Source organism: Struthio camelus, chromosome 25 (genome assembly GCF_040807025.1).
Source record: "Struthio camelus isolate bStrCam1 chromosome 25, bStrCam1.hap1, whole genome shotgun sequence".
Classification (NCBI taxonomy): domain Eukaryota; kingdom Metazoa; phylum Chordata; class Aves; order Struthioniformes; family Struthionidae; genus Struthio; species Struthio camelus.
The window spans coordinates 2,504,860-2,569,013 of NC_090966.1; the positions used below are offsets into that span (position 1 = coordinate 2,504,860).

The 64,154-nt window shown below is 42.7% G+C and overlaps 1 protein-coding gene and 2 gene segments (V, D, J or C); 2 read left to right on the forward strand and 1 right to left on the reverse strand.

Annotated features, from left to right (window-relative positions):
* Positions 1–1,497: 1,497 nt before the first annotated feature.
* Positions 1,498–11,091, forward strand: LOC104144753 (T cell receptor delta constant-like). The segment is given in 5 exon segments: positions 1,498–2,013; positions 6,936–7,220; positions 9,209–9,271; positions 9,643–9,762; positions 10,364–11,091. Coding segments are annotated over 4 exon segments (609 nt in total).
* A 19,455-nt stretch (positions 11,092–30,546) lies between these two features.
* Positions 30,547–54,995, forward strand: LOC104144754 (M1-specific T cell receptor alpha chain-like). The segment is given in 5 exon segments: positions 30,547–30,634; positions 48,459–48,722; positions 49,174–49,221; positions 50,446–50,551; positions 51,033–54,995. Coding segments are annotated over 5 exon segments (507 nt in total).
* A 1,288-nt stretch (positions 54,996–56,283) lies between these two features.
* DAD1 (defender against cell death 1) lies at positions 56,284–58,946 on the reverse strand. Its single transcript, XM_009676034.2, has 3 exons — positions 58,480–58,946; positions 57,022–57,172; positions 56,284–56,480 (listed from the first exon to the last, which is right to left on the reverse strand). The coding sequence occupies exons 1-2, from the start codon at positions 58,730–58,732 to the stop codon at positions 57,042–57,044; spliced, it is 384 nt and encodes a 127-aa protein (XP_009674329.2). The 5' UTR covers positions 58,733–58,946; the 3' UTR covers positions 56,284–56,480; positions 57,022–57,041.
* Between the last annotated feature and the right edge of the window lie 5,208 nt (positions 58,947–64,154).

Sequence of the window (64,154 nt, forward strand, 5' to 3'; positions counted from 1 at the left end):
TGGAGGCCATTTCAAGGATCATCTCCCAAGCTTTCCACTGCAGAATGCCTGCATTTACCCCCCTCACACTCAGAGGAAGTATAAAGTAATTGCATTTATTTTTAAGCCCTTGAAAGGACATTAGGTTGCAATGGAGGATGGAGAGATGCAATCTCTGTGACTACAAAGTCTTAAAAACCTCTTACACAAGCAGCAGTATGAAGTGATTCAAGGAACTCAGCTAGCTCTAGGGCAGAAGAATGGGCCACTCCACTCCCTGGGGCCATTTCCAGCTGCAGGATTCTCAGGCCTCCTTATCCCATGGTCAAGTGAGAGAACTTACCTCCCAATGGCAGTCTTCAATTCCAATCCACTAGGTGATCAAACTAAAGGTTTTGCACCCACACCCACGGTGTCTCTGGCACTTGAGCAAATCAAGCCTTGAACACATCACAATTGCCTTATGTTCCCTTGAACATTCCTCCCCGCCCCCGAATACTAGTAAACCTTCTCCCTCACATCTATCCTCCGCTCAACAGTAGTTAGAAAGTAGCACTGACTCATTTCCTTTTTACACCACCTGCATTTCCCTGTACCCAGCTTTTTTTTTTTAATCTATATGTTGAATACATAGGCAGGATGCTCTTAGCATGGGGTAAGCTGGTGAGAAATTTTATTTCAGGGTAAGAATCCATTTATTTTTCAAGTATTGTTCTCTTTATACCCTTTTCTATGGTGAAAGAACATGCACAAACACCCCAGTGCATATACCAAGGGGTTAGTATATCAATTAAATGATACTTTGCCTATTACCTCATGGCTTTGTTTATACTCTTGCATTGCAAGGTATCTGCAGTAAGGACTTCCATTTTTTCTTTCTTTATAAAATGTTGGACAACAGTCAAAAAAAAATCTAATCACCACATCTCTTATCCCTACCTGAGCAATGGCCAAATGAAATCCTAGATTATTTTAGTCTAACACAAAAAAGAGAGATGTATGCACACATAGCGTGTCTTCCTCTTCAGCAACTCCCTTATTATTTAATAGCCACTTCTATTGGCATGATATCTCTTCTAATAAAGAGCAATCATTTCCCTTCCTTTTTCATCTTACGAAAAAAAAGGGCAAAGATGTCCTTAGGCACCAAATAGCCCCCAGACACCAACTTAGAGTTGGTAGAGGGCCTAGATCCAGCACATTCCTCAGTCTCCTGAGCATTAAAACTTAATTCAAAGTGAGAAAGAAGACGGCTTCCTGCAGCTCAGAAGAATTTTGGTAAGTGCTTTGAAATAGCACTAAAAGTACTGAAAAACTTTACACTTTCCATCATGCTTAGCTCCATGAGACTTTTTAGGGGTACTGCATAATCCCATAGATTTACTTAGAATTTCACCTTCTTGTCTTATTTTAGACCCTTCTTTGAAAGCCACGTCTTGTTTCTTCATGTGGTATGTTGGGACAGAAACCACTCAAGAAATCATGTGACTGCCTGTATAATCCAAAATGCTGTGTAGTAAAACAGTTTTTGTAACAAGGTATATCACTGTGTTTGGGGATACAGTACCACAATGATATAAATGGCATAGGATCCTGTATGAAAACTTGAAGATGCAAAAAAACAATGTATCTTAAGGAGGAAAGGAGATAGGAGCTTGAACTACTTGAGGAGACAAATCCAATATTCTTTTCATGTTTCCATTTGTCATGGAAAGATAGAGCTCATAGAGTTTTTAAGAGACGGAAGAAAGGGATACCTGTGAAGCTCTGTCCTGGATCAAGCCATTTGAAATCATTGAACTATTGGATTATTGTTTTTCCCCTCCCAGTTTCGGTAGAAAATGTGGCTCTGGACACCCTAATGGAATTATATACATGGATAATTAAGAAAAATGTCTGAATTTTCACCTCCTGTTTTACACACACACCTTTTGAGTACAGTGAGGAAAGTGTTACTTATTTGTCTACGTATTAACAGTGTGAGAACAGATAAGCTCATATTTGGAAGTGGCACCACTCTCACAGTTGAACCAAGTAAGTATCCTTATTATTACTTCTATAAGTTAAGTTAAAATGTGGGGGTAGGGGAGGACAAAGGAATCTTGTGATCTGGTTTGACTGTAAGCATTTTCTGATGCTGGAATCTCTGGAGTACACTCTCCACAGCCAGGGCTTAAGAGTGAGTCCTCAGCTTGTACCTACCTAGGAAGGCTTCAGAGAAACAACTGGGCTGGCTGTTTATATCACCATTATTCTGTAGTCTCTAAACACCACTGATGTGCACTTTTGAAGCTTAACAAAGTGTAATTTATGCCTAGTCTGAATGGCACTCTGACCAATGTTTAGTGTGAAATGTCTTAACTTTATCAGTGCTTCTGTGGATTTTCACTGTCTCATTTTGAGCGGTTATGCATTGTTCAGTGTAAAACTGACATGAGAGAGAAGTTGTGGAACTTCTCTTTAGGTCTGTGGTATGAAAAGCTAGTTTTTGGCACTGGCACCATGCTCACAGTGTTACTAGGCATACCACGTAAGTAATTTTATTGGCATGAAGGGAGAGAAGGAAAGTTAAATAACTTTGAGCTTAAATTTGCAGAGCTGTCTCATATCCAAGCTGCTCAGCATGAATGAGAATTAACTACTAAGTTGTCTAGACTCTAAAATAGTGCCTTAAAGGCTTTCAGGAAACATCAATCTGAATAGTTCCAGATGTCCCTAGGAAAAGACAGGATGGGTAGTTTTTTTTGGTGACTGCTTGAACTGTGAGCAAGACCCCTAATATTTGGAAATGGTACTCTTCTGGAGGCTGATGCTTGTAAGTATTGATGGAGCATCTTCCCAAGCTTTTCTGTGGGAATATTAATGTTGTACCAGCAGGGGAGTTCGTTAGGTTATCTTTGTTGTCCTAAATATCAAGATGCAGACCTAAAAACATGTCATGGTGCCTCAGAGGTCTACATGGCTTTTAGGTGCTAAGAGAAATGTCCAGTGTCATTTTGCATCCCTAAAGAGTCCAACTTTCATTGCAGAAAGGCATGAGCCTCTCTTAGACACTGCCTAATATTTGCCCAAGCCTGCAGGACACCTCGCATGGCAGTAAATGTGTGTTTTGGGACAATTGAATCCCACTGCCAATTCCTAAAGGACAATGGAATACAAAGTTACCACTCTGAACAAAGATTTTTTCTTTGCAAGCAATAAATCATCAGCTGTAAATACAGGACACTCTCAAATTTCCAATATTTCCAGTATTAGTCTATATTGATATGGACTTAGCAGTTATCAATAGAGGAGGTAAAATATCCCATAGTGAATATTACGATCTGGCAATAAAAAAAAAAAGCAACAAAAGGCATACTATGAGTAATGGTATGAAACTTTAATTGAGTGCAGTTTCCATTTTGTTCCTATGACTTCTGTTTTTCTAATTGAGGGTGGGAGTGGAAATAGAAAAATTAGGATGAAATTTTAAAAGCTGCATAAAGACTTTAGGGCAAGATGTGTGGCAGAAAAAGATAATAGGACTTAGCTATCTAAGTCCCTCAATGTCTGCTGAAATACTTCGTATTTGGAAACAAAAATTTCCAGAGTTCTTACCACCAGACTTTTTTGTTGCTGGTTTTAGATTTCTTTGGCAGATGCTCATAAGTGTTTAAAGATGCTAAGAACCTACATGCCTTATAACCTGAATCTTTTAAAACTTCCCAAACACAAAAAGACATAGAAAGCATGCATTAATAGCATATTATCCTCTTGAGGGCTCAATTAAGAACAGCTAAGGTTTTTCCTGGTTTATTCTATATAAAATGTTCATTAATAAAACTGAGACACGTAACAGGATAGAATATATAGCTAATTCCATGATTTTGTAAGATTAAAGGAAAAGAGAGATACAACTTTTTGTAGTGATACAATGCAGCTTATACTGTCTAATATAAATGTGTCCCCACCTGCCTCCCCCACCCCGACAAAAGCAAGAAATGGTAAGAATTCATGGCTATATTTTCAGGTAATGCAGAATAATGTGACTCAGTTGAAACTGGCAGGGTCTGATAAAGAAATAATTTATCTTTATTAACAACAATTGCATTGTGCAAATTTTCTCCCGCTGAGGATTTTCCCCAGTGAGTTGCAACAGAGAAGCAGCTTGCTGGTATACTGTCTGCTTGGAAATACTGAATGTCAGAAAACATGAAAAGCCTTTAAAGCTCTTCTCAAATAACAAGATATGCACAGAGCTAAACGACTCTGGCAAAGCCATATTACAGCACCTAGAAAGGAAAAGTGTGTGGGAGGAATCATAAAATGAGCCTTTTTTGCTTTACTAGTTGTAACTGTGTGATACTGCTGCTCTTGTCTTTGGGAAGGGGACTCAACTGACTGTGGAGCAAAGTAGGTATTCTTTATGCCTTAACATGGTCTGAACTGCTACTGTTTGGTTTTTCACTTTTTTCCTTTCTCCTCTTAAAATTCAGGAAGCCACCTCCCCGGTGCTTTAAAGTCACAAATGAGACTTAAGGATTTCTGTACATAATCTTTTGATAAATAACTCGACATCTTAAGTTTAAAAAATATGCTGAAACCCTTCTCAGGAGCTGCCAAAGAATTTGGATTCCACAAGGCAAATCTTGACTGCTGTCATGCCAGGTTTGCTTGGGGCTGAACATCTATCCATTTATTTAAGCATCTTAAAATATTTCCTATAGTCATTATTAGGTTATAAGGCCATGATTGGGAGTTTGAAGGGAACTAATGCCCCTGTGGAGTTTCACATTTAAGTTCCTAAGACAGTTTGCTTTATCAGGGTTAGAAAGACATCATTGAGGGGAGGGAGGATGGTACTATACAAAAGCATTGAAAGGAGTCTTAGGTGATATTTTTCTACTAGTTTAATTCCACTAAAAAGTCCAGAGTTTGGAATCAATTGAATAAGTCAAATGAAAGTGATAATGACTCCATTCCTTTTTGGTGTCTATTTGGTGTATGTGTTGACAGCAATGGAGTTGTGCTTGTTTTCATTAGCAGAGCCAGTCATGGGAGAGTACTGTTTGCCTCGTACCTCCATTCTTCTTTGGGGGAGTCGGGGGTTAGAGTAGAATTGAAGCCCCTTGAACAGAACTTGCAAAGATATCCTGTGAAAAATAAAACATTAGCACTGAGGGATCTTTTGAGCAGAATGCAACACATCTGATGCAGAATTCAAACCCTAATGCACCTCTCTTTAGCAACAGAGACCCATGAGGGTGCTCCTTTCATGTCAAATTGTAGCTATGGTAAATGTAAAAACATGTACATTCTTTATGTTTTTCTGGTAGCCTGTGATAAGCTGAGCCTTTTTGACATGGAGGCATACCGGATGAATCCCTTTAGCTTCATATTTTTATTATAACTCACATTGCTAACCTTATCCTAACATTAGCATGTGGAGTGACCTCAGTTTCTCTACCTGTGACTTGAGGGTAAAGATATTTTGTTTCTAAAAATCATGATGATTGTTGGGTGCTAAAGGATCTCAGGAGACCAGATGTGTGCCAAAAAGACAACCCCTTCAAGTTTAAGTAATCTTATTTCATTACTCATCTTGTGTTTCCTATAAGAAATCTGCCTAGAAGGATGCTGCTGTGCAGCTGAAATTCAGGCTTTTTTTTCAGTTGTCAAGGCTTTGGCATTCCTGTATGTTGCTTAGAATTCAGAATTCCACTCCTGAATGATTTATAACCTGGAAAAAATGCATACAAAATTTTCAAAGCAACTCTGCCAAAATATGCATGAGGAAGCTCAGAAGCCAAATACTATGAAAATGTACCACTTGCATCCTTTAGGGTCTTTCAAAATTCCAGTTCTAAGGCATGTTTTTCATGCTTTGATGTTTGTTAATATCTTAATCCTGAAGAACCACCATTGAAGACTGGCACACTAAGGTGAGAATGACTATTAGGAGACTTGTCCGTGGACATCAGATTCACAAGTCTGGGGATATTTTCCCCTTGAAATCAGTTTGTTATACAAATTTCTGCATTAAACTTCACACTTTCCCTAGAGTTGTGGGACTAGCAGTATAGCACAGTGCACAAACACTAAAAGTCATACTTTTTGCAACAGATACGAGACTTTTTGTTGAACTAAGTACCACTACTGTTACCTTTTTAAATGTCTCCAGACTAGGAGATAATTTGCACTATTTGCAATGTATAGTGGGGAAAACCTCCCCTCAGTTTAAAGTATCAGGAAGTTCTGGAGAAGTGGAGATAAGCAATCTGGAGACAACTTCTGATTGTTTCTCTCCTACTTGACAAAAATTATTCTTGCAGCTGAGCATTTGTTGATGAAAAGATCAACGTTTTCATCCGCTCTAGCAGCAATGCCTCTTTTCTGCCATTTATCCTATTGATTAGAGTAGCCTTGTACAACAGGTCAACAGCAAACTGCCTTCTCTCTGTCACCACTATTGCTATGGTTATGCATGTTAACCACTTCAGAATAAGGTTGGGGGGAGGAGTAAAGAAAAAACAGTTCTTTTCTCATATCTCATGAACATATAAGGCTGTCCTTGATGGAAGCGTTATTCTTAGGAAACAAATTTTTGAGAAAGCAAAATAATTTGACTCTTGGATTTGCATCCTTAGAAGTTCCTTCTCATTTGCCAGTCCTCACTAACAAAATAAATAATTCACATAGATAAAGACTTCATATATAGACACATCTTCTGGCAAAAACAAGCTTAGAATTTCAAGAAATCAAAGCTCCTTCAACAATCCTACCCTCATACATCCTTTCTGTCTTTGATCTGCTCTTTTGGAAACAGCACCAAGAAATAAAGACAAAAAAGGCATTGACTCAATGACAGTGCCAGGGAAGGGTCACAACTGGACTGTATCTGAACTGTGCATGGCTTAGCTCACAGGTAAGCTTGCAATAGAATAAAGTCATGCCCAAATAATGTATTTTTTTCACAGAAAATCGAGAAGATGCTAAACCAGAAGTCGTTGCGATTAAATCGAAGAAAGCCAAGGAAGGAAAGAATGTGAATGCTGTGTGTTTGGCAAGGAATTTCTATCCAAAGAACATCAGTTTGGAAGTATCTTCAAATGAAGTTGTATATGAACAGAATGAACCCATTGTGACATCTGAGGGGACGTACAGTACTATTAAAGTGGTTCAGGTGACACCAGAGACAGAGGTGACTTGCAAGGCCAAGTTCAAAAACATGACTTTTGCAGACAATGGAACATCATCTGCAGGTACAATTTTGTGGTACAATTACAACTTATTCCTGAGGGTAGTAATGTTCCAACACTTACTGTTGCCCCTTCTGAGAAGCATCCCTTGGGCATCCAGCAGGAATAGGAAAGACGTCTAGATGCTTAAGCAAGTAGAGCTGAAAGATATTTAAAAGCACCTAGCATAGGTGGTCTTAAATTTTCATTATTTAAGTCCTTGGAGCTACTTGAAAAAAAAAAAGAAATAATATTCACAGAATCACAGAAAGATTGAGGTTGGAAATGACCTCTCCATATCACCTAGTCCAACCTCCCTGCTCAAGCAGAGTTGCCTACAACACATTGCACAGGACCTCATCCAGACAGCTCTTGAATATCTCCAAGCATGGAGACTCTACAACCTCTCTGGGCAACATGATCCAGTGCTCAGTCACTCTCCCAGTAAAGAAATTTTTCCTTATGTTCAGACAGAACTTTCTGTGTTTCAGTTTGTGCCTGTTGCTTCTCATCCTATCACTAGGCACCACTGAGAAGACTGGCCCCATCCTCTGGTTGCCCTCCCTCCACATATTTAAACACACTGATAAGATCCCTCCCTCAGTCTTCTTTTCTCCAGGCTAAACAGTCCCAGCTCCCTCAGCCTTTCCTCATAGGAGAGATGCTCCAGTCCCTTAATCGTCTTAGTAGCCCTCTGCTGTACTGGCTCTAGTAGTGCCATGTCTTTCTGGTACTGGGGAGTCCAGAACTGGACACAGTACTCTAGGTGTGGTCTCACTAGAGTTGAGTGGAGGGGAAGGATCACCTCCCTTGACCTGCTGGTAGCACTCCTAATGCAGTCCAGGGGTTCTTTGCCACAAGGGCATATTGCTGGCTCATGGTCCACTTGTCCACCAGGAACTCTACATCTCCTGCTCTGCAGAGCTCCTTTCTAGCAGGTCAGCCTCCAGCCTGTACTGGTGCATAGTTTTTTCCCCCAGGTGCAAGACTCTGTGCCTCCTTTTATTGAACTTCATGAGTTCCCCTCTGGCCATCTCTCCAGCCTGTTGAGGTCCCTCTGAATGGCACCACAGCCTTCTGGGGTATCAGCCACTCCTCTCAGTTGTGAATCATCAGCCAACTTGCTGAGGAGGCACTCTATTCCTTCACCCAGGTCACTGATGAAGTGAAGTTGCATAGGACTAGACCCCATATTGACCTTGGGGGACACTACTAGCTAAAGGCCTCCAACTAGACTTTGCACCACTGAGGACAACCCTCTGAGCTCTGCCATTCAGCCTTTTCAGTCCACCTCACTGCTCCTCTAGTCCGTACTTCATCATCAGCTTGCCTATGAAGAGGTGTTGGGAGACAGTGTCAAAAGCCTTGCTGAAAACAAGGTAGACAACATCCACTGCTCTGCCCTCATCTACCCAGTCATTCATTCCCTCATAGAAGGCTATCAGGTTGGTTAAGCGTGATTTGCCACTTGTGAATCCGTGCTATCCACTCCTGATCACCTTCTTATCCTTCACATGCTTAGAGATGGCATCCAGGACAAGTTTTTCCAGGGACGGAGGTGAGGCTGACTGGTCTGTAGTTCCCTGATTCCTCCTTCTTGCCCTTTTTGAAGACTGGAGTGACATTTGCTTTCTTCTAGTCCTCAGGCACTTTCTTTGTGAATTTATGTTTACTAAAGACCCAATACTTCTTGATAGAATACCTGCTAGAAGGTATCCTGAAATTGCTTTTCTAAAAACAACAAAAAGTGAAAGTGGTTTCATTTTTGCTTAAAATCACTTATTTTGTAATTTTTTTTTTTGCCCTCATAAAGTTCATTCAAAAAGATAAACAACTGAGGAATCTTTTGTTTGCTGCAATTGCATGTAAAGCAAAATTTTCACCTGAGATTGTCAGAAATAGTGACTGCCAGCTGAGTCTCACACAGTACTGCTCATCTGTTGAACTTTGTTCAATCTTGTAAAAAAATTGTATAATTTGTATAATGCCTTTTTTTTTTAATCACACTACAGAAAAGGAGATTGAAGAACCAGTAACAGTGAATGTTTGCAACATCACAGACACGTCTACAAAAGGTAGTTGCCTAAAGGGATTGTTAAGTTATGTTACTGTGTTGGAAACTGATACAAACGCATGAAAATATATTTTCTCGGGTGGAGAAGAATCAGAATACATATTTATCAAAAACAACTGTCTTTTTCAGTGTAGCAGAACATAACAAGAGCATAACAGACAAGCTTTGCTTTCAGTAAATAATTAACAGGAAGCAAAAACTGATCTAGACAGACATCTCATCTCTTCCATGCTGGTGTCATGTTTCTCTACTGTCTATTGTCCTCTGTTGCTGTTTCTTTCTCTGAATCAATGACTTGTGTTTTTTTTCCCCACTTTCTTCCAATATCCCAATCTAGATCGTGATCTCTCCCCTCTTTTCTTTCTCACTAAGCAGGTATCAAAACAGAGAAAGTGAACATGCTGTCCATGGCTGTGCTGGGTTTGAGAGTCCTGCTGGCAAAAAGCATCGCCTTCAATACGCTCATGAGTATCAAGTTGTTTCTTTTCTGAGGTAGGAAAATATGTAACTTGATCTGTGGAAATACTGGAAGCAGATGCCAGAATGACCACTTGGTTTTGTATACAAGGAGTGATACTTGCTCCTATCCTCCTTTTTCCATTGACTGACTTTTATAGGTTTCTGGGGGGGGGGAGGGGGGAAAGAAAGAAGGAAGGAAAGGAAAAAAAAAAGAAAGTAGTACCTGTCTGTGTCCAAAGTTCTTTTTTTTTTTCTTTTCTGGCTGATCCCCAAACGTGCTTTGCCTCTACTTAGGCCAGAGCACCTCAAGTTTTATCAGAAGCACCCAGGAAATCTCTCACTGACTGTTTCAAGTGGCAGAGCACAAAGCCTGGAGAAAAACCAAAGTGAATGAGTCGTCAAAAGTGAGGCTTCTCAAAACTAAACATGTGAAGGAGTGAGAAAAAGGGAGTAAGAGAGAGATTTTTTTTAAAAGTCAATGTACCAGAAGTAGCAAAATGAAAAGTAGAAAAGTAGAAAAATGGTCTAACCTAAGCTTTGTGAGTCTACCTCTCTAACAGCAATCAAATGGTGTCACATAGGCCCATCTGCCTTAAATGTGGGTAAGACTTTAAAACACACTTTGTCCTTCCAGGTGTTGAGGAAGATTGCCATCAATAGTCTAAGGAACAGAAGGAGAGAGTGTATACCCTCAGCAATTTCAACAGCATAGGCCAAATCTACTGACAATAAGTATTGAGAGCACAACTCTGCACCTTCCCCTGGGTCCCTATAGATTTATCAGTCCCTTCACTTTGTCATGTGGCTTTCCAGCTAATGCTATCTGGAAGTTTTCTTAGGCATATTATACTGTTGCATCCTGCTTAGCTAGTTTCTGTCGTTGTAAAAATAATTGTAGCTGCTTTTGCTGTTTCTTTTTCCCAGTGAACGGAAGAGTGTGTATTTTCCTTATCTCTCTCCTAAGTAGAAATTGATATCCCCACTCCTCTGAACATTGCATAGAAGCAACAAAATTGCTTTGGTAGTTTTGAAAAATCAGAATTTCACTATAGATTCACGACCCTTTTAAAACCCTGTCTATAGGCAAATTACACCACTTACTGTAGAGATGTTTTACAGCTTAGAGCATTCAGGCACAGTAGATATCATTTAGTGTTAATGGTTTTTAGATAGCTTCAATAATAATAATTTTCTAGTGTAAACGCAAAGATCTGTGTTGTGAAGATCCTTGAAGTGATTCACTTCAAACAGATAATATTAAACCACAGCAACACTTTAATTTGTATTTCTTTACCATGTGTCTCTTTTACAAAATGTATGACTCCTGCGTTTTGGGTTTACCCAAAATAAAGTTTTACTATGCCAAAATGTTCTGTGGTTTGTGCTGTGCTTTTTCTTCTGAATTTGGGATAGACATTACTGAAATCCAACTGTCCTGTCTGATGACCAATGCAATCTAGAAATCCAGCTTTGATAGCCTATATTTCCCCTTGGCTGAATTTGTCTTTTCTAGGCTTTGAACATGGAAAGGAAGGGTCTCTTTGGCATACTGAAAGGTTTCAGGAGGGGCATGAAATTCTAGACTCAGGGGGCTTGAATGAGGTTTGGTCTTTCAGATACCTCTGAAGAGACCTAACCAAGATACTCTGGATCATAGCAAAAAGGGAGATGTGTTTATAGAGAAATCAGTTAAGAGTTGGGTTGATATGGGCAGTAGGAATGAAAATACCGATCTCAGAAAAGGAGAAAACATGCTGGGTTTTTCCACTCATTGGTACTAGAAAGGGGCCAACAGGAAGTAAAATACAGTGGTTTGGTAGAGTGGTACAGTTTTCATAGCAACTTGGTTACTCATCTAAAAGACCCCAACACTCATCTGCAAGCAACAGGCGGGATGCTGTGGTTAATGCTTATGACTAAATCGTACCATGCAAGGAGAACGCCCCCTTATTTTGAAAAATATGTTAACCACATCCTGGAGGGGGGAGCTTATATGATTTTTCAGATACTGACATACTGCTAGCTCCAAGACAGTCCCTACAAAGGGTGTGTAGTAAAGTCTGTTTAAATAACCTTTGTCTGGCGAGTCCCTCAAATCCTGCAGATACATAGATGAAGACTGTCACCCTATCCAGAAGACAAGTGATGTTTGCACAGCAGTTCCAAAAACAGTAAAATGCTTTTTAAATTCATTCCACCACAATAATTTAAACTAGTCATTTTGCTTGCTGGTGTTTCTATCCTGATTTGCTGATAACACCCTAAACTTTTTGTGTTGCGCTCCACATCAAACCTTTTCCAGTCTCACAGGCAAGACACAGACTCGGAATACCATTTGTGGACGTTTGTGCAAATCAAGGAGTGGAGTTTTCCTGAGTGGCCTTTGGTTGGGTCTGAAAGAACTGGCAGACTGAAAATCCTGTGACACAGTCCAAACAAAGTGAAAGATCTACAGATGTGTGACTACTGAGGGACACAGCATTGACTTACACAGAAATATATCAGCCAGATAAGGACATCAGTCTCTATTTTTCCGAGGCCCAGCCATATAAGCGTAGGACACCCGAGGCCTCATTTGCATGATGAAGAAATTCAGGGCCTGTGTAATACCTCCATAGTTAAGTATTTCAGACCTCCCTGTGCACTGCTGGGAATCAGATCAGTGTGGGAAAACTTAAGAAACTGAGGTCATGAAAGAAGATGCTGATCTGGTACATAACAGTAAGCAGCCTATCCATAATCATTAAAGCTGTAATCAAAGTCTACTAGAAGTTACAGGCATTTATTGCAATGAGGGTAAGATTGTGCATGGCTTCCTAGATACCTTTGAAAGTACTTATGTTTTCTCTCCATGGGAAGAATCTTCTCCTTACACAGCATCCTATCAATACATCATCATACATTACCTCCCAGGTGATGAGAATCAACAGACTAAGCTTTTTATTAGTGACATTTTACATGACTCTCTCAGAATAACTGTTCAAAGCTGTCTTCTCCCTTTCTCTGGCATGTGTCAGCAAGAGATTTTTTTCTTCCCCTTCCTGTCAGTAGCATTGCTGCTTTATGAAGCTTTATACCTGTCACCTGCTGTGCAAGTTCAAAGGTTTTTCTCTAGCAATTACAAAAGGTAGGAAAAGGCATGACGTTCACTCTCTAACTTTTCTTGTCCAAAGAAAGCTTCTCACTCCACCTTCTACTTTCCAAAACCAGGAGATAGGACTACACTTTCAGTAAACAACTGAAGTTTCAGCATAGAAGATTTCATCAGCACACGTTCCAGGGTGTACATCTACAGAGGTTGAGAGTCGAATTTTTTCCCTCTATCACCAGATAGCTATGTCATTCCATTGTCTACAGAAAAAGCTTCAGCATGTGCTTCGTGCCTCTCTAAACTACCTAAGAGATATCTTCCTCCATTGACTAGAGTTTGGCAAACAGCTGGGATGCAAGTGGTAAAAGTGCAACACATCAGTCTTGCTGTACGAAACTACTAGTGATTGCAAATGCAAATAGGAACCTAAATGTCTTTGTGAGCTGAAGATGGAGAGGATGTTGCTCAGCTCTGTGCTCAATGTAATATTATCAGTAATTGCATGTATGAAGCAATGCTAGACAGAATACAAGTAGCATGGGAAGCAGAAGGGCTTTCAGCCTCTCCTGAAATAATGATCTGGTGGATCTGAGTACATCATTCCAATGAAGTAAACAAACAGCATCAGAAGTCAGAGGATCAGCTAAGGTGGAAGAAAGAGAAATTTTGTCTTTTCCTATTACGTGCTTGTCACAATCCATTATTTTCTTGCAGATGACTACACAAAGAAAGCAAATGCTGTGTTTATCATTATACTGGGACTGAGAGACCTCCTGACCAAAAACTTTGCTCGTAGTCCTCAGATGTTTTGTTTTCTGAGGTAAGGAGGGAGGATCAGTGTCACTTATACTGCTCAAGGAAATCCAGCAAGAACTGTGAATAGATTGAAGGTGTGCCCTTTTCTTCATGTTTTTCCCTAATGGACAACCTATGTTCTTCTGCTTCTTGTATTTCACACAACAGCTAGGGAGAGCTTTAGCAAGGTCTCATGGCATTTGGAACGTCCCTAGGAATCCAAACCAGATGTACAGAGAAGACAGTAGATGACACACAGCTTCTCTGCCCTTTTAGCATTGCAGGTGCAGCTGCAGGATGGCCTCAGATGTCTAGAGCAGCATGGAAAACACATGATGTCCGTATCTAGTTTGGCATCTCAAAAGAGGATTCTCTTGAAGAAGAGTTTTCCTACCTCTGTGTACCTTGTTGATCCTAGATGGTCAGCCAGAACATGGGAAAAGGAATGAAGAGCCCAAAATGCACTAGAGGTCTCGAATAATGGGGTAACTAAATTCCTTGGTAACTTTTTAAGTTAAAGAGCTAGAGTGTGGAGTTCATTTTTACATAGTAAGCTTGGGTCACAAGAAAAGCAAGTCCAGCTTAGGGTCCATTAAGGTAAATAGGAGATTCTTTGCATCCTCAGGGAGTCCAGAATCAAAATCAGTGCAAAAACTGTTGAGAAAGCCTGTCCCAATGCATTGAATAATTCAGTTTTCTTCTTTACAGGATTTCAATAAATGAGTCAGTGGTGATTCAAAGAGGAGAGTGTATAATCCACCCCTCTCTATTAAATATGTGGAAGAAAAAGTGCCTTTTTTAAAAAATTAACACAAAATCTTTTCATATTAATTTTCCCTGAGTATTTTTAGGTGTTATTACAGTTTCTGTAGCACAATCCCATTTTTTAAGAGAAAGCTTAAAGAATCAATTTCATCAGCAGCACTTTTTTTACACAACATAGCAATATTTACCGTGCTTAATCAAATTACGTCATTCAGCAGATTTCTCTTAATTTCAACCATTGTGCTGAAAGTTTCAAATGGATGTATAGGCAGGTGTCGTGCTTTTTATTAGATATGAATAAATTTCATTTCTGTCTAGGCATCATCATGGCAATTTCTTTTTTAAATTTATTTTAGTTTTAAAATAACTTCTACGACCTGGCTCTTCAGAAAGCTATTTTCTTTTTCTATAAAAGAGTTCATTAGAAAGAGGAAATTAGTTGTCCAGATTTCCAGTGAAAATCTAAACTACTTTGCTAACTTCTGAAAATTCCATCACTCAGAAGTTGCTTAAAGGGCATAGCATGTTTTAGAGAGATAAGCTCATTTCTGTATTCTGTTCTCAACAGTACTTCAATCTTTATTCAGTTTTGTCAACGTCAAAGGAAATTTCTGCTTGATGTAATTTTATGGCTGTTCTGTTCTAATTTATTTTAGTTCTTTTTACATTGTTTTCTTATTTTAACTTAGTAGGATCCCCACAGTATGCTTGGCCCTCTTTTTTATCCATTGTTAGTCCTTTGCTCATAATGTGGTGCACAGTTGCCTCAGATCTTTCTGAACACTATGAATTCTTAAATCCCTATCACTAACAAAGTTTTCTGTCAATTTAAGTATGCAGTCCTTTTTGACTGCTCCCCAGCTTCATGGATATTCCCTGGCAAACGTCTGCAGCTGTCTGTATGCAAAAGCTACATCTTCATCTCTCCTAGGGTTCTCCTGCTTGTCATTTTCACAGCTTCTCCTCCAAACTGCAACTGCTGCCAAGAAACCAGTTATCTTTAGCTACATCCTATAGGCAGGAGGACAACACTGAGAGGTTCAAAGAGCCTAGTGAGTCACAAGATGCAACATCTGCATTTCTACCAACAGAACACTGAACAGTTACACCAGTTAACCCAGTTTACTTTTTTCTTTTCTCCTCCTGCAAACATCCAGATAGAATAGATCCATTCATTTCTCTGGTACGAAGCAGAGTATTCTCTCCATCTCTGCCTGATAACAGGAAGGTGTTGCATGCCATGCATTTTCTGCAGACCCTTCTCATTTGAGAGACAGTGAAAGTGCTATAGCAACCAAGAACTCTGAGAGCTTGCTGTCAAATGTTTCACCTCCAAACAGCTTCTCAGCCCTGTTGCTCCCAAAGAATCACAGCACACTGTTTGTTACATCTTCTCTTTATAAGAGGAAACATGCCACCCACAGTTTGTACTTAAAGCATTAAAGTGCTTTCAGACAAACACTCACCTCCAGTAAATGAAGTTTAACTTTATTTCCCCTTGTAGGTCTTACAGAGAGAGTTTACTAGCTAACAGCTGGGTGTCTTTTTTTGCTGAGCAAGTTCAAGTTACAAGCAGATAGCTCTCTCCTGTGGCAGAAAGTGTCAAAACACCCTAAATAAAACGTCTTTCCAAAGGCTAAATGGAAGAGAGTTCCATAGAGCAAGAGCACTTGAATAACAGCCGTAATATTTGCCATTTTCTTTCATATTTTTATTTATATATTGGGAGAAGGATGTTTGTGTCTCCAGCACAAATATTTTTTGGTGCTGCAGAAATCTGTGGCAATCCCCAAGCAAGATGCATTAAATGGCTCAAAGGTTTCTGTGGCCAGCCTACTGCACACACAAAAGTTGGTTAAGTTTTGCAGTCAGAAAGGCTCTAGCATTTGTATGAGCATTCCCATCACAAGCCAGAAATCCTAGTCTTATTTCTTTTAGTTCCTTGGACTTCTCAGAGCCAAGGAGAATATCACAAAAGGGAAGAAGAGCAGAGACACTATCAACACCTTTGTAGCTTTTGTTACAGAAAGAAGTGCTTAGATCAGCCTTGACTGGCATATAGGATTCTATATCCCTTGGCAAAATCCTAAAATGCAAGCAAATACTTACTCCAATCATATCCAAAGAATGGGAATACCTTTCTGAACCCCTTTCCAACACTCAATTCAACTCCATGAACATGCACGTATCAAATCCTCAATGTTACCCTTACTTCTGTCTTTGTTCTTGTGATATCTTTCTGCTTTTTAGAGCTAGAGGCCTTCCCCACTAGCAGGTAGAGATGCTCATGTGCACAATATTTCTGGAAAGTAGGGCTATTTGCTGTAGATTTGCTCTTAAAATAGGTCCTGGTGTGATGCCTTTTAATGATGGTTATTTTCTTCCTACTGCTTAAACACATAGAACGCTGTAATTCTTATTAATTCTTATTCATAATTCTTATTGCATGTGCTTGTGTCCTCTTATGCAAAGGTAGCATTTGGAATTGGGAGTATATATCTTTTCTAAAGGGTTTAAACGGTTCTCAAAGTTTCTGATAAGATTGGGTATATTGATGTAAACTTTTTTATTTTTTGTTTTTCCCTTGATCTCTCTAGCTACCTGCTGATTAGTGTTTATTTTTCTGATAATGTTTTCAAGTTGATGAATACCAGTAAACAGATCAAATAGAAAAAAAAAAGCACAGTGAGTGCCATCTTCACACACACCACATGCTAAACTTATTTTCTTTTACACCCTTGCCAGCAGGTGTACATGTGTAATCCTCGAGATATTATGTACAGACCAGAACGTCCAGCAGGCAGGTGTGAGAGAAGATCAGTAATTGAAGCGACAATCAAAGAAACTTTCTTCTGAGGTGAAAGATAAAATAACTGTATAGAAAAACAAGTGATTTATAACAAAAGAAAGAGTAGAATATGGCAAAGGCTTTCAGAAGTGTTGTTGAAATTAGTTAGTGCTTCTAAAAGACTATGAAATGTAAGTTATTCAAGAAACTTAGTGGTAGTCACCCTGTCCTAGCTGAAGGAAATATGTGTTGTCAGAATTCAGGGATGAACTTGGAAAGCTATTGCCATGGAAAACTGTTATGCCTAAAAGCAGGTTAGGGTCTTTCAAAGATATGGACCTCTTGCTAAACAAGGAGAATGTCTGAAACAGCAAGAAATGTGGTAGAAACTTTCCGGCATTGGGCAATGAAGAGGCTAAGGAGATCTCATGCTGGATAGTTGAATACAAAGTGCCAAGTTGTCTGGTGCCCTGGGCTGAAGGAATTGTCAAGTTGCTGCATCTAGGAAACCACAGATGAAATGGACTCAGGAACCATCTTGTTCTTGGGAAGCCCTTTGCTCCTTTGAACTTTGAGGGTTTCTACACGGAGGTTTCTCACTATGAGAGTAGAAACCTGCTTCAGTTTAGCTGAAGTCCTGCCTATGGAGCCAGCTGTTTCTTGAGACAGGTAAAATTTGTTTTCTATTGTCCCGGAATTTTACATACCACAGACCTGTGTCAGAGCTGTAATGCTTCTATAATTCATTGGACTGTGATATGAAGGGCTGTCTTCGCTAGGTATACCATGGTCACAACAATTGTTCCGAGGGGTGTGACTCCTTCACAAGTAGTGAAGGCTTTCCTGAATGGATGTGTTTGGGTATAGTCAATCAAAGGGAAGAAAGACGTTGAAGGGCTGGCCTTACAGGTGACTACTTGCTATAGGACTCTGGTAAAATGACTTATTCTTTAGTTTCCAGTATCTTTGAAATGGGAGAAAGAAATTAAATTCATGAAAACTTGCTAAAGATCCAAATGTTGCAGGGACTTGGAGGAGGAGGAGAGAACTTAAGCAGAAGGATAGAATAGGTCTGTTCTTGTTTTTTTCTCTCTTTTATTTATATACTTTATATTCACATTCATGGGAGAGTTTCCATGTGTTTAACAATTTTGTGTATCTAGAACTCTAGGGAAACTGTTCAGTGATTTGATCTGCTGCTTTTCATCCTATAAGGAACAGAGCAGTTTTTCCTCTCCACTCTTCAGTCTACTTTTAGTTGAAAATCTTTGACTTTAGTAGGAACTTTATCTCCAAATCATCTTTATATAAAGCATTTTTGCGTGGGCAAACACAGATTTCTGACCACTAAATTTACAATTCGAGTAATAATAATTGCATATATCTTTTCTTTCTTTCTTTCTTTCTTTCTATCTATCTATCTATCTAATCTTTCACCTTATGTTGTTAAGCACATCTGGAATCTGGCAATGGCACTCAAAGAAAACTTCCAGATGTAAGCTACACTATGGCTCACTTAAAGAAAAAAAAATTGAGCTGCATGAGGTATCACACTGTTCTGTTAAGAGTTGGAAAGAAGCTTAGTTCTTGAGTGGGATCCACATTTACTCTTCGAGCCATCGATTATAATGTTGAGTAAGAACATAATTTCTGTTGTGCTACACAAGAAAAATTCTGAGGAGCTGCTTCTAATATTTTTATTTCTTTTATTTACGACATGAATGCACTTGAGAGTGCTTGACTAGAGTGGAATTGATTGACAAAGCCATTCTGCAAAAGATGCTCAGATATTTTTCAGCTGATCCTGAATATCTGTTCAGAATGTTTTTATTCTCCATGGACTTTGGTACAGGAAGAAAATGAATTTTTGAAAAGCTTGCATTTATGAGCAAAGGAAAAGTTGCAGAATAAAGTTTCTTTTACACTAAAGAAAATCTACACATATTCTATTACCTTAGCAGAGCTACTGAGGAATGATTTTTTTCATCACAACTGTATCAGTTATCTTTCATCAGTAGAAAAAGGTATGGCTGTTTTTTCTGCCTCTGTTATTGTATCTTTCATGGTTTTTAATACTTAATTCCTGGATTTAATTAGCAAATTAACATTGTCAATACTTTTATGAGATAAAAAACAGTTACAATTCATAATGTGCAATGAAAACATCTCACATTTCAGGAAAGCACGGAAGAAGTGTTGTTGTAAAGGGCCGAGCTGCGGTGGGCTTGACAATTGAGAAGCTTATATTTGAGTATGAAACACATCTAACAGAGCATTCATGTAAGCTGCTCATTTTTACCTAGGGAAACATGAGGATGGCTTTTCCAAGTGACATGCTCCCATTCAAAATTCCCAAACACGAATAAATTGCCACTACTGCAGAGCAGAAACCTCTGTAGGGTGCCTATCATAAGTGGAAAATGGTGTGCTTATGCAGTTTTACCATGAAAGTCTACTAGAGAATTGTCAGAAAAAAAATGGTGGGCGACAGAAGCATTTGGCTATCTCAGCTTTTCTAAATTGGGATTTTGGAAGCAGAACTTTGAATTTTCCTTAAAGAACAGTGTATGTTTTACATCAAGGCTAGAAAAAATAATTCTCCCTGTTCAAGCTACAAGAACTCACAACACAAGCAAATTAGAAGTTTAGATTTTTGTAATGCTTCGTACGATGGTGGCAGCACTAGTTTTAAAAAATTCATCTTTGGGTAAGGGACACGCTTAAGAGTAAATCCAGATCTGAAGAACATTATAGAATCTGATCATTCCAGAGTAACCAGTGGGGACCAGTGCACAGTTGTGTGGAATTAGGTAGTTTTCATAGATTTTAAATCTTAGTTTTGAGTGGTGTTTTGAGGTCGTTTGGTAATAACTTTCACGGCAGTGAAAATGCTGGGAGTGGATATATACTTAGCTCTGGGACAGGGATTCTTCTAAAGATAAACCTAAGTATAATAGGAGAATATAAAAGAAACCCTTTTATAGTAAATAATGCTGTCACAGTGTTCCACTGCAACACTTGCACGTAAGTTTTCTGTCTTACTGTTATGTAGCTAGTCATGTACAGGCAAGAAAGTGACAATAGTACTGAATTTTGGATATGTATTGCCAGTTTCTAGGACTCTATGAGAGTCTAGTGAAATCAAAATGGATTCAGAGTGGGACTAAGTTGCTGTGTAGAGTGTCTGTCTGCGGTTTCAGCTAAGAAGGGAGGAGATTATGGAAGTGTTTTGTTTTTTCCAGTACTGGGAATGAAGGAACAGAGGCAAACTCATATCTAATAAAGAAATAAATCTTTAAGGGTTGGCAATCATTTCAGTGCTGTCTGAGGAATGTGTGTGTGTAGGAGGGGCATCTCAAAAGCAAAAAAAAAGGTCCAACTGAAGCGCTATCTTTGTATTCAGCAAATATCTTGGTAGATAGCTACAGATGGATCAGGAGGGAAAAGGTTAAACAGCTTAATGTGAGATGTCTTAGTGCTGCAGGCTACCATAAATTGGGATAAAATTTGCACTAACTTAAGTGGATGGAGGAATTAGCATGGAAAAGGAAAAAAAAAATCCATTCTTGTCCTATTTTTTCTTATCCACCTTCTTGGTTACAGTTAATTATTATAACTTCTACAGTCGCTGTTATTACAGAAGGATGCAACTACAATCTTGTGAAAGACAAGATCCCATATATTATGATGTAGGGGAAAAATATCATAAAATAGTGAAATTCCATGAGAATTTTTAACTATGGCTTTGGTCTAGAAGCCTTGAAAAGAAAAATCTGTGTGTACAAATCAAAGTTAAACTCCTTTGAGTCAAAAGCTACTGCCAGCATTTTTTGTAAAGCTCTTTGTCACAGTGGACTCTGCGGATGCCTATGAATCAGCCATTTTTGGAAAGGGAACAAGGCTCTTCGTTCTTCCAAGTAAGTGACAGCAGTAAACGGTCAGTGAAAGTGTCATGTTTCAGATAAAGAATAAATGAATGTTCATCTTGAAAATCCAGGTTTATTTCCTTTAACATCAAGTACTCAGTCAAATTTTTAGATCAGGTCGGTTTTGCTTCTGTCTTTATCACTGGAGTTTGGAGCAGATTTTTTTTGGGCTCATCTCAAGATGGAAACTGTCCTTGAAAAATGCCTATGTCTTTACACTTATTTCAGAGGGACACTAGGACATCTATGTTGAACTTAGATAACCAAAATGTATAAAATATGCCCCCGTTTTGTCTCAAGATAGCTAATTTCCTTGAACATATAGTCTCAATTTCTTTGCAACATATGGAGGATAGAAAGCAAGACTGTTCAAAGACTGTTCTTACCAGTTTCATAGTGAAATGGAGTAAGCAGGGAGAAAACTTTCCATGGCCAGGATTTTGTGAAGTTCTGTGCCATGTGTAACTTTGGAGGTGGCAATCAAAAGCTTAAATTTGGAAGGGGAAAGTACCTTAAAGTAAAATCATGTAAGCATAAAGGAAAACCTCAAGATTACAAGAACCAAATGCCTGTGTTTTTGAGGGTTGCATGCATCAGATGTGTGCTGCAGATGAAATTGAGTCCAGTACTTTTTCCTGTAGAGTTTAAGCGATGATTTGGGTCATTGTTTTAATCTGAGTTTTGGGAAGGAACATCCGCACGTGGGTATTTTGTGAAATGACGTTTGAGTACTCATCTTCTAATATTCCAAGAAATTTACCTTTTAATTTACACATCATTTAGATTTAAGCAGCACTGAAATGTCAAATGTTATGACTATATTAATGTCCTTCCCTGGGGCCCTTGATTTCTGAAATTCATTGATGAAAAATATTTTTGAGTGTTTGTAGCTTCCAACAGTTATTTTTCTTACTGTTTTGGCAATTTGCTTATTTAATGTTCAGAAAACACCAGTATGTCTAGATTTTTGTACAAAGGGAAACAATTAGATCTTGTACACAAGTAGATAAGAGCTTAGTGTTTTCCTTAAGTATTTGCCTTCCTCTTATTTCCAAATGGCTTCAAAAATCAGGAAAAAGGTGGAATTCGTCTCACCTCAATAGTTAGGGTGAGTGAGACTTTTCCTACCTGTGTGATTGGATGTGACACAACCTTAAAACAGGAAAAGCATTAGTTTACTACAGTATGTTCTGGATGTTGTCCGTGTTCCCATGGAGCAGCTACCTCTGGATTTCAAGCCAGAGATGACCCTACAGTTGCCAGTTGAATTAGATACTAGTAGAAATTGAGATCCTTAAAGCTTTTGTTGCAAATATCATTGTGCTGAGTCCTCCCTGCAAATCGTAGTTTACATTTGGGAATGGAAGTAAACTGACCTCAATGTCACATTTTTATTTCATGGTGAAGAAATGCCTTGCAAATATTTTTATACTTCAAAGTAGAAATATAGATAAGATTGTGTGGATAGATAAATACCTCTTGGTGAGAGAAATTAGTTTCCAATTTAAATTGAAAAGAAAAGAAAAGAAAGGGACATATATTTCTACAGGTGTTTTAAGAAGAAACTTATTAAACTTATTATTATTGTTTTTATAGGTAGAGAATTTATATCTAATAGATTGAGCACATTCTCTTTCAACAAATCATGGGTCACATTCAGTAATAACATATGGATATCATCATTTAATATTGCTAATTGGGTTCGACTAAGTTCTCCTTTAGAAGAAGAGTTAAGAGAGCAATTATATTACTCTGGACGGTTTTTTTGTAAAGCACTTCCTGGCTGTGTGAATACAGTAAACTTTGGGAAATTGACGTTCGGCCAGGGAACAAGAATTGCTGTAATGCCAAGTAAGTGAGAAGTGAAGTATTTCATAGATAAACCTTAAAAAATTAACTTCTATTTATAAGGTTCAGCTTTTAGTATCAACACAGTTTTTCTAATTCACTTCTATGTGTTATTTTTGAAGTATTTGATTTGTTTGGAGGCTCACAAAACCTTGTCTCTGTTCTGGGGAGTAGCCATAAGAATGAAACACCCTTCAGTATTGATTTTTCTTATCCCCAGTGCTGTGGTCCTCCCAAATCTTACAAGGGTGGTGGGTGTGAATTAACTCAGACAAATCTTTTTTCTTTAATTCTTCTGAAATTCGTATATTGATACAATAGTGCTCTGGAAATTTTGCATGCTAAATGCTGTCCTCTTTTTATATCCGTGTTTTATTGGAAATATCTCAAAAGGAAAAAAAAATAGTAAAACTTGCAGCTTGTTTGCTTTTACAAGCCCAAAATATATACTAATATGGCTAGCAGAGTATTTTGTTATGTTGTTTGTGATAATGTTTCTGACTTAAGATGTGGTTTGGCATATTTTTAACCAACAAAAGGAAACTCTTCAGGATACAAACAACAACACAGCAAGAATATTTTGCTTCATATAGGCTCCTAAGCATTTTGCAAAGGCAATGTTAAATTTTACTTTTCTGTGGCAACTGGGTATCTGTTAAATTCTTCCAGTAAAGGTTTATGTAAAGTGACTTACCATAGTGTAACTGGTAGTGGTTATGGAAAGCTCACTTTTGGTGGAGGAACTCGCCTGTCCATCTTTCCAAGTAAGTTTTCCAATAAAAGTAGTGGTCTCAAAACTTAGTATTTCAGTACATCCCAGATTTGGTGGAAGTCCATTCAGTGCAACTCAGTAATCTAAATGACGTTGCCCATAAAATATTTGTCTAAACATGCCTTTGTGTGTATGTATGTCATGAAAAGCACAACTTTTTCATTACAGTAAGGTTCTGAAGCTGCCTGGGTGCTTTTAGACTAGAAATTCTTAGGTTCAAACTTCAGACCTGATTTTTGTAGAGGAATATCTGCCAGTGCAACGGCAGCAGGAAGAAAGCAAATACTTGGGCAGGGGACACTATTAGTTGTGAAACCAAGTAAGTGTTGTCTAGTTACTGACATTCTTCCATATTTTTACCTATTTCTCTTTATACTATTCACAATGTGAAGAACTCTCTGGCTTTCAGGATTAAAAAAAAGTACTAGGGAAGAAAAATAGAATGCTGAAAATAAACTGTAAGTCAAAAGCTCAAAGGTATTACTGGGTTATTCTAAGAAGTGAGAAATCAAAAGTCCTAAGGAATTCTTCTAGGAGCTGGACAAAGGCCAGGAGGCCTAGGTTCAGTAGGATAACGTGATCAAATTTACTGAAGGACATTGAATTACAGTTTGAAGGGTTAATTTCACTTGTTCTGAACTAAAATAAAAAGCATTTGGGGTTTTCCAAAACTCTTTGGGGAGTGTACTCAGATGAAGTTACTTGTATATAATACATAGGGTTTATTGTATGGACAGGGTGTCATTTTTCTTCTACAATGAGGACCTCAAATACTGCAGGAATCTTGCACTCAATTTTCCTGCCTTTATTATGTTAGAGTCAGACTAAATAATTACAATACATTCTGATCTGTGATCATAATGGTATTCCTGATGGATTTGGCCTTAGATTCATAGGGGTAAAGTCAGGATTCTGCTGAATTCTGTGACAAATTTGTCCCTTTTCCAAAAAGGTGGTAAATATTTGGGGGGCAGGGGAGAAGGGGAGAACGGGAAAACTGAGAATTGAAAAATAAAATGTAAAAAGTGATGGCAGGAAAGTCAGGGTATTCCTAGTGGGCACCAAAATGTGTACAGGCTGTACAAACTATGTACAGGCTTGACTTGATCTAGATTCCATGTAAAATGCTGTAAGTGCTTTATGCTCTGATGTGGTGGGAGAAGGAGTCGTGTGTGGGGTTTCATTCATGATGTATTCATTACTGAATCTCTACAAATTTAAAAAAAATAAGTTATTCACGGAAATGTGTTTTATTCCACATAATTTATACATATGAACAGTTGAAACATGCATACCCATCACAGAAATGCATATGGAGCATGGTTAATTGTTTCACTGCAAGGACAAGTACTGTCACCTATTTTGCAAACTCCTTTATACTTTAATTTGTGAGGAAAAAAGAAAGTAAGCTTGTAGTTAGGAGGTAAAAATTTTTCCTATCCAGGTAGCTTCTAGAATGGTAACATTTTTCATGAGATTCCAAATATGTGCCTAGATTTTTCTCACTGGGATAGGTAAGTCTGGGATGGGGGAATCTGGATTCATTCCTATTCAGAAATCATCAGAAATCAGATGTTTTTCTGCTTCACATAGAACCACAGAGCAGGGAAGGTTTTTGCAAAGGAAATAAATTATGTGTGAATTAAGAAACTAGCTATAACAAGCTGCAGTTTGGCAAAGGAACAAGGCTCATCATTAAACCAAGTAAGTACATGATCTGAACCAAAACTCTTGAAAATGATTGAAGAATCTGAAATTTGGAATTGGCACTACATAATGAGCCTGGTGGGTACATCACCTGCATGCTCCAGGGACGTCCAACACGCTGGCCCCTTTGCAAGAGCCCAGCAAGTTACTGGAACTGGGGGGAAGCGCTGCTAGTTTTGTATCTTTAATAGATAGGCTCCTGCAGGGGTGCTAATGCAGCACCGCAGTCTTTCTGGACAAGGCCACGGTGTGGTGACGAGAAGCTGTGTACTAGGCCGGTCTCCGGAGAAGGATGCAGTTGTAGAGCAGGAGTGAATGCTTTGATTCTGTCCTTTGTCACTTTTTCTCTACTCAGCAGGGAAAGACACATGCCAGCCTCCTCAGAAGACGAGAATGGTTCCTTTCTGCTAGCTGTAGGGTTGTTGTAAGGCTGTGTGTGGCTGTGGCAATTTACAGGGGGAGGTCTTGGCACGCTCACCTTTGGACATGGAACCAGACTTTCTGTGCAACTCAGTGAGTACCTCTGTGATAATGCCGAGGTAGTTGTCTGAAATCTCGGGGAGGAACAAGGAGCTGCTGGTAGCCCACTTGGGAAGAGTAAGTGGTCACTCCGCGAAGCAAGAGCTCGTTACCTGTCTTTCAAGCTGCTCTGCGGAGAGGTGATGGCCTTGCCTTATCAAGGTTCCTAGGTAGCTGGGTCCGTATGACTGATCAGTGTTTTTTGAAATGAGTTATCAGCCTGCCAAAAGAGCATTTGTTAAGCTTCTAAGCTGCGACACTGCCCCCCGCCCCCCGCCCTTTTCTTCGAATGGGAAAGGGAAAGGAGTTTTAATGTGTTCCCATGCAGCAACCGGGAAAGCCACCAAGGCCAGCTTTTCTGCGGTCACACTGTTTGCAAACACGTGCAATCAGTGGTCCTCTCCGTCAAAGCTGGAAGACATCGCCAACGAGGAAAACCTTTAGGGGAAGTCCAAGCTAGAGTTCCCAAAGGGTTAGCTGGGGAAGACCGTCTTAAAAGGAACGCCACGAGAGCCAGGCCCTCAGCTTTGGAGGCAACACGGCAGTGGAGGGGAGACATGACTTACAGGGTTTTTGCTGTGAGGGCAAATACTGTGTGAACAGTTATGGAAACAAAGCCATCTTTGGGGGAGGAACTCGCTTGAGGATAAGACCAAGTAAGTTTTAAAGGCTTTTTCCACTCCATTTTGTAGAAAAGGGAGATACAGACATCGACCCTTTCTTCTTTTTCTTTTCTCTCTCTTTTTTTTTTTTTTTTTTTTTGGTTAACAGTAATGATCTATAGCATGAATTTCAAGCAAGGGCTGCTGAGGTACACTCTCGTTTATTCACTGCTTTCTGTTACCTGCTTCCTTCCTTTCGCTTTAGAAGACCCAGGTCTTAAGCCTTCCTGCTCAGGAACAGACCTCTTGTGCCATGACTGTCCCTGTGTAACGCGGGGCAGGTCAGTTTGCTCTGTCTAGCACAGCTTGGGGTGGCTGCCCTTCAAAATGCTGAGGAAAGGCTATGCATGCTAATAAAGATGCAAAATTGTCCATAAAACCCAGTGAGTATTTAGGCTCTCGTATTTTAGTGGACAAAGAAGGGAAGGGGGACCGGAGGAGCTGGGATCACGTCCAGGATTATTACACGGGATTATTTGCTAAAAAAAACCTTGCTTCTAATGGGGTATTTTCACAATTCGTCTGGAAACTCTTCTGGTGTTCAGTGACCTGGTAGAGCTCCTGGCTCTTTCCCCTGGGGTTCAGCGTCCTCAGCCCTGGTGAACAGCTAGGTAAATAATCATCAGAGCGTACTAAACCCGCTGAATGCTGTTCAGGAGCAAGGGAAACAATGAGAAACAAATCAGAAAGGACAAAGGACAGCGAGAAAGGAAAGCGTGTTCAGTGGGAAGAGCCTCCTGTTGGGAAGTAGAGAGCAATGACTAATTGCAGGGATGTAGCAAAGCAAGCTGTACGGAGTGTTCACTGCTAACTCACTGTAAGGAGTAGGTTCTTCCCATGTCTGATACCTGAGGTGACTCTAGTCGTATGTAGTTATTCCCACGAATCTGAACGTGGGAAAAGACATTTTACAGCTAGTGGCTGGAGAAAATCTGTGGAAATGTTTACAGGCGTTAACAGCTTCTCTCAGAGACAGATACATGGCTGGCAGTTTTATCCCATGCCTCTTCCATGTCGCTTATCTTCTGAGACCCACCGGGCCGAAGGGAGAGGCACATTTTGTAGAGGCCTGTCACAGAGTGCTAGTTCTGGCGCATGGGGGAAACTCACGTGGGGGAGTGGAACCAAACTTCTCGTGACCCTAGGTGAGCGGTCTCCTTTCTGAGTTCAAGCTGGACTAGATATGGGCGAGGCTAGAATCTAGCTTAGAAAAGAACAGTGGTAGTTGCTCTGTAGAGCAGTCTGGGTGGTTTTACTTTCCCCCCAAAGTTGAAGTCTTCCTAGTTACCACTGTGCCCTAAAAACAGGTCTATCTTGGGGAAGGGAACCAGGCTAAAAGTGAAGCTAAGTGAGTGGAACACAGGAACACAGATGTGAAACAACGCAATAATCTTTACCGAGCAGTGAAAGTGTGGTCTTTGTCAAGGATGGACGTGTGAGGGGAACTGATTTATGGATCATCTTTGTGGTATTAATGATACTAGCGAGTGGGGAGGAGGAAGAGTGACTAATGGGCACAGAGGCAAGACACAATGCACTGCAAGCGTGTGGGTGCAGAAATGGAAAGACTATAAGGATACGTGCTTATAATCCCTGCTGCTGGTCCAAAGCTTGTTGAGAAGCCAAGTTGGGGGTGGATTTGCCTGCAATTAGCTTGTGATTGGCTACTGTGATAGCTGTAATAGCTGAAACGGTAGCAGTGGCAACTGCTATAGTTGTACCAGGTGACTGTTCTCCTGCCACGCACAGAGCAATTCCAGACTTTCTGCTGCTCTAAACTGCTCTGAGCACCACTGATTCAGCCGCCAGGACATTGGCGCTAGCTGAAGTTTCCAGAGCTGTAGTCCGGGAACAGGATTGCAGAGCCACACCTGCTGGAGGAGTTCCTAGCCCAAGTGACCTAACAGGAGTTTATTGGGCTTGGCAACAGTGCACATTGTGTAGAGCAACAGAGGGTAGACGTCCAGAAACGACCCACTTCTCCGTAAGACACCAGTCTGACCAACACACAGTGCAAGCCAAGGGACTCCTTGTCTTGTTCTGGACGCCATCTTACCCAGGCTACTGTTCTCCCCGGCTTTAAAAGGCTGCTTTTGACAGGAAGGAGCTCTTCTCCTAGCGTTTATCTGTAGAGGGATTGGGATAACAGCTGATGGTTTTTGCTGTGGTGCGAATGGCTGTGTGAACACAGGAAACTACAAACTCACACTGGGGACAGGGACACGTCTGGTTGTGAAGCCCAGTAAGTACGCCTACCGCCTAGGTACCGTTATTTCTCTTGCTCTGGTATCAGAACTAGCCCCTTTAAAGTCCTTGAGCAATTCTCATTACCTCATCATAGCAGGCTCATCCCTGGCTCTCCAAGGCTCCTGGATGCCCACTCCCTTTGCTGAGCGGGGCTCTGCTGTGTCCTTTTGCCCCAGCTCCCCCTTCTCCTCATGAGCAATGGGATCAGGCCATTCTGCTGGCAGCAGCCTGAAGCATTAAACAGTGACTTAATCCAGCGGACAGATGTTCCGGGTGTCTGCCAAAAGTATGTCACCTGTGGAGGGCAAAGTTGGGGCTTAGGTAACCCAAGGGCAAGTGTTGCCTTTCTCACAAAGGGATGCAGCAGAGCTGATGTTCTTGTTGAGATGAAAACCACTGTGTGAATGACAACAAGCTCACGTTTGGAAGAGGGACGCGCCTTCATGTTTTGCCTAGTAAGTGCAGTCGGATTCCTGTAGTCTCTTTTGACTTGGGGTAAAGCTACCCGCTTTGCAGTTGGCAGCTGGCTTCCCGGCTCTTCTCCTCTTCGGCTTGTGGTTCTGCAGCTGCTGGCTGAAATGCAATCCCCTTTCCTTCGGCACAGGCTTTGGTTCTGGCCAGAAGCAGAAGTCCTCATGAATGGGCTTTGCAGCCTGTCACTGCCATGGTGTTCTTGATCCCACAGACAGCCCGGTGGGCTGTCCTCACTTCAGGACACAGGCGACTCCGAGTTAAATTCAAAGCTGTCTAGCCAGGCTCTGGATGCCCAACCTTCCCAAGTGGTGGCAAGGTTTTTGTTGAGAGAGGAAGTGTTGTGCGACAGTGGAAGTGGTGCGTACAGACCTGTCTTTGGCTCTGGAACGAGGCTCTTTGTTAGGCCACGTAAGTTCTCCACCGCGCCTAGGACTTCTGTTTTCTGTGAAGCTTCTTTTGGGGTGTTGGAGAGCAGCAGTGTGCCTGGGCTCTGGTAATTTGTGTGTGAGCATATGTAGTGACCGGCTTTTGTTTTCAGGCAAAATGCCCTGTGCGTCCAAAACAGCCCTTCCTTGTTGTCAGCCTGACTGGGTAGCAGAAACGGACTGCACATCTGCCGCTAAGTTTTAGGGACTGGGGTCTCCACAAAGTCCAAGCAGGGACAAGTCGTGCTCTCAGGGATTAGCCCAAGGGAATTCCTGCCCCGAGCCCCTCCCTTGCAACTAGTAGTGTTCCTGGTGCGCAGGGAGGATCTCCTAAGTCAGTACTTCCCACTGCGGTTTTTGGGGCAGTAGGAAGCACTGGGTGAACGATGGTGCCTACACACTCACCTGTGGGAGCGGGACAAGGCTCCTTGTGATACCCAGTAAGTGCTCTCCAAATGTGGCAGGCATACCTAGTGCTTGTAAAGCTGTCCTTGACCTCCAGGGAATATGCGCTGTCAAACAGTTTTTCTCTCATCTTGGGAGAGATCTGCCATTCTAACTGCAAGCAACGGGGTGGACTGGAGGAACTGCAGGGGAAGGCGGCTGAAGTTTGGTGGGCGCCCATCAGTCCTGGCCCCCAGCACTGGCCTCATCTCCCATAGCTAGGCTGTTAACCTCCGCTCCCAGCCCTGGGATTCTCCTAGCCCACATGCCTTTCCTGGGGCCCCTCATGTCCTTGGCCAAGGCGGGCAAAGCCTTGGGGAAAGGGGCTGCTTCCAAAGTGACTTGCTAGGCTTTTTGTTATGGAAGGAAATGCTGTGTGATTATGGCTCCAGCGACAACAAGCCTACCTTCGGCTCAGGGACCAGACTGTCTGTCAGACCAAGTGAGTGTTCGGCTTTCATGTGCCTCCTTCTTCAAAAGACCTTAAGTGTCCCCTAGAACACCACGTAGGCTTAACTCTCATATCGGGACCACCTTACAGAGGACGAGGAGACCATACAACTGAATTCACTTAGTGCGGATGATGTAAGCCAGCAGAGAAGTTTTGAGTCAATGAACTTATGCCCAAATGCCCCCATAAACGAGTGACTGGAGCTGAAACACGCTGTCACGGGTGGGAGCGTGGCTAGGCGCAGCACTTTTCCTGCTAGAGAAATGCACTAAGAACACCACACAGAAGTGGTTTAAGACAGAGGGGCAGATTAGTCGTGAGCAATAATAGAGCTGTGGTTTAGGACAGACGGACTGATCGACCGACATCTGTCCAATGCCTGAGTGGGGCTGTGGAAGGCTGGGGGGGGGGGGGGGGGGATTCGTAATGTGGGTTCAGTTCTGGTTCCTCCGCTGCAATTTTTGTGCAGTTTGGGCAAGGCTCAGAGTACGCTTTGTTTTAAATGTTTCTTGATGTGCTAGCTTAAAAGTTATGTGTGTTCTTATTCTTAATTCTTATTCTTTAGTCTTCTTCTGAATCTTATTGTTTTCCCTGAACAAAGTCAGATGCAGAATAATTGTTTCCAGCCTGGATAAGGTGTGGCTGTTGAAGGGAAAGGGAGGAAGTCTTAGGCCTGAATGTTTGTATGGAGGACTGAATCGCGGATGAACTGATTGTCAGAAGTAGAAGGCGTCTCCGTAAAGCCAAGCAAGTGAAATTGCCCACCGCAAATCCAATTAGCAGAAAGGCAGCAGGTTTCCCTTTGAACCTGTGGATCCCGCTTGCCCAGAGTGTAAAGGAGGGGACATCCAGTACAGCCAGACCAGTGAAAGTGTCGCCAGCTGGGAGCTAAGTTTCTGTAAGGTGCTACGCTGTTGTGAGAACTTCCGCAAATTCATCTTTGGCTCAGGGACTAAAGCGATCATCTTGCCAAGTAAGTGGGTTAATGGTTGCATGCTGCAATATCATCTGATGGTTATTTCCCAACACGCGTGCTGCAGGAGCAGGAAAGGAAACAGACACAAGAAAGAAAAGCAAACCAAACCAAACCCTTGTGCTCTCAGTGAAAGCCTTGTTTTCTGGTTGAACTGGGGAAGCGAGGGAAAGAACGCTCTTTTTGGTTTCTGAGACCAACGCAAGACCCGGCCATTCTGCCGGTGAGTCTGAAAAATCCCTGTGCCAGTGAACGACTGGTTTTCTCAAAGGAGCTGGAGAAGTTAATCTCTGGCTTTCACCTATCCTTCCTCTCTGTGATGTAGTTTCTGATGCAAATCCCGTCTCCTGTCTAAGGAGTTCATCTCACTCCTTGCAAAATGAGCAAGGAGGGGTTTCAGGAGCGGGCTGATCGTGGGTGATTTCTTGTTAGGGCGTGTACCACTGTGGAACAGCAACGCGGCAAAAGCCCAGTTTGGGCCAGGGACGCGGTTGCACGTTCATCCAAGTATGTTTGCCTCTCCTGCTTCTCCGTTTTATCCTCAGACCTTCTGATGTCTTTCCACTTTAGCCAGCTTAAGAGCAAACAGAGAAATCTGAGGAGCAGCTGTGAGAGCAGGAGGTTTCTGACACTGTTTGAAACACTGTGCGTGACAGCAGACAGTTCACCTTTGGGAGAGGGACCGTGCTAGTTATCAGACCCAGTGAGTATGGGGGCAGTGTCTTTTCCGTCTCTGCGCCACCCTCTGCACTCCCTCAGTTCAGTGTCTGACTCCTGTCGTTTTCTTCCTCGCTAAACATCCGTGCTTTAGCCCCCCCGGGGCTAAATCCCACGGCCAGCTTGGACTGTGCTGCCGGCTGTAGCAGGTGAGGAAAGGGAGACCTTGTCATCCCTGGCTCCGTTTTCCAGGCCTCAGAGACTTTCAGGGGTCTTTCCGAGGAGCAGAAGCAGCACTTTATTGTTGAGCTCCGCAGCACAGTGCCAAGAGGGGCACTGCACGAAAACTGCTGTTTGGGATGGTGGCAAAGCTGTTAGTTCAGTTGGGTATGTTGCAGCACTTTCCCTTTTGCCCTGGTTGCAGCGACGTTGCTATGTGCTGTCTGTGTGCATCTCTCCCCGCTTTACTGGCTTCCTTAGGAGCTCTGGCCGTAAGCGGGGGTGGTTGCTTTGTGGATGTGGACAGCTTTAGATGGGTGGAAGGCCTGAACTGAGTCTGGGCTTTCTGAGGGAGGATAAAACACTGCAGGTCCAATGCGGTGAGTGGAAAGACGACACTAGGGGAAGGAACATCATTAGCTGCAACACCCAGGGAGTACTGGCATTAAGCCGCCACTTTGCATTCCAAAGCAAAAGGGGGTTACCAGGAGTCTGCTTTGCCTTGGCAGTTTCCCCCCTCCCCCTTCTAAAATCGGGCATGTTTTATGACCAAACGCCCTTTTCACAGCTTTTCCCGACCAGCTGACAAGCTACCGTCTGGACATGCCTACCTCTGCTGGGCACAGGTCATTGGAAAGCTGCCTCTGAAGCCCATAGATGCCCAAACTTGTGACATTTCCCATGGACCTGGGTGCACTTAAGCAGACCTTTCACATGCACGGTCTTCTCAGTTCCACGTCGCTGTTGCTGTGGGTGAGATTGGAGCCTGTAGTCAGACAGCTGTGCAGTGCCTTGAATCCTGGCACGTCTTGCGCGAGATCATGCGCAGGGCTGACAGAGGCATTTTTGCAGTGAGCTGTGTCAGAGTGTGTATGGAGCAGAGAGAGTGACTTTTGGAAAGGGGACTGTGCTTTCAGTCAGAGCTGGTGAGTAGGCGACTGCCCTGGGAAGTGGAATTGCTTCCTCGTTCTCTTTTTCCTTATTGTCTTGTGGGGAAGAAGCTTGGGAACTGAACTGTGAAGTTCTCCAGAGGCTCTTGGGACTTGATTTAGCGGCATGCCCCGCTGCCTTGGCCTCCTGTCAGGTATGTCACAGCACCTCAGCTGCTTGCAATGACTCTCTGCCTGCACTCTCTGCCTTCACTCACTTCACACAGTGCTCACTCCCTTCACTCCAGATGGGCATGTGCCTTGTAGATAACAACACTCCAGATACCTTTGGAAGCCTGGCGCAGTCTTAGCCAGAGTTGTTCAGGGGGCTGCAGTGAAGTCGTGCAACAGCATTCGCAAGAAGTGCCTGTGAGAGTTAGGGGCCTATGGCTCTAATGTTTCAAAGATGCTTCAAAACCTGCTTTCTGTAAAGCGCCGGATACTCTCCCTGGGTTTAGATGAAACAGTTGTGCGTCTGCAATGTGTATATATATATTTTTTCCTCTCCAAACACTGCTGATGTTTTTGGTGTTTAAATGTTTTAAACCTCCCTTTCCAAAGGTCCAAAAGCACTTGGGTTCTTTGGAAACAATGTAGTTCCCCTTGGTATTCTTGGTGCTACTTCGGCAGGGCTTGCTACAGACACTGGTTCTGTCCATCCCTCTGCATAAATACGTTAGACGTTCGGACCTTTCACGCTCCAGGGACGGCCAACACGCTGGCCCCTTTGCAAGAGCCCAGCAAGTTACTGGAACTGGGGGGAAGCGCTGCTAGTTTTTGTTAGCTCCTAGAGCACGGTGTGAAAGTTGGTGCGGGCAAGCTGACGTTTGGCCGGGGGACCGTTTTAACCGTGAGACCTGGTGAGTAGCGTGGCACAGCTGGGAAAAAGGGCGATTGGCCATCAGCCTTGGCAGATCTGAACTGGGGAGAGTGCTCAAGCTTGAGGCACGCTATTTTGAGTCCTAACCTCGCTGAGGCTGGCTGAGAATGTCACAAGTGGCTGCTGTGGAACTTCTTAGGCACTCTTAAAGAGGTGGCTTGGACCAGCATGCCTGAGAACCCTGAAGGTATTCTGCCGAGTTGTGCTGAAGAGTGGTGGAGGACTGCGCGCATGGCACCTGTGCATGCCTTTAAATGCAGTCGCCTGCTGAGACTGAGTAGAAGTGTGCTGGGAATCCTTGCAGGGAGAGCCTGTTTTGCCAAAGGCAGGATTTCCCAAATCAATAGACTGCCCATCTCTGGGAAGCAGTCGTCCCCTCTCCTTTCCAGTCGCCCTGTATTTCAGCCATATAACACCAGGCAATGAGCTGGTACAGTTCAGCCGGTCTACGGAGCTGCACGTGACGTTCCCGCAAACTAGCCAAATGGCCTTTAGAGACTGGAAAGCTCTTCTCTCATGCTCCAGGTCCCTGAAATAAAATACCTTTGGTGTTGTATTTAATGATTTTTAGATTGTAGAGAGCAAGCCTACACCTCTGAGGTCGGTGTGTTTGTTTGAAACAGGCAACCTCTGCCTCTGCCTTGCTGGGAAGCTCCTCTGTCAGCTGCGCTAGAAGCCTTCCTTGTTATGGGGGCGGGGGGTGTTGGTGGGTGGGTGAGACAGTTTGTGTAATGGCCTTTGTTGCTGTGAGTAACAGCGGCTACAGGTACACCTTTGGAGCCGGCACAGAGCTGACTGTAGACCCTTGTAAGTACTGTAAAAGCCATCTTTTTGATCCCTGCAGGGCAACGCAAAAATATCCATAACAATAATGTGGGAGAGCGAATGTTCGAAAGTCTTCCTCCGAGCGTGCACAACCCTGTGCCTTTTCTTGGCGTACCGCAAAGCTGCGAGCAGCTGTGGGAACAGTGGGGATAGGGCAGTAAGCTTGCCTTTGGAAAGGGGACGAAGCTATTGACAAAGGCATTTTTAGAAAGACACCTTTACAAAAACGTGGTGGGATTGAGAGGAATGCAAACATCTCAACATACGTATGCTGAGCAGAGTGGGGAGGCTCCTGCAGGGGTGCTAATGCAGCACCGCAGTCTTTCTGGACAAGGCCACGGTGTGGTGACGAGAAGCTGTGTACTAGGCCGGTCTCCGGAGAAGGATGCAGTTGTAGAGCAGGAGTGAATGCTTTGATTCTGTCCTTTGTCACTTTTTCTCTACTCAGCAGGGAAAGACACATGCCAGCCTCCTCAGAAGACGAGAACGGTTCCTTTCTGCTAGCTGTAGGGTTGTTGTAAGGCTGTGTGTGGCTGTGGCAATTTACAGGGGGAGGTCTTGGCACGCTCACCTTTGGACATGGAACCAGACTTTCTGTGCAACTCAGTGAGTACCTCTGTGATAATGCCGAGGTAGTTGTCTGAAATCTCGGGGAGGAACAAGGAGCTGCTGGTAGCCCACTTGGGAAGAGTAAGTGGTCACTCCGCGAAGCAAGAGCTCGTTACCTGTCTTTCAAGCTGCTCTGCGGAGAGGTGATGGCCTTGCCTTATCAAGGTTCCTAGGTAGCTGGGTCCGTATGACTGATCAGTGTTTTTTGAAATGAGTTATCAGCCTGCCAAAAGAGCATTTGTTAAGCTTCTAAGCTGCGACACTGCCCCCCGCCCCCCGCCCTTTTCTTCGAATGGGAAAGGGAAAGGAGTTTTAATGTGTTCCCATGCAGCAACCGGGAAAGCCACCAAGGCCAGCTTTTCTGCGGTCACACTGTTTGCAAACACGTGCAATCAGTGGTCCTCTCCGTCAAAGCTGGAAGACATCGCCAACGAGGAAAACCTTTAGGGGAAGTCCAAGCTAGAGTTCCCAAAGGGTTAGCTGGGGAAGACCGTCTTAAAAGGAACGCCACGAGAGCCAGGCCCTCAGCTTTGGAGGCAACACGGCAGTGGAGGGGAGACATGACTTACAGGGTTTTTGCTGTGAGGGCAAATACTGTGTGAACAGTTATGGAAACAAAGCCATCTTTGGGGGAGGAACTCGCTTGAGGATAAGACCAAGTAAGTTTTAAAGGCTTTTTCCACTCCATTTTGTAGAAAAGGGAGATACAGACATCGACCCTTTCTTCTTTTTCTTTTCTCTCTCTTTTTTTTTTTTTTTTTTTTTGGTTAACAGTAATGATCTATAGCATGAATTTCACGCAAGGGCTGCTGAGGTACACTCTCGTTTATTCACTGCTTTCTGTTACCTGCTTCCTTCCTTTCGCTTTAGAAGACCCAGGTCTTAAGCCTTCCTGCTCAGGAACAGACCTCTTGTGCCATGACTGTCCCTGTGTAACGCGGGGCAGGTCAGTTTGCTCTGTCTAGCACAGCTTGGGGTGGCTGCCCTTCAAAATGCTGAGGAAAGGCTATGCATGCTAATAAAGATGCAAAATTGTCCATAAAACCCAGTGAGTATTTAGGCTCTCGTATTTTAGTGGACAAAGAAGGGAAGGGGGACCGGAGGAGCTGGGATCACGTCCAGGATTATTACACGGGATTATTTGCTAAAAAAAACCTTGCTTCTAATGGGGTATTTTCACAATTCGTCTGGAAACTCTTCTGGTGTTCAGTGACCTGGTAGAGCTCCTGGCTCTTTCCCCTGGGGTTCAGCGTCCTCAGCCCTGGTGAACAGCTAGGTAAATAATCATCAGAGCGTACTAAACCCGCTGAATGCTGTTCAGGAGCAAGGGAAACAATGAGAAACAAATCAGAAAGGACAAAGGACAGCGAGAAAGGAAAGCGTGTTCAGTGGGAAGAGCCTCCTGTTGGGAGGTAGAGAGCAATGACTAATTGCAGGGATGTAGCAAAGCAAGCTGTACGGAGTGTTCACTGCTAACTCACTGTAAGGAGTAGGTTCTTCCCATGTCTGATACCTGAGGTGACTCTAGTCGTATGTAGTTATTCCCACGAATCTGAACGTGGGAAAAGACATTTTACAGCTAGTGGCTGGAGAAAATCTGTGGAAATGTTTACAGGCGTTAACAGCTTCTCTCAGAGACAGATACATGGCTGGCAGTTTTATCCCATGCCTCTTCCATGTCGCTTATCTTCTGAGACCCACCGGGCCGAAGGGAGAGGCACATTTTGTAGAGGCCTGTCACAGAGTGCTAGTTCTGGCGCATGGGGAAAACTCACGTGGGGGAGTGGAACCAAACTTCTCGTGACCCTAGGTGAGCGGTCTCCTTTCTGAGTTCAAGCTGGACTAGATATGGGCGAGGCTAGAATCTAGCTTAGAAAAGAACAGTGGTAGTTGCTCTGTAGAGCAGTCTGGGTGGTTTTACTTTCCCCCCAAAGTTGAAGTCTTCCTAGTTACCACTGTGCCCTAAAAACAGGTCTATCTTGGGGAAGGGAACCAGGCTAAAAGTGAAGCTAAGTGAGTGGAACACAGGAACACAGATGTGAAACAACGCAATAATCTTTACCGAGCAGTGAAAGTGTGGTCTTTGTCAAGGATGGACGTGTGAGGGGAACTGATTTATTTTTTAGGATGATTGGAGTTGACAGGACTGTATGAAGTACAACATGAGTGACTAAGCACTTGGACAGGTTACCAAGGGAGGTTTTGGAGTCTCCTTCCCTGGAGATATTCAAAACCCACTTGGATGTGATACTGGGCAATGTGCTCTAGATGACCCTGCTTGAGCTGGGAGGTTGGATAAGATGATCTCCAGGGGACCCTTCCAACCATGGCCCTTCTGTGATTCTATGAAAGCAGGTTTTTGTTACAGCAAACAACATAGCATGTCTATGAATGCCTACCAAATTACCTTTATCCAAAGAACGTGGCTCATGGTGAAATTGAGTGAGATTTCTGAGGTATGAGGCTTTGAATTGCACAGTGGAAAAAAAAGAATCCACCTAAAATAGTAATAAGGTAAATATTTCCTAAGACAACAGCAAAATGGAGTTCAGATGTAGGTTACTACCAAAAGGTAATGGCAGTAATCTCTTTTTTTCTATAATATCTACTGGATATTTTAGAAAATTATCTTCAGTGCAATCAGAAACTGTGGAGTTTTCCTATGAGAGCACACTTAAATCTGGCAGGTATTATAGATGCATGCAACTTGTTTTCCCACAGGGGTAGTTTCACGCTTGCAACATTGTGAAGTAAGCTTTGTGTCATGGTGTTTCTTCTAGAAATCTTAGTAAAATCATGTTCAGAGTAGAAACCAAATTTTTTTTTAATCCAGATGTATGAACTTTCCAAGTTAGGAAAATATAGGGTTTGAAAAATAACCAATAAAAACAGTTTAGTCTGTTTCTCTCCTTCATTCAGAACAAAATTTTGCATAAGAAATTTGTTCCCTAACTGTAATTAAGCAGAGATTTCCTGGTAGCTGCTCAGATTTGGAGATATAAAATAAAATGATACTAAAGCTAATCAAAAAATAAAGGAGGCAGTTTTTAAAGGAGGCCTGCAAAGGAGGGTAGACATTTTATTAAATAGGGGCGTGGAACAAAAGGATAACATAGACTGTTCAGACTCAATGGCAACAGCTGGAAGGCTTCTAGATGCTGTCTGAAAAGTTGTATATGCATGCACAGCTTGACAAACAGATGCTGCTAGAGTGTGGAGACAGATGAAAGAATAAACATGACTAATTAGGTGGTGGACAGTAGCTAGATTAGTGAGTATCATCAGGAGCGACTAAGCAGGCTGAAGGGAGTGTTTATTTCACTATATATAGTGAGGAGGTGTCCAACAACTTGCCTTGGTTAGATTATTCCAGTAACCACCTTGCATTCTGATGTTCCTAAACCTTCATCCGGTGTAGACTTTTATATGCGTTTATGTGCATTTTGCAAAGCAGTGTATCACAGTGTAATACTGGGAGTTATGGCAAACTTGCATTTGGAGCTGGAACTAAACTTACAGTTTCTCCAGGTATGTCTGAATTCTCAGAGGTGGCTCTTCTTCAGAGTATTTTTCTTGCTTTACAAGATATTTTGCCTGTTTATTTTTCACCTGGTGTAAGAGCAAGTGACTTCCGTAACTGCGTATATATTTTTTTCCTTCCTTAGTCCTGTCAATGAACTGGCCAAAGTAGAAATTTTACACATACAAGAAAAAATTTCTTGGAAAGTGAATGACAGGTGGGCTCCTAAATCCCTCCTAGACTAGTAAAAATCTTTGGAGGAGAGGCAAAGGGAAATGGTGAAAACCAGCATGGGCCAGCAAAATGCAGAGTGATGAGAACTGCCTCATAAGGTTGGGCTAACAGAGATTTCCCTAGCATGTGGATGCTAATACCTTAAGATAATGAAGCTCACCTTAAGATAGTGAGACTCCTTGTTCTGTGTTGATACAAATTACGAGCGTGTATTTGGCTTTTGCTTTAGACTTCTTGAGTAAATTGTTATAAATAGATTATGAGTTTTTGTCATATTGTGAAGCACTGTATAAATACTGGAAGCTCATGATACAAGTCCGTGCTTGGGAATGACAGCAAGCTCATAATCACAGCCAGTAAACGTTCAACACTGGGGAATTACCCAGGCGTTCAACAACTGCATGAAATTTGGAGCACATTAGAAGTGAAGCCTGAAACCTTTGGAGAGCAGTGTGACAAATTTGAAGAGCTAGGGATGGAATAGATGCTCAGGTAGAGGGGAAGGAGGTCAGGAAGTTCATTTTTGTATGGCTCTTGTGAACAGATGGAGAGGTGACCCTGACCACAAAATAATTTTGCCTGGACAAAAAAAATTGAAACAATAATGCTGTACGTGTTGCTGCCACAGGATGGTCACCCAAAGTCATTTTAAACAAATGTTTGCAATAAACTCCTGAAGAATAAGTCCATAAGTGGCTATTGAACGTGATGGTTCATGAAAATCCTCCAGCTCATAATCCTCAAACCACTAATTGAAAGAGACTGCAGGGAACAGAGGAGTCTGCTCTCCCATGTGTGACCTGTTTCTTATATTCTTTCTCAAATAACTTGTAACAAGGCTGGGCAATGCTTCCTTAGCTGCCCTCTGCCCTGTGCAAACTGACAGCTTGGAGGCACATGGACATCAAACTTCACAATTCACAGCAGAAAAAAACAATGATGGGCAACTCCTGCAGCTGGAAAAATGGATAAGCAAATCCAGTAGTCCAAGAAAACTAGGCTTCCAACATCTTTCTCTCTGATCTTTGTTAGTCAGGTATTTCTGTGTACCTTAAAGAGTCTCTTCAAACTGGGCACAATATTTTGAGGGCTGTGCACTGTATAATACTGCTTAGGATGAAATTGCATTTGGAGGAGGGACCAAGTTCCTGGTTTCTCCGGGTAGCTTTCATTTCCCAGACATAAAATGCATATTTTTTTCATCCCTCCATCCCCATCTCCCATCATCCCCTTTATCACTGTTTTGGAAATGTCTGAGAAAATAAGAACTCTTCTTTTGTCTGAAAAGAGAAAATACGCTAGATCCTGAGACAACAACACAGAGAAATCTATGCCAAAAAGTGCGCTTTCTACTTATAGGCTAAATGGCAGACTTGCTCTGGAGTCATCTTGGACTAATGTCCAAGTGAATAGAATAAGGGGGTTGTACTAAATCACCTACCACCAGTAACAGTAGATAAATTAATTTCTAGGATGGCAATATGGCTAACAGTGAGACCAAGTAAGTGAGAAATGATGAGGAAGAACAGAATTTATTATGCAAGTAACTTTCCAGGAGCAATGAGATAATATCACAGAATCACAGAAGAGCTGGGGCTGGAAGGGGCCTCTGGAGATCATTTGGACCAAACCTTCTGCTCAGGTAGGGTCAGCTAAAGCAAGCTGCCTACAACCATGTCCAGTTGTGTTTTGATGGAGGGAAATATTAAGGAAGAGTTGCGTGAGAGTTGATGACGAATTGAATGTTTGAAAGACATAAAACAACATACTCTTTGACAAAGGGAATGTTAAAAACAAAAAGTTAGATAGAAGAAGAACCCTAGATTGCCCTAGATAGACAGGTCTATCTAATTATGGATCTAAATAGAATTTCCTTTTGTGGAGCATTTCACAGCTGAAAGCTCCATCCAAAGACCTCTGGATATTGCAGAGGCCTGTACCACAGTGTGACTATGGAAGTAGTTACAAATTCACATTGGGATCTGGAACAAGACTTGTGGTTTCACCAGGTAGGTTTTTCCTGAATTTTGCCTAATTTGCAAGTTTGTTGTGGATATACACTAAGATCTGCAACTGTCAAAATTTTAGTAGTTTGAGCTTTTATTCTAACCAGGGGAATTTATTCCAAGGCAGCTGTGCAAGCAGTGTTCCTTGAGGCAAGTGAAAGTAGATATTTGCTTTTGAGGTTCTTCAGGCAATTATATTCCTGTAATAAGCTAAGACAAAACTCCACTCTTGCTTCTCTGTCAAGTAAGCCACGTGCATTTGTTCTATCCTAAGGGTAAATACAGGTCACTGCCATTGACCTCAGGCAAAGTCATGGATGATATAAGTCAACTGAAGATGCATTGAAGTGCAAGAACAGCCATAGTGTCTAGAAAACATCAATTTGTAGTGACTATCACCACTTTATCTGGTCTCTACTTGCAACAGAATGCCACAATGGAAGAGTGTACCCATAACTTTTTTTAATATTAGCGTTGGAATAGGAAATGTGATGCTTTTTAGCCTGGGTAGCCTCATCTATACCTACTATATTAGGCACAAATGCTGCAAGTGGGTTCTGTACATTACTGGGACTTGAATCCTGATTTGCAGAGCTGTCACAGCTACATAAGCATCCTTAATACATACTTCAGCTACCGTATATGTGAGTAAGTGAGGATTTATAAATCCTGAAGTCTGAAGGGTCAAATGTCTTCATAACTCCCTGTGGAGCTCTGAGATCTAGGTAGGGTTACATTGTTCAATGGAAGCCTTGAAGAACATAACTGTAACCAAGTCAAAGGGGTTCTTGAAAATTTTCCTAGGTTATGTAAATTATGGGGATGGAGAATACAAGCTTACATTAGGAAAAGAAAATTTGCTGGTAGTCAAGCCAGGTGAGTAATAAATGAGGAAATCTGCAGGAGAAAACAGACTGGAAGGCAGTGATCCTAACTATATGGTGCATTTAACAGGAATTTTAGGTGATGCTATAGAGGAAAAAATGCAAAGATTTCTCTAGCATTGCCCCAAAAGGTACCATATGCATTTGTAACCAGTGAACGATCATTACTTCATCTGAACTCCCTGTTCCTGACCCTACTTATTTTCTGGTAGATTTCTTTAGTACTTTGAGAGTCACTTAAGTCAGTGTGTTTCCTGAGTGTTGCCTTAAGCTATTCCCTGGTTTGAAACATTGTTGATCTGATTGTCAGGATGAAATTTTTTTAGAGGTTGACATCAGAGTGCCACCATGGGTTTGTGTAACTCATCTTATGGGTTTGTGTAACTCATCTTTGGAGCTGGGACCCAATTTCTTGTTACCCCAACTGAATTTGATCTTCCTGTACTACGTCAACACCAGGACTGGTAATCATTTGAACACTGGATGGGTGCACTAGAGACTTTCGTTGAAGCAGGTTCCCAACTGCTTTTAGGCTTCTCTTCACAAAAATCAGTTAAAATAGTCTTAGAATACAAGGACTGCTTGGGTATGATGTGATAGTGATCCACAGCAGAAAGGACAGCTAGACAAGATGGTCAGGGTTTCTGTTCATAAAGAGTTTACACAAGTTTAATAGAAACAGCATGCTGCAGTCATGCATAGAATGCTGCAAGCAGTTCACACACTGCTGAATGCTATAAAACAAATCTAAGACTTTTATAGAGCTTTGGGCTATTAAAGTTTCCTGACTTCATGTTTGCATCTTCAAATGATAATTATACAATATCTGGGGGTTATTCTGGCTAATGGCGCAAAGAATGGATTTTCCATGTCTCAGCCTAAGAGAAAATGTTATGATTTTTTGGGTTTAAAATCCAAAAGTGAAGTCCCCTTCCGTATTTGTATAAGTCAATACTACAGTGTGACAGTCTACTGCACAGTAGACAATACTACAGTCAGGGACTAGAAAAGCTGGATTTGTAAGGGGATGCACACTTGTAGTAATCCCTGGTAAGTCTCTTTCCTTCCCTTAGTTATATTTTAAAATGCCTTAGAAACCTTTTTGGGAAGAATCTGAATCCTAGTCTAAGGCTATTTCTCGTTGAAAAGAAAGCAGAAAGGCCTCTCCATACTTTGGCTTTCGATTGAAAGTAAAAGGGCAATGGGACCCTAGAAGGAAATGAGTGGAACATCATCTTTTTTTGAAAACTAGTAGTATTAAATCTACCATTTTCAGCAAGGATCAGAAACTGAAAAGATTGAATGAATTTTCAAATAACTTTGTGTTGTACCCTCTGGTAGACAGCTTTCCCACATATTTGGGATGAGGAGCCATTGGAATATACAACAATGCGTAGGCGTATGCAATACAGTAGGAAAGAAGTTATTGTAAAAGCCTCTTGTGGGGTGGGAAATTGAAAGATACAATAAACTCACGTTTGGAAGACAGACTAGATTTAAAGACAACCTAGGTGAGTAAGTTCTGGAGGACAGGCTGTGAAGAAGGGAGCAGTGTCCTCTGACTTGTGTTTCCAAATAGGTCTACTTTCTTGAAGAATGAACATAAACACTGGATGAGGGAGGAGGAAGGGAGGCTGAAAGAAAATGAACTCAGGATTGTTCCTCTGCAGGATGCTAGTGAAGGGGAAGCAGGAAGCCTGGGGATACTGGGAAATGAGACAACATCATCAATTTCATAGGTTAATGACCATGGCATATCATTGACCTTAGCCATTGTTGATGCTTGTCAGGTAGTAAAAATGTGTATGTAATAATTATGAAAAGCAAAATATTAGCCTTGGCAGGACTTTATTATGCAGACACCATAATTATACATTTTTGCCTTAAACTGAGGGGAGAAGTTTCAGAGACACTTGGATTCCTGTTTAAGTTATAACTTCACAGTGCATCAAGAAGAAATTTCCCAGATGACTGAGATTATGGTATGTGCAATGATTCAACTGGGGTATGTGGGATACTACAGAAGAGTAATTTTTGGAAATGGCACAAGGCTATCCATAATCCCAAATAAACTATTGAATTAAAAGTACCCATTAATTAGACTCAGACAGGAAAGGATATGATTTTGGGGCAAAACAAGCATCTATATCTGAGGCAATTCTACAAATATAAAATTGAAAGTTCTGACATTTTCATATCAACATAAGAATGATCTTTTACCACCTGCTTTTAGACAGGGATTTGGGGTTGATTCTTTTGGGTGCTTTTGTTCTTTCTCATTAAACAAATGTGAACATATTTGTTAATACTAAATGTTAATCCCTAATTCAGAAAGTTTCATTTTTTTCTGAATTGAAATTACCTGATTTTTTATTTTTCTGGAAACTATCTCTGCCATATAAAATTTAAAACGGGTTCTGGCAACTAAAACCCACTCTGATGCAGAAAAAATAAAAAAAAAAGCCTTCCAAAAAATTTTGTGAAAATGACACACGTTAGCAGAGGAAGCTAAGGAGAAGACACTCCAAGTTAAGTTGTTGTTGTTTCCAAAGGCAATTGGGATAAGCCATAGAATTTCATCCCATCCACATGTGAGCTTTAAAGATTGGATTAGATAAGTAAAATTGCTCCTTCTGATCCCCCAGAATCTTTCCTTGGCATCTTCAAAAGAAGCAGCACAGAAGATTATAGTAAATCTCTCTCACAGTTTAAGTGATGAATGAATAAATCTACACATGAACATAAATAGGACATTGCTTCCCACTAAGACATTTGGGAAACTTCATCCTGACTTTTTCTTAGTGGGAACTCATGCTGTAAGGTCAGGATTCACCCTGTTTAGTGTTAGAGAACAATTTAGTCCATTGAACACTTGATTTCTCCTAGAGTGTGTTCCTCTATTAACCCAACTTAGGCTTTGCTTTAGGGCGAAATCTTCTCTTTCGAAAGTTTGTCCGTAGCATCTTGGATTTGGCAATTTGACGTCCCTCAGTGTAATTTCAGAAGCAAGGCCAAACTCATTTTTAGGAGGAGGACCAGAATTATGACTGAACCCAGCAAGCTAAGCCACGTATTCACTTGTGCAAGTACTGAATCTTGGCAGAGAAACCTTATATTTTGGATGACTTGACTGGGGCTGGACTAAGACCTAGCATCTTTTATTTGAGTGTTGCCAGGTCTGGTGCACTGGGAGTCTAGGGTGGGAATCAAGTACCTAAATATGGGCATCTAGTGTTGCTGTAGACATCTAAGCATCCATACAGGGCTGGCATAGGACCTGCATGGCACTTTTTGGAAGCTCCGATGGAGGCCAGCCAGCAAACATCAAAAAATTGAGTGCTCAGCCATTGGAATTGCTCCTTTAGGGTCAAGATTAACTTTTGAGTGTGTGTCAGGGGCGTATCTTTCCTTTGAGATGGGAGATAACTCCAGGTTGACTCTAGCTTGTGGAATATCGCATGGCTTGGGTTGAGGAATGGTATAAAGGATCAAGTTCTGTCATATCTATTCTGGTCTGATCACAGACTGAGAAATTTTGCTTTAGAGGCAATGGAGACTGAGATGGATCAATACATATTTCAAGTTGTGTGTTAAGCCCATTTAAGATTTCTACTGCACCTAGTTTGGAAAAAAAAGGTACAAGTCTTGGTCTGATGTTGAAACAGGCTTCTATTGCTCTCACCCAGAAATCACCCTCTGAAAGTTTGCTTTTTCTGTAGACTAGTCAGGAATAGCATTCAAATATTTCTTCTTCTTCTACCTAGAAGATGTCCTTCAGTACAGATGACATTAGGCAGGGTGGATGGCTCAGGGCATCACTGAGCATCTACTCCTCAAACTTTCCTGTAAATATGAAGATCATAGAAATCAGTACAGCATCTCCAACATACCCGCCAAATCATTAAGACAGAATAACAGGAAACATGGGTCACAGCACTGTGGTTATAATGGTTGATACCTATCAAGACTGCACTCTGCAAATTTTCACAGCAATGTGCAAATCTGCAAAAGAACTTATGAGAAAACAGCCTCCGGTGTTGAAACAAAGCCAGCAGTCACCCTGAGCAAGAATGAGAAACGAGTATTTTGCAAAGCAGCTGCTGTTGAAGCTGCCTGCAAACAGACCTTAATTTGTATCTGCTCAAGATGAAAGCATTGCACAATTTGAAAGGGAAAAAAACACCCTAATTTGGAGAGAGGTGGACATGTAGCTGAGCATTCACTGTAAGAGGGAAGCAAAGTAGCTCTATCAATTCATCCTCTTCTCTTTAGCGTCCATAGTTAATTAACTAACAATGATATCCTCTAATTCATCTGTATTTTATACAGGGATCTGCTATCCAGCTTTTTATCTGTTCTTGTCTTCTCCTCCTTAATAAATTATCACAGAATTCCAAAACAATAACTAGGAGTGGGGGTGGGGTGGAATAAGGGGAAGTCAGAATATATAACATTAGACCAAATTCTGCATAGTCAGGAAAGTGGCAGCCTCGTTAAGTTTTTCAAAGCCAGGGCAAAACTGAGATAGATGAATTGTAATTCAGGAGAAGGGTCAGAAAAAGAACCACTTGGCTCTGTAGATAATGTTCTTTTGAGCTGACACCAGTAAATTATGGATACTTCTCTAAGGTGTTGACAGCTGGTAACTGAATAGATGAGAAACATTTCCCTCAGTGGTGTAACTTGGGACCTATGCTTTAATAAGATTTTGAAACAGTTTCTAAAAGCAAAGATTTTAATACAAACTTTCCCAGTGGGAAGAACTGAAAAATTCTTAATCTGGGAGCTAAACTACCTTTTGCTGTTTCTATATTAAAGCTTATCAGTTTTATGTGTAAGCAGGGCCTACTGACACAATAATCCTTTGTAAATGTTTAGATGTGAACTGAAGCTCAGGTTCAAACCTGTGACTGAGGAGTCCATCTGAAAAATGCAGTCAGGGGTTGCTCAGACCCTCAAATACATGTTGGCAGCAGTATGCCTTTAATCGTTTCATCTGTTCACCATTAGAGTATTGCAATACATATAATATTTTATCATTATGCATGAACAAAACTTTAGGAAAACACCTTCTTGAAGAGTCAGAAGATTTCAAGTGTTGGACAAGAAGAAATGCATGCCTGGGGTACCTGTTTACCAAATTGAATGTGCAAAAAGTTTAACCACAGGTAGTGTTTTGACATGTGCGGAAAATCCTAGTCTAACTGACTAGCAAGTAGAATTTGAAGCCAGAAAACAGAAATCAAAAGCAGATGTCTTAGATTTGCAGCCTTTAGTACCAAAAACCCCCTCTTCTGCAGGGGGTTCTTTTCCCTGCCTCCCCTCCTCCCCCATACTATACTGTAAGGTGTCAGAATATAGTGAAAACTTAATTTGTTTAATCGTTCTTTCCCTAAAAGGAAGCACGTGTTACTACTTTGTAATGACTTTCCTTTCTTTTTCCTATAGAAACATACTTCCTATAGGAATACTAGACTCGTAGTAAATTTGGACATCCTTAAGACTTCTTAGTTAATCCATTGTCCTTCAGTATTGGAGGAAGTGGGACTTTGAATGTTAGTGGGGCTTTGATAATACATTTGTGGAAGAGAGGAAGGTAAGAGTGATGTCAGTGTTCTTCAGTAGCCCGATGCTGCTCAGTCCTCTCTAGACACATGATTTCTCAAGTCAGTGAAGCAGGAATGGAGTGCTCTCTCTGCCTGTATCATCCAGAACCCTAAATTATTTCAGGGCAAGATCCAATAAGAATCCCAGGTTGCATGGTAGAGGTGAACGAGCTGTTACAGAGAGAAATGAATAAGTCACACATGGACATCTCGTATTTGCATGCCCAACTAAGTGTCATTTGGGATGCTCTAGGGATCCTACCCGACCATCACCTACCTGGCTCCAACACAAATCTCTGCTGATACACTGTGGAAGCCTTTATTCTCTAAAAGTGTCTTAGCACAAGATGCCTATGATCAGGCAACTCCACTGAGATCATGGAGGAACCTCCATACTTCAGAGGTCTATAAATTAAGATTGAAGGAACTACAGCTATGAACTACCATCTCTCTCTTCTCTTCTCCCCTTCCAGATGTTACTCCATCTCCTTCAGTCTATAGGTTGACCTCTAAACATGATGAAGGTTTGGAAATGTGCCTTATCACAGATTACTCCCCTGAAAAGCTTACTTCTACCATGACTGAAGGGAAGACAGATGCTGTTGTCGAGATGGTAACATCTGAGAACAAACAGGAAGCAAGCTACTTGTCAACCTACTGGGCCAAGAAAAATGAAATGCAGTGCGGTGCAAAGCACGAGGGGTTTGGAGACCTGGAAGGCAAGGATCCTGAAAGTGGTAATGTCGTTGTCATATGTATGCATGGGGCTAGGGATGATCTGGTCTCTGTGCAATTAGTATGAGCAAGTCTCACAAACCCTGTAGGCAATGCTGAACTATGTTCTCTCATAGAGCAGAAATGTTGTCTTGTTGCTTCTAAAAGGTTTTATTTCCCCTCTTCCTCAGTGGAAACACAAGTAAGGGTTAGTAGGCTGGTACAGTCACAGGAGAGAGATCTCAGAATCACACTGTGGAGGATATAAAGCTTGAAGTTGCTTTGTTTGATGCAGCACTAGTGCTTGATTAGATCTGATCCTAGGCTTGCCCAGAAAATAGCAGAAATAAGTGTTTATTTGGAGGTGGTAATGGCCAGAGTCTCTAACCCAGCCCTTCTAAGTAGAGACATCTTTATGAACTTTTGACAAAGTCCATTACTAATATCAATTAACTTTGTTGTTACTATCTGCAGGTGCCAGCACTATCTGTGTAACAGGGGTGTCTCAACACTTCAGGACAGGTATGAACAAAGCATTTTAGGAATAAAGTTTGGCCTGATTAGACTAGAAGTCTTCCTATTTTGGCTAATGTTCCCTTGCCCTCCCAATTTGCAGAATTCCTGTTGCAGCAAAAAGCTGCTCAGATTGTGAATTTCCAAAGGGGTACCACTGGATTTAAACATCAAGGCTGGAAGTCATTTGGTTTAACGTGGACTTCCAGATCTGAGCTGGTCATTTGATGTGACCACTGTAGTCAGTGGATATATATTCTAGCTAGGTCTTACCAAATAACCACTCCCTACCCTATAAACTTCCGTAAAATGATTTAAGGTACAGATTTAAGGCAGCTTCAGTGAATGTCTGCATTTCAGACTTCAAAAGAGCTATTTTTATTTTTGAGTGCACAAATACCTAATGAACCAAAAGATAAGCAGGTGGTTTCTGCTGTGTGGGTTCAGAAGCAATGCTGCAATAAAAACAAGCTGCATCTGAGCCAAGCTTATTCAGCTTGTTGTGGTTGTGGGCATGTATTAGCTAGTGCTGAAGGCCAAGCAATTGCTGTTCCCACTAGTTCAAAGCAGCCGGGCCTGCCTGTGCCTTAGCCCTGTTTGCAGAATAGCTGTACTTTTGCAGACCTGAGGTCTTGCTGAAAAGAAATGAGATAGACAAATATTTCCAAAATCCCACTTCAGAAAAACATTCATCAGTAAACTTCGTTGACTCAACCAATCATTTCAGAGAGACATTTTCAAAGCTATACATAAAGTGTTTTTTTGATAAACACTCTCCCCTTCCCAAATACAGATCGATATATTTTTGGATGAAAATGGCTTTATAATGAAGACAAACATAACAACCAAACAGACTTTATGTTTTTTGAATAACATTTACGTTCCTTTCCCCCTGACCCTCTTAAAAAAATATATGGGGAAAGGGAGGAGGGACTTTTCCTTCCAGCAACTTTGTTTCATAGCACATTGCTTTTAGCAATAGCTAGATGATTGGCATACTTGCCTATTGGAAAATCAAATGGTTATTGGATGAAAATATGGCCCTTGAGACATGGACTGGAAGCAATGACAGTCTCCCACTGAGAGAGTCCTGCTAACTGACCCTTTAGCTATTCTAATAAATAATTCTCTCACACAAAGTGGAACAGCTTCATTAAAAAGCACTATTAAATCTGCTTAGAAGTTAGAACGTCTCTGTTCTCTGGTGACTTTCATTCTCTGTTGCTTTTACAGATGAGAAGCTGAACCTGCTGTCATTCTCACAGCTGGGCCTGAAAATAATTTTAATGAAGGGAATAATTTTTAATGTGCTGATAACGATGCTTATGTGGAAAAAAAAGTGAGTGTTCACGGAGGATGGTGAGGCCTCTGAAGGAAAATGTTTGGATCAATGCATTAGCTATGAGGGATACACCACTCTGCTTATGCAGTTTGTTCATGGACCATTTACCTACCACCAGTTCAGTCCCTCCACTCCTTTGCAGATCTTTGCTTGGCCATGTAATTCTTTTCTCCACCCCCCAAGTATATTTCTATTTACCCCTCTACACACAAATTTAACTTTTTCTTCTTTCTATGCAGATGTCCCTCCTATTCCTACTTCCTTCCCTTGTCTGCCCTCATCCATCAGATTCATTCCCTGATCAGTCTCCAGCCAGGAAAGTTTGATGCTCCTTGGCTTTAAGAACTCACACCCAGTACATTAGTTTTGGTGCAGTGTCCCTTTCTCCTCTTTCTATTGCCTAGACACATCCAGTCTATGATTATTTGTGTGACTGTAACTCAAATCATGGTTTAAGAAACTATTATTTTTGTTTCAGGAATGAAAGCAACTAGATAGCACAGACCTGAAGTACCATAAAAGTCTGCTGAGGTATCTTTGCTGGCGCCTCATGTGCAAGAAGGAAGAAACGAATTTCTATTGGGACAGATATCACTTGCTGTTTCTGTATATCATGCTAGCCATTATATGCTAAGTTGCTTTATTTGCATTATTACAAAGCTACTCAAAAAATGAGCTTAAATTCTCAGAATTCTGCTCTGCCACATGCCTGAATCATTTAGCATAACAATTTTTCGTGAAGCATAGATTGCTACTAATCGATGAATTATAGATTGTCAAGCATCCCTGCTACTTGCATTAAAATGACATGTACAATTTCTGCTTGGGGAGTGTTGTTGAAAGCTGCAAGCTGAATATCCGTTGAGTGTGAATTTTTCATATTTCGATAGCTTTCATGTATGCATATCTTAGGATGGATACTTCCTGACCTTCCTCCCTCCTATTTCAGTTGCGAATTAAAAACTCTGAAAAACAAAGGAAGTCTCATTCAGGGTGCTGTGCATTGTATATTGCTGTCTTTTGCTAGATCAGAGAAGGACGTCTTCTTTTCTGTAAAAGATATGCTGCTAGATCCCCCAGGAGTGCAGAACTCAGTGGAATTCTCACTTCATTATCACAGAAGAAAAAAATGCTCTTTAATATTTTTTTAATCTGTTCTTCCTTAACATGTCCTTCATTTCCACCAGCTTAAGATTTGGCTTTGCCTTTACTACAAACTACTTTTGTTCTTTTTCTTTAGGTCTAATAAGCTTAGATTTCCTATTTTTTTAAACTATTATATAAAACAATACTGAAATACCTACCTCTTTGTGTGTGTGAGCTCCTTAGAAATAACGCATTCATGTGAAATTTGCATGCTGCTAAGTCTTGCATTTTACTGCCAGTCACTCTGATGTACTGACATTTCTTCAAGTCTTTGGCAGCTGTTAAAACAATTCTTATCAATAATAGGAAACCTGCTTGTCTTTTGTATATCTAATTTGAGGAACTTGTTTTTCCCTTCAGATGAGCTTTAGAAGTGATCCTGGCCTTTAGGATGAAGAAAGGAAGGGGTATCAGCAGGGACAGAATGTAACTTTTCCTTTCAGTCTGACTTGCCTACAGGGCACTGTTTATAATGATTGGCTTGTTCCACTTCGGGGAGAATGGCTACAAACTCTCTTTTCTCCCCCAGTCAGACACACTTTCTGACCGTATTCGGGGGTAGGACAGCTTGGCTGGCTTGGAGGGAGGGAGAATGGAGCAAAGCATGTCTCCTCCAGGAGTGCTATGTGAAAGAAAGTATGAAACACGGCTTGACCACAGTGAGTGGATGAGGAAGTGATCCAGGTTCTTAAAGGCAGATGTCCAGTGCTATGGGAGATTAGAAGCCTGTTGTATCCTGCCTCTAGCTGTTCCCCATTCACAAGCTTCACTGGGGAACAAGGTGCCTTCTTGGTATTAATGACACCAAACTGACTGGCCTATGTCTCAAGGTCCAGCCTGTTACTGAGAAGGTGAGAAAGGCATTTTCTCCTTTTGTGACAACTGTTTCTATGTCCTTTTGAAGCACCAGAGATTTCTCTGGAGGAAGAGATGAGAAGGATGCTCCGAGGGAAACATACTCTCTCAGCAAGACTCAAACCTCACTTGTACCTTCACACCAGTGCCCAAATTAAGTGGCAGGGAAAAACTCGCCAGACTAGTAGGGATGTTTCTCTTTCACAGGCTATTTCTCATCCTACTGGATTTACAGCCATTGAAAAAGCCTCTGATTTTAGAAAGGCTCGTGCCTCAAATGCTTTTAATCAAAAGTCCCGGTGCTTCATGTGGGAGAGCTTCTCTGTGTGCAGCCATTGCACAGTGCATGCTAAGGTCCCTGTCACAAGATAAAGAGTCCACAGTACTGAAGGGCACAAGATCGAAATCTCCCTGATCTTGTATAATGCTGTTGCCACCTGACCATTAAGTAGGTGGCCCGTCACAGAGTGATAGAAGGTTACTGACCCCTCCTGCCCAGGAACAACTTCCAGGTCTATTGCTGTCATTAGCTTAGCACAGATTACTTGGATTAGCTTAGCACAGATGCTAAGGGATTCATTCTCCTACCTCATCCTTGACAGAACAGCCACTCTCATTTTTCCCCAGCTGTAGAAAGCCAATGGGTATTTAAACTCCTAAATTCCAGTCAGCAGATGCTCTTGAAGCTGCAATTGTCATTAGGGCTGCTGCATCACGGAGAAAGAGAACTTAGTGAGGCTGCCTAGACTGTTTTTGACTTATAAGGCAGTATCAGTCCCACTTTCACACATTCCCAACTGATTAAACTTGCTTTAAAAACTTCAGGGATGTGCAAGAGCAGTTTCCATATTCCCTTACCTTTTGATATATCTCGTTAATTGTTATCCATGCTAAATCTTTTCTGTTGCATTTCAAACCCACTTCTAGCTGCAGGGTCAAGGAGGACTGTTTGCTACCTACCTGTTTACACGTCTCAATCTTTTCTCCTCCAGGGTAAATGCCCCCAACTATAAGATTGGCTGAGTGAGGGGATGATAAATAAAGTTAAATGTGTCAACTGAAATGAACATTAGCATGTAATCTCCATGACACTGAATTTGTAGGTCTAGTTTGAAGATACTTTCAAATCTTGAGGTTTCAATCTCTCATCACCATCATTCGTGACTCCATTTCCCCTTTGTGCTTTCTTGTTTATTTCAAAAGAGAGAAAAACCGCAGTGAAAAATGAGGGCAGGAAATAACAAAGTAGGACAGGAAGCAGAACGGGTCTCATGGCCCAGGCGGTGAAGGGAAAAGGATACATAATCAGTTCCATGACGACACAGTCGAGATCTGGGTCACCTTGTTCCCCTGCACCCTATCGCAGAAACCACTTCCTCCAGAAAGTGGAGCACAAAAATATAGAGAAGAGAGAGTAGGGCTGGTATGGCACGTGGCAGGGAGGCGGAGAAGCGTGCAGGAGAAGAGAGCAGACGTTAGACCACAAGCCAAAGTGAAACGGGGGTTAAGATACCCTCCCTTCCTGTCCTCTCACCACAGCTTAATCTTGAGTGGGGGGAGTTGTTGTGGGCAGAACAGCAAAGATTGAGCCATGTATAGTGTAGGTGGGGGAAAGAAGAGTAAAAGAGAAATTGAAAAGAGTGTTGGGTGGCAGGGAAGAAGAACTTAGCGGCATATAAGATTTCTGCATTTGCTGATAGGTCTATGCTGGAAAATCCTTCTGCTTCTCTCTCTTTCAAAAGGGAAAGGAAGAAGCAGCAACATACCAGTCATCTCTCATACTGGCAGGGAAAATGTTGCCATGGTCCACCTTGTCCACCTGTCCCCTCTGCCAGTTCCTGCCCCTAATAGCTAACTGTGAGCTGGAGATGAATTTGCATCTTTTGTAGGGGCTTTGTTGGAGAAAACACCCTGCCCTGCCTTTGTTACCCCTTATTACACATGGCCTTGTCCAAGAAACAGCCTCTCATCCTCTTCCCATGAACAGGGACCCTACAATGGTCTTTCTAAGGAGCAGAGTCTGAAGATCCCTATAGATTTGTTGAAGCTCATTAAGGTGTGGAAGTACCTCTAGTAAGACCTGAAATCTTAGGCTGAGGTTATGGGAACCAGAGGCACTGAAAGTCAGTAAAAATCACAAAAACAAAGCCATTCAGAACGTACATAATTCTTGTTTCACGTGCTTCTGTGCAGTTCTTCCAAGTGGCCACAGGAAGCCTCTAAGGTTCTCTCTAAAGCAAAAGGACAGGGTAGACTGAGCTAGACAAACCCACAAGGAGGCACTCACAGCTTATGAACAGCAGCGGGAGCAATGGCAAAGGGGAGACCCTGCGTGTGTTCCTCCTCCTGTGAACAAGTTAGCTCAGTTTGTCACCAGTCTGGCTCGTGAAGGGCTCTTCTTATCGGGAAAAGCAGCTCATTTACTATTTCTGCCTGCTGTCCAATCCCATCCCTGCTACCCTTCAGCACCCTAACACCACTCAGAGCTCGTACTTTCATGCTGCTTAATGGCCTGAGGGAGCTAAGAGCTGGCACAAGTTCTCTGTTCCCAGCATAGATCAGGACAGAATCCTTCAAGAAAAGGGAAAGCCCTGTGCCCTCAAACCTTACTCTTCAGAGCCTATATTAGGCCAGGGACTTAGAAGCCCCAGGTTTCAAGCTTTTATGGATTTAACGGCTGCAGCACAGCCAGAAGTGCAAGAAAGAAGAGAGGTGGTTAAACAAGAGCCATAACCCAGTGCTGAGAGGCTGAAGCTACTGGACCTCATGTTTTATTTTGTGGGTCTCAGTAGATAAGAATTTTTGTGTGTCATAACCTGAATACACATTTTATCTATCCAGTATTTCAACTGTAGAACAAACTAGACAAGTGTGAAGCAGGATCAGCACAAGGATGGAGCCCCACACCTTAAAGTAATCCAGATTAACTCTGCAGCTGAAGCTGGGGAGGTTGTAGTTGGCAGCACATAATATTCCATCCTGTGCCCATAATCTGATCCTTACAGGGCTCTAATTTTCTTGTCAGGGCAAAGACGCAATGGGCCTCAACACGGAAGTCAGCCTTGGCTCGAGAAGGCAAAGGCCAAGAGCCAGATCCATTGAGTTTAGGCATTTCATCATCCCTTACAGAGAAAGGATTTTCAGGAAGCTTTAGTCTGAGGAGTGGCCTTCTTCAGAGGGCTGGAACAGCTCAAGTGCAGCTCTGCCCAACGCACTGGCACAGCTTGTCAGCTCTTTTCACTGGGGTTTATCAGCGCTTCCGGCCGTACAAAAGCTAACATTGCTCAAGTGGCTGTATCACTACCAGGTCATAGAGAGGCTGTAAGACCAGGATGGCAAATATACCTTTGAGGGACATGGGAGGCGTTGGGGGAGAAGACAGATAATGTTGGGGAGGTGCTAAAGGACTACCTTGGCTCCCTTCCATTCATGACCGCTAACCACAGTCTAAAACAAGTTTTCCACAGCTTTGAAACCAGGGGGGGGCGTTGGCAAGATGCTTTCCACGAGATAAAGGGGCATGAAACTCTGAGGTGAAAAGTACGGTTGACATTTGAGTTTCCATGGCAACTTGTTTCCTGCTTCCCCCTAAAACTGGGGCACTGAAAAAAAAGCCAGCTGGGTAGAAAGGCGAAGGAGGAGGCGGTGAAAGCAGGGAGTCGTAGCTGAAGGGACCTTGAGAGTCAGGAGAACCTCTGTATCTGTCATCAGTAGAGAAGAGACAGAAGTATTATGAAGGGCTTTATTGAAGGAAAGGATTACAGTAACTGGAATGAGGCAGAAGACCCTTCCATAGGACAGTCTGTGGGAAAAATCTTGACCCCTGCTTCCCCTTCTCTCACCAAGAAAGTAGCTAAGAGTCTGCTGGGGAAAAGCACTTCCCAGTGTGAGGCTTTGGCATCAGAGCATTAGAGGAATTCGAGACCTGGAAAGAGAGAAAGATAGCATGAAGAAAGTTTCTGCAATGGGAGAGGAAATACCCCTCAAGCTCCAGTGATCTTGTGGCCTCTTGGAGCAGTAAAAACAGAGTACATGCTCAACTTTCTAGCCTCAAACTCTCCCTGTCCCAAATTCCCTTCACTCATCTGCTGAGAACCTTCAGGTTTGGACATCAGCCATACCATGGTGTCCAGGTAGGATCCACCCTCATGGACAGAACCCTGGAGTCCTAGCTCCAAAAGCTTCTCTTTCAAAGGAAAAAGAGGAATTTCTCTTCTCAGAAACGTGTAGGTTTCTTTAACACAATTGTTAACCTGTCCTGTAAATGATAAAACCCCCAAAATACACATACTAAACCAAAAAGCTCTAAATTCAAGTCCTAAATCAACCTTGAGGACAATGACTTAACTGCATTTGGCCAAGAGGGAGCTGGGAGCTAGGACTCCTGGATTCTCTGTCTTTCTAATCTAAAGCACTAACGCGGTGTGAGCTGAGGCTGCCCGTGCCACGGCCCCATGGGTCATTACCTCACAGTCTCTTCTAGAGCTCAGCCAACAAAATTGATAACGACAAGATGCAGGATGGTGTTGGCAAAGAGGAAATCGGCAAACGCCCGCTCCGGTGAAATGCCTTGGAACTCGCCTTTATTCTGGGGATTGATCTGGATCCGGAGGCACACTGTATGGCAAGGAGAGAAAATGATATTAGTCATCAGAAAAGAAAGCCATGGCAGGAAGCAAGGCCTTGCTGGGGCAGTCCACCACAGGCTGGATCACTGTTCCACCAGCATACTAAAGGAAAAGATGACTCTACTTTTGTTACAGGATGAGCAGGACACAGGCTCTGGATATGCATGGGGCTGATATAAGATCAGCTCTCCCAGACCACTACAGCATAAGGGGTGGCCAAGTGGGTCCTGAAGGGAACAGGCTTACAATGAGCTGGCAGCCATGGATACAATTGTGTGTTAAGTAGGGCAGTGAGGCAACAATATAGTTTTGTACATATTATGGAAGAGCGACATCCTGAAACATTGTTGCCAGGGGTTGGGGTCACCATGGGATGGTTGCTAAGGAACAACACCAACACCAGATGGTAACTGGGAGGAGTCCTTCAAGCAGGGACACTCTGGAATTGCTAAGAAAACACTGGGATTGATAAGAGGGCAGGTTTTGTGGTGTGTTTTGGGCAGCACCCAGCAGGTCCACAGCATCTCTGGAACATCCTGCTAAGGAACAAGCTGAGGCTGGTATGATTTGTCCTACAGCTGCTAGGCAATGTCTCATGGTTGCTAGGGGGTCACAGCTCAGGGGTGTTCTGCAGTGGCCAGAAACTGAGCAGTTACTAGAGGACAACCTTTGAGGTTGCTACAATGCAGAGATCTGCATGTAGAACTTGATGTTCTAAGGTTATTAAGGCTGCTACACAGCTGTGAGCTCTAGAAGTAGCTAGAGCTGGTTCTCTGTTTGCTAGAGTGATTTCATGGCTGCTACAGCAATTCCCTCGTTGGCAGAAAAGGTTTCGGATTGCTGGAGTTCCTCAATACCTAAAAGGACTCTGTGGTTGCCAGTTCTGAGGGTTGCTAAAAAGGTTTTACACGATTGCTAAAGGAGATTTCCTGGTTGCCAGGAAAGGTTTCAGGGCCGCCAAGGCTATTCCCAAGTAGTTAAAGGCATTCACTGATTGTCAAGAATGGTTTAGGGAGTCACTAATGGTATTTCACAGTTACTAAGGGGATTCCACGGTTGTCAAGGAAGGTTTGGGCATTGCTAAGGATGTTCCCTAGTCGCCATGAAGAGTTAGGTTATTGCTGGGGGGATACTCTGATCGCCAGGGCAACATGGACGTTGCCGGGGTTCCACGGTTGCTACAGAAGGCTCGAGCACTGCTGAGGGAAGTCGGCAACCGCTAAACGGATTCTGCGGTTACCAGGAAGGGCCGCGCGGGGGGCGGGGGCAAAAGGGTGAATGGCCTGGCGCACTGACCGCCGAGGATGAAGCTGCCGACGGCAGAGATGAAGCCGCTGAGGAAGGAGTTGAAGGGGAAGGTACCGACGCCGAGGCAGTAGCCGAACTGGAGCGCCCCGGTAAGCAGCACGTACAGCAGGTAGGCGTCCAGCACTTTAAGGCGGCTCGGCGTGCCGCTACCGTACTCCACCAGGAACCGCCGCACCACTGAGCCGACCGAACCCGCAGCCCCCGCGCCGGAACCAGAGCCGGAGCCCGCCGCGCCCGACATGGTTCCGCCGAGCCAGTGAGAGGAGCTGAGGTGGCCGGAAAGAACGTCTACAAGCGCTTCCGGGGCACTACTACACAGCGCATGCGCACGACAGGACTAGAGCTAGTGCGCACGCGCATCTGCAACAGTACTTTTTTTTTTTTTTTTTTTTTTTTCCCCCATTCACTGTTGTGCAGGCGTACTTTCCATGCCAGGAAAAGGGCGAAACTCTGGGACACCGCCTACCATTATACGCATGCGCGCAATCACGTGCTGGCGGGGAGAGGCGGAACTGGGCTCTCACAAGCGCATGCGCCCAAGGGTTGTTGCGCCGCCCTGCCCTGCTTTTCCCGAGGGCTGGTGAGAGCCAAGCGGCGGGTGTTGCTGGGTTGGTTAGGGAGACTGGCCCCCTTGTCCGCGTGCGCGCATTCCGCAACACAGGCGTGTCGCGATAGCGCGAACGCTGGTGTCGTGACACGAAGGCGCCAGCAGAACTGTAATGCGTTCACCCAAGTGTCCCCACGCCTTCCCACCCCTAGAATTGCACCCCTGAGAAGCCTCTGACCACCAGCAAGCACACTTGACCTCCCAGCATCAGGCAGGCCAAAAATCCAGTCATAAATCCCATATGCCGTGGGTCATCGGTAGCCCGGGGACAGTCATCAGCACCGTCACTTGGAGGGACAGGGGTGTCTTGCTGACTCTTAGGGGCAGTTACTGCTCTACAAGAGGCATTTGGGATGCTGACGACTCTGTTTGTGGGCACATATATTCAGTGGAACGTGGGGAGCAGCTGGGCCCATTCTCCCCATGGAGGGAGCAGTCTGGACCTGGGTGTTTTGGGGCAATGCTGACTTTAGGAGGGGGGTGTTGCAATCCTGGTGCTGTTCCTGCATGTGAGGCGTCGCACACATGACTTCTGGCAGGTTTTTGGGGTATCTCATGCGGACAGCAGGAACCATAACAGGCTGAAAAGGCCCAGTGCGGGGGTGTGGAGAAGGGGAGGAGAGAAGTCTTTTGCTAGTCTCACAGATCTGGGGTGTGACTAAGGATGAAGAGCCTGAAATCAGAGCAAAATGTCTTTGCTTCTTTCTGTTTTGGGGGGGAGGGAGGGAGAAAAAAAAAACTTGTCAAGAGACCCCATATCTTGCTTCTGTTTAAATCATTCCAGCTTTCTTGTCACTCTCAAACCAGGAACGCTCTTGATACGGATAGCTGATATCCCTAACAGGTTCTTGAAATGAAAGTGGGGTGGGGACAATGTCTTATCCTCTCACTTCTGCCAGAAGTGACATTTGCATCACACTCCACCAACCTCAAGGCATCAATACTATAGCATGAGCCTTTGGAGTCCTGCTCCCTTCCAGCTCCCATACTTGCCCCCTGTGTGTGTCTTATCTGAGGGCTTGTAAGTCCTTGAGATGGGGATAGAAATTCCTCCAAAAAACAATTTATATTTTTATGTAGTGGAGAATGCAGTCCTCTGGAAGGTAGACAGAGGAAGTGGGTACACAATCCCCTCTGCTGTTTCAAGATATGCAGGGTATTTCCTCTTTGAAGACTGTGCTTGTAAGTGCTACGGCTGAGCTGGGCTGTATACAGGTGCTTCATCCTCTGATTGTGCTCCCAGTACTTCTTGATGGGCCCTGGGGGAAGCGATTTGTTTCATACCCTGGTTTTATCTCTTAAGTCTCCTTTCCTCTACCACCCGGGCAACTCTCAATAGCTGGGCCATGGGGCCTCTGGGTGCTGAACTTATATATCCTGGTCTCCCAGGAGATCCTCCGCATTTCTGAGCTTAGTTTCTGTTGCTAGGAGGTGGGGATTGACAGCATGATTTTGCTAGGATGTAGTCCGCAGGGTTATCGGGCTTCCTTCTGCACCCTCCAGTACCCTCCTGACTGGTGAGAGTTCAGCAGTCCCAGAGGAAAGTGTGACGTGAGCATGCAAATTCTCCCAGTGCAGAGCCCAGAAGGGGACCTGGGACCCCTTTGGATTCTTCCAATGCAGAGCCCAGAAGGGGACCTGGAACCCTTTTGCTTTGGCCGCTTGCCCATTCTTTGGGCCTCTCTGGGTTCTCTGGGAATACTTATTTATCTGGGTGCCCTCTTTTGCCTAGCACAGCAACAAAGGGGTGTCTGGGAATGGCCCCACAGCCATATCCCCTGCTTCTTCACCTTAATGCCAGCACCTGCTGCTCTTGGGAGGTCCCCCTGCATATTCACATATTCCCCCGGACTGAAGCACCTGGAACTCTAGGGGTTTCCTCTGCATCCTACCAACCCCAGCCAGCTCTATGCCACTATGACTTGAGCGAAGATGATGGCTGCAGTGATGCGGCCTGAGGCGCTCCAACATCTTGATAGTGCTCAGGAGTGCTGAGACCTGCAGTAAGTTGCCTTGCTGATGTGTGAAGAAAGAGGCTGGAAGGCATCCCTTTTCCTTGGAGAATGCTGGCATTCTATGTCCCTTCCATAGTCCTGAAGAAGAATGCTTTGTGGGGAGTTAACAATTACTACCCCAGAGCTAGGCTGAACATAAAATATTGGTGAGCTACAGAATGGATATGTGAATTATAAAATGATGGAAAATTAGCTAGACGTCTAGGTTCATAGGATAATGATGCAAAGTCCAACTAGTGGCTGGTTACTATTGAAGTCCCTTAGGGGCTGATACTGTGGCCAGTACTGTTTAATGTCTTTATTAACAACCTGGACAGACAAAATGCACTCTCAACAAGTTTGTGGACTATACCAAATTGGGAGGAGCAGATAGGGCTGCTTTTCAGATCGGCCCTGAAAGTTTAAGAAATGGCTCAACACTAACACCACGAAGTTCAGTAAGGTTTAGAGCAAAGCCCTGGTCCTGAGGTGGAATAACCTAATGCAACAGAACAGGCTGGGGGCTGTTTGTCTAGAAAGCAACTTTGCAGAAAAAGCTTCTGTGAATATGAAGTTAAGAGGAATCACTGAAGAAACCATGCCCTGGGCTGTATTATTAAAAGTGTATCCAGCAGGTTGAGGGAAGTGATTCTTCTCTTCTGTTCAGCACTTGTGAAACCTAATCTGCAGCACTGGGTACAGTTTGGGACTCCCCAGAACATGACAGACATTTGCATACTAGAGTAAGTCCACCAGAGGTGGGTGATGCAGAACAAAACACATGAGGTGAGGCTGAGACAACTGAGTTTGTTCCATCTTAAGAAGAAAAGGCTCAAGTGTGATCTTATTGTGGCTTTCAACTACCTTATGAGAGGGTATATAGAAGACAGAACTAGATTCTTCTTGGAGGTGCACAAAAGACAGGATGAGAAGCAATGGACGTGAGCTACAACAAAGGAAATTTCAATTAGATATTCAGAAAACTTTTTTCACAATGTAGTTAAATATTGGAACAGGGCCCCTGAAATTTTGTTGAATATCTTGCAGTTTTTCAGTGCTCAACTGAACAAAACCTTGCGTACCTGTTCCAGTTTGGTTCTGCCCTGAGTGGGAGCTGGCCCAGAAATCTCCAGAGGTCTCTTCCTAACCATGTTATTCTATGATTTGTGATGATCTAATGATTCTACAAATGATGATGTAGCCAAGTAACTCTTATTTTCTACACTTTTAATTGAAGTCCCACAGAGATTCTTTGCCCTTTTTCCTGCAGCACCTTTTCCTCCTGGTCCACTTACGTATCTCTGTGGTCTTTCACACAGAATCACAGAATCACAGAATCGTTTAGGTTGGAAGGGACCTCTGGAGATCGTCTCGTCCAACCTCCCTGCTCAAGCAGGGTCCTCTAGAGCACATTGCCCAGGATCGCGTCCAGGCAGGTTTTGAATATCTCCAGGGAAGGAGACTCCACCACCTCTCTGGGCAACCTGTTCCAATGCTCTGTCACCCTCACAGTGAAGAAGTTTTTTCTCAGGTTTAGGTGGAACTTCCTGTGGATCAGTTTCTGCCCATTGCCTCTTGTCCTGTCACTGGGCACCACGGAGAAGAGACTGGCCTCATCCTTTGCCTCTTTGCCTCTGTCCTGTGTGTGATAAATCAACATTTATCTTCCACACTCAAGGTTTAATATCAAATATATTCTGAATTCCTCATGACTGAGTCGATCAATTTAGCAGCTGGAAAAAACTAAAGCAAAACAAATAACAAACAAACAAGAAGATGGCTGTGCTAGCCTTAGACCTCCCTGTCCTCTCTGCTAATATTAGTGTATTTCCTTTACTGCACTTTTGACACTGTAACTCTTATCCTCTATATAGGGAGCATAAGGAAACACAGCCAAGCAGCACAGACATAAAAGTCTCCTTTTGCAGGCAGCAACAAGATACTTCTTTGTTACCGTCTGTCTCATTTTAGAATTCTGCCATGCAGTGACAATCACCTCACCATAGGTGTGTAGGTGTACGTCATGGGAGTATCACTGCCTTGCCTTTCATGAGTTGAATAACTTAAGTATAGTGAGCCATGGCTGACAGGACAATATAAACATTGATCCACAGGCCTTGATAAAAGCCATGGATCAACAAGTGGCAGGGGAACAATACTTGTAGCTGCTGGAAAACCTGGGCCGACATCTGTCTATACAACCCACAGTGACAGAGACGGAGTGGTGACCACTGGTACACAGGCACTCTGTAGAAGCAGAGGACCTGAGGTAGAATAATTGTATGTTCATGCTGAGTTGCTAGTAGCTAGTAGCTCCCAGAGTCCACAGTTCCAATCTACCTTGCGCTGATGGATGCTGTGCACCTGTGGTATGAAAACTGTACTCTCAGTGGGCCACAACATCCATAATAGATCAAAAGGCAGGAAGTGACAAAATCCTATGAAGTTTGGGTTATATATTGAATGACTGGATGGTCCAGAAACTCCCTGGCTAGCTTTCTCAGAAGAAACAGTACGAAAAACTTGATACAAGGTGAATACAGAAAAGTTGCTTTCAGAATGGTTAAGGTTACTAGGACCTGATGGTGATTGACTGGCTGGCACGATATTAGCTTTTATTCTAATTGTTTTGTGTGCAATGAGTGGATACACACATGAAAGCTTAATCTCTTTGCCCAATAATGATGTCTAATGCAAGTGAAAGTATGAGTGCGTGTATATATCAAACTAGGTATTTGCCAGATGGTGGCAAGGCAAAGGGGTGGAATGGAAAGGGAGCGTCATAACCTTGCCTTGATCAAGAGCTGAGTAACGAACTGTAATAAGCCATGACAGGTAGGACAACACAAACAAGAACTAAGTGTGATGAGCCTTGGTACAGGTCATGGACCAACAAGTGGCAGGAGAACAGTATTTGAAACTGCTGGAAAGATATACCATGATATCGTGGATGATTTCCCACCATTATTCAGAACTTTCTCATTGCAAAACATCTTGTGATGTTGATATATTGCTAATTCCAGTTACATCCTCAGAGCAGAGAAACATATGTTGCAAATAAA

Coding starts and splice junctions, on each gene's coding strand:
- DAD1 (XM_009676034.2), bottom strand. CDS start 58,732: ATGTCGGGCGCGGCGGGCTCCGGCTCTGGTTCCGGCGCGGGGGCTGCG. Junction 57,173..58,479: donor CGGCAGCTTCATCCTCGGCG/GTCAGTGCGCCA, acceptor CTTGCCATACAG/TGTGCCTCCGGATCCAGATC.